This window comes from Lotus japonicus, chromosome 4, assembly GCF_012489685.1.
Source record: "Lotus japonicus ecotype B-129 chromosome 4, LjGifu_v1.2".
In the NCBI taxonomy this organism is placed as follows: Eukaryota; Viridiplantae; Streptophyta; class Magnoliopsida; order Fabales; family Fabaceae; genus Lotus; species Lotus japonicus.
Genome location: NC_080044.1, coordinates 61,751,314 through 61,822,026, shown reverse-complemented (window position 1 = coordinate 61,822,026; position 70,713 = coordinate 61,751,314). Strand labels below are relative to the sequence as shown.

Genomic DNA, 70,713 nt, shown 5'->3' with positions numbered 1-70,713 from the left:
AAAAAACTGTCAAATTTAAGAAAAAAAAAACAGATAAAGTGTTCAGTACAGCTTCTATTGAAATCATCAAAATCTGAATTTGATTTTTTTTTCAACATGATCAATTAACTCTAATTTTGTACCGCGCGTAACCCTAAATTTCTCTCCAAAAAATTAAATTAAATGGCCAAATTCCTCTTAATGACTAAAAAATTGTTTAATGTTGTGACCAATTTTATCAAATATCCACGATGGCGCCGCCACCATGGCGGTTTCTCATGGCAGTTTTTTGGCTTTTTGCCATGGCAATTAACAACACTGATTGTTACACAAATTCAGTAGAATCACTTAGTTAACAAAATGAATATGGTGCATGAATGATATTAGTAATTAACAAAATTTCATTTTATACTAATCAAGTACTTGTTATATCAAATTGAGGAAGTGATGAACCTGTGTGGTGGACAAGTGTTTGAAAATGAGAGAGTCATTGTTCCGGCCACCGTTAACGGCGAGGTTCTGGCAAACATGTGCGTCGACGAGGCAACTCTTAACCTCATCCCAGTTCTTATCATTGACAACATACCGCTGCAGCCAGTGGGAGAAATCGGTGACTCTGTACTCACCATATCCCTTGTTGGAAACCTGCTGACCAACCTTCCTGTTGGTGACAAACAGCGCGAAGACGGTGAAGAAGGCGAGCCCAACCACCACCAAGAAAGTCACCACGAGGTAAGCGTAGAGCGCGGTGTTGATGCGGTAGAGTGATCCCGCGATGCCGAGGGTGGAGACGAGGACAACGAAGACGCCGCCGATGAGGAGAGGGTATTGGAGGACTTTCTGGCAGTCGGATCCGCCGTGCTGGTGGATGTAGGCGGCGGTTACGACGGCGGTGAGGCCGAGGAGGAGGGAGAGAATGTTGAGGAAGCCGACGACGGTGTTGCTTGTGCGGAACATGATCGCTGCCTTCACGTATTTGGTGTGTGTGTGGTGGTGAGTTGGGAATGGAAGTGTTTTATAGGTGCATGAGGGAGGGAATGGAAACGGTTGGCGTGGGGTTTGAATGTTTGTGAGATTGCATGTGGAGTTTGAGTTATTTACTGATTTGCCATCCGTGGTTATCAGCAATTCAGCAGTTACATGCATGTAAGCCGCCACGTCAGTGTTGCCAGATCAGTTTGTAGTGGAGTGGGAGTGTGGGACAGTTACTTAAGTCTTAAGCGGTTAATTATTATTTACTTTTAAGTAAAACTTATTATTATGTAGTTATTTACTTACCACAAATCTATTCACATTTCACACTTTCAGAGTATTACGAACATATCCATCCAGGTAGAGATAGGTGGCCTATCAAAAAAAACAAAGTAGAGATAGGTGCGAGTTTAACAAAAACAGGGCCAGAAAAGAATGGGTTTGGGTTGACTCCAATTGAAGAACAATTTGGATATTAATTTCAAATTGTGTAAGAATTATCGGATGTCCATGAAGGGACAATGTCTAAGAATTATAAATACTTCTCGTTGTGTAAAAACTAAATTTTTATTCCTATTAATGAATTATAAAAAAAAGGTTCAAAACAAATCATACATGCACAGTTCCTACGATAATCATTCATGATCAGATTAGTCAATGTAACTGAAGTTTATCATAACAAAACAATAAATTAAACCATAGAATAAAAACTGCTATTTTCATTCATCTAATGCATGACTATTAATGAAAATGTGCAAAACCATATGTCTTGAAGCTAGTGGAAAGTGATGTTTGTGGGACGAGTAGGGAAATGTTAAACTTGGTCGAAACCTGACCTAGAAATCATCCCTAAACTCGAAAAAACCTAATGAGGTGTGGGTTCAATGAACTTGGATTGGGATAGGTCATTGGGCAAGGTTGAGTCCCTAGCTCACTATGTGTGAAAAAAACTAACGTGAGTAAATATATTAGGGTCGGGTGATTTAAGGGTGGACTCAGACTCGCCCCAACACTGTATCGGATTCAAAGTAAGACGATCATGTTTATCCCATTTTTCAATTCCATATCAGGTTCAACCTAAAGATTCAGGTCCGGCTAGATCTTCATGCCAAGTTGGGTTTTGTGCAGCCCTACTTGTTAGTAGAGGTGGCTCCAACCGGGGTTTCATAGTTCTTCATTGACCTTCACAGTCAGTGACGGATCCAGAAATTTGATGTAGTGATGACAATATGTACATATAAATTCCTAACAAAAAAATTAACATATATACTATTAGAAGTGATGATGTTTTTTACCAAAGGAGCACAAGTAAGAACATTTTTTTACCAAAGGGGCCATAAAAAACCACTTACTTTTACTACTCAAGTGAGGACATTTAAGATTGTGAGACACAAGTGAGGGCATTTAGCAATGTGGAATATAAGTGAGAGCATTTTTTTTATCAAAGAGGCCATAAAAAACCACATACTTTTACTACTCAATATTTTTTTCTAATGTTTTTTCCAAATTTAAGTTGCCCTCATACTAGTACACCTACATCCGTCCCTGCTTCACACCATCAAAATATGTGGCAAAAAATTTCTTGACGCTACAGAAGAAACCTACAAAAAAATGCTAATCACCCACAACGAAAGACAACCCCAAAAGAAATCAAGCCATAAAACTATACAATAGCCAAGAACCCCAAAACCTAACTAAAAACATTGTAAACGCAACATAGCAAATACCAACCCAAGAGCTAAAAAACTAAAGCTAAGGACGAGAAGAACTTAAAGGTCAAAATACCACCCATCTTAACAACACCAAAGGATAAAGCACCCAGCTTTAATCAGAACCGCCAAGCCACCAACCACTTCCCCTAAGGAGGCATCAACACGTGGATTCGGGGAACAATTTGGTTCAAATTAAAGTAATCTCATATGTACAATCATATCTCACGCATAACTAATTTCTCATCAACAAAACACTCCTCGGCCTAGTCATAACACCAAGTGGTTCTGAAAACTCCGCCGGCAGAAGCAACAACTAATTCCCTTCATGAGCCTCTAGAGAGGTTGGGGCATTAACTACATCCAAGCCACTAGAATCTCATCTTGAACCTTCTTCTTCCTGCCCCTCTTCTCAACTTTCTCGGGTCTCCCCTCAACCTAAAGGCTTTATCCTTAAACGTAGAGGATAACAAAACCAACTTACTAGGTCGTCCACGACACCTAGGCGTAATTAAACTCAAACCCTCATGATATCAGAAAGGATAACACAAGAAGGGAGGGTTTCAATTGTGTTCCATAAAAACTCGAGTTTTTCAAACGATTATAAATTCAGAAAGAGTTTTCGCAATCGTTTGATGCAGCAGATGAATATAAAGATAGTAAAATTAAATGATAGTAAGCACACAACAATATATCCTGGTTCACCCACAAACTTTGGGGCTACGTCCAGTCCTTGGCAGCACAAAGATTTTCACTAACAAGTATCAAGGACTTCTCCTAGAACAAGTATTCTACAGGACTTCTCCCAACAAGTATTCTATAGGACTTCTCCCAACAATAATTTTGATAACTTCTCCTAACAAGTATTCTACAGGACTTCTCCCAACAACAAGTATTATGCAGGACTTCTCCTAAGATCTTTTTCAAGATCAATGGGTTCTATGGGTTTCTCTTCTCATAAGAGGGATTGTAGACTTTTTCATTACAATGAACTACAAAGTGTATGGATGAGATTTGACTCTAAGGATTACTTGGTGTTCAGATTCTGGAGAGATTCGAATAGAGGATTTGACATTGTGGTTCTTCTTTCGGACGATAAGGATTTGACTCTTAAGCTTGTTGAAGAAAATAATTCAGATGAAAAGTTGTAGCTTATTTTCTCAAGTCTGAACATCTTCAAGCTGTCCTTTTATACTTCAAGTGCTGCTTGGATAGTTTGAGAGTTGTTGGAGCGTGTAGAGCATCTTGAGAACTAGTCGTTGGAGACTTGTTGCTATAATGTGTATCTGTGTCAGCGGTTGGTAGCGTCTTGAGCCTTGTTCCATTCCTTGTATGAGAGAAAGAGGAAACTGATTGTGACAACGTTGTACTTGTTTACTTGGACAAAGTGCTTTGTGAGATATCATGTGATCGCTTGCACTTGCTTTCTCTTCTTGAATGTCAGAGGATTCAAAATTGAATGAGCCGCTCTTTCTCTAGACATTTCACTTCCTTTAATATCACTTGAGACAAACGATGATAATGATCTTTAATAACTTCAGTCTTCTGAGATGATCCACTGACATTGATCATTTGTTGCATAGCGTATCCTAACGTTTCTGATCTTCTTGCCTTCATGATCTTCTACTTTGTTCCTGATCAGATGATGTAATAGATATGACTTCCCTTTGCTTGGTTAGTCTTCTTTGAAGCCTTGGTATTTCTTTGCTTGGTCAGACGATCTTCATATTTGTCTTTTCTTCATTCTGATAGATTTCCATGTTGCTTTGACTTTTTGTGTACGTAGACTAGATTGATCTTTGTGTAGTCTTGTACCTTGTCATCAGACAATGGGGATGTGATTTATGAAATATATTTCCCGAACAAGAAAATCACATTGAAGGACCGAGTACAACATAAAGACTCTCTGAAAATTGCTATCATTCAAAACATGATAGACGATGTATGCAGCCTTTGAACTTAACACCTCATTGATCAGAGAACTTCTTAAAACCTCCCCAACAACAAGCGACCGATCACCATCCAGCTCCTTCTCTTCTACAGGCACGCAAGCTTGCATCTAAGCCATCTCATCAAAAAATTGCGATTGAATCGCTTCTCCAAAAACCTGCATCTCCAAACTCTCTGGTCGAAAGCAGTCCGGGAAAAGATCCTTATCCAATAAGGATCTCTCATCATAGCCAGAAAAAGAGGGAGTCCCTAAAGTCACTTAAACCTCATCGAAGAAGAGTGACTTCTCACCAACTTGATAGGAGCCAAAGGCCAAAAGTTCAGGAAAAAGCACATCGACAGGAATCCTAGCATCTTGAGTAGCTTCCCTAGCAAAACCAGAGTCCAAGAGCATATCTATCAACTTCCTCACCAACAACCGAACACACACCCTTCCTATCCCGCAACAGCATATCTTGCTAGGATCGTGCAGGAACATCTACCTTAAGAGAAGCCAAACAACCCATTGAGAGGCCTTATGTCGTCGCTTTCCGAGGGGGTTTTGCCAATGCCACAAATAAGGATGCCCCACCCACTCTAATACCATCCAAACTTTTTATCGCCTCAACACCAACCTTCTAAGAAGAATAACGCACAAACCCAAGACGGAACCGAAGACCCAACCAATTTTTCCTATGCACAAAGACATTCACCAATTCTTGTACTATGAGAAGATATCTCTTATGTGGAAATAACCAACCATTCCCGCAATACCATCAACAAAGAGAGAAACGCAAAAACCTCACAACCCCAATGGAACCTTGGCTAAAGACCGCCTCAGCTCCATCATCCTTCATTACGCCCGCCATCCTTACCATCATCATCCCCTACAACCCCTCCAAGGGATGAACCCAGACCAATAACATCACCTTACAACTCTAATGTGTGTCCATAACATTTGAAAACATTAATGAACTTTTTTGCGAAAGCATAAATGCAAAAATAAAATATGAGAGCAATCCTCTCATACAAGTAGAATTACGCAAGATCACAAAATCACCACAAAGGCTCAATTTTATCACATCCCAACTTTGCCAAGTGATTTGCCACATAGATGTCCGGTTATATTTTAAATCTCTTTAAGAAGGGTTTTCTCTTAGTCTTTCTCTTTATCAATATATATATTTTTTTGATCAGCAAAGTGAATAGATATATTGACAAATGAGGCACAAGGGGTGCCTCAACCCATGTACAAGTACAAAGAAGGTAAAGAGACAAACAGAAGAAGAAAATGCTCAACATAAGGAACAATAGCCTTCTTGCTCAAATAACACATCCAACGAAATACCAAAAAGAAAGAAACAAGACTAAGCCTTATTTTTAGTTTAGAGCTCCTTCAAGACCAACCAAGTGGAAACATATACTCTGTCACTGTCCAGCACGAATGGAAAGGGGCCTCGCAGCAAACTATGAATATGTCCCTACAGTCACTGAAGTGATGATCTTAAAGGGATCCCAAACATATCAATGGATTGGAAGTCCATTCATATAGAGAGAAGCAGAAATTGTTTGTTCTTCCTTTGAGCCATAGCCATGATTTATACTGTATTGAATCCAAAGCTAAAGAAAAGTCTGCACTCTCACCTTGAAAAATAACTCTATATCTATAATGCCACAGGAACCAAACAGTTGACAACCAAATTACACTCCTCCCTCCCTTCTTATCCCTACCATTGCTAGTTTCCTGGAATGACATGTAATGCAACTTCCCTTCCTCCAGCATGACAATGGTGTTTCCCAACCAGCATAGAACTCGATTCCATACACGCCAAGAATGAGTGCAAGTGAAAAATAAGTGTGATGTTGTTTCCTCTGATTGAGAACAGAAACAACATAGTGTTTGGGTAGAATTTTGAAAAATACCTCTTCTTTTAAGGTTCTCCTTCGACTGAATTCGATTAATCAGAACTTTCCATGCCAATGATAGCACGTTGGAGGGTGCTTTGGCTGACCATAAATTGCGAAAGCATTTATCTGCATGTTCAATTACATCCCCTTGTAGAAGAAGGTATGCAGATTTAACAGAGAATTTGCCCCCCTCCTCCTTTGTCCAGAGCCAATCATCTAGGATGCCCTCCGAAAGAGAATGAGAAGACATAGTTTGTAGAAGTCCAGTTACCATGTTGGTTTCCCTATCTAGAATTGATCGGCGCCAATTAAACTCCCAATGCCAAGAGCCATTTAGCCAAGCACCCATCTGAAGGTATGAAAAACGGTAGAAAGGGGGGGGGGGTTTGAATAACGTTTTCAGAATAAAACTTCCACCTTAAGATTTTAACAAATCTTTCGAGACACAAGTAAGGTGCTTAAGATAAGAGATAAGAAAAGCACACAAGGATTTTATCCTGGTTCACTTGATGAATCACTCAAGCTAGTCCAGTCCACCCGTTAAGGTGATTTCTTCCTTCTTAGAATGAAGGCAATCCACTAATCAGATAATTGTTACAAATGCACTTGAAACCTACAAGTGACTAACAATACACTAACTTAGCTCACACTAAGATTCACTCTCTTAGTCTTCTCTAGGATCCGATCAACCTTGATCTCCTAAAGGTAAACTAAACAACTGTTTAAGAAATATTGTTTACAAAGAAATTGCTTCTTAAAAGCATGTAGTAAACACAATGAATTCAATGAAGAAAGAATGCTTAGAAGATTTGAATATAGCTTGCGCGTATGAGATTCTTCCAACAACATCTTTCAATCTTCAGCCTCTATATATACTCCAAGGATTAGGGTTTGAACATTGCATGGGAATGCTACCGTTGGAGGGCAGATCTGGGATTTCCAGCTTCTGCTGTGGCTGAGAATGTTAGGTAGGTCGTCAGGATAGTACATTTGCTTTTGTACTTTGGATAGTGACTTGACCTTTAACCTTGTAGAATTCTGATCAGAGGATTGCTTCGTGTTGGAACTTGTGAAGCTTGTTGATCAGAGTCAGAGGGAAGCATGGATCCTATGACCGTTGTATCTTCTGATTCTGAACTCAGAGGAGAAGTACTTGGCCTTCAGAGCCATCTTGCTTCTGGACTTCAGAGTCTCCACTTTTCAGTTTCTGGGTCTTCAGAGTCTTCTACACCATCAGAACATCTGAACTTTCAGAGTGTCTGGGTTGTCAGAACGTCTGGACCATCAGAACTTCAAGTGAGCTGAGTCCTTATCAAAGCTTGATTGACTTCAGATCTTCTGAAGCTTTTCTACTGTTCAGATTGAACATAGAGGTTGCGAAAGCGTTGCTTCTGGGTCACTCTTTCAGCACAGTGCTTCTGATTTGTGTGAGATTATATTAAGGTCAGAGCCTGTTAAGAGCACACTCAGAAAAACACGTTAGAGTACCACAATTGTTCATACTAAAAAGTTAACTTGTAATCATCAAAACATAGAGTTGTACTACACGATCAAAACTTGATCTTACATCATCTCCTTAATTGTATTGTGTTGCTGGTTAGAGATATTAAAAAGTCTCCCAAATTTTTCTCTCAATATGCCTGAACCCAACCAGTTTTCATTCCAAAAGTCCACCTCATTACCCTCCCTAATTTTTCGTCTAAGACCTCCTTCCATCCAATCCCCCCCCCCCCAGTCTCAAAGCACATCAAGTGGAGATCTTTCCACCAATTTGACGCATTCGAAGGTACCGAATTGTTGTACTTAGCCCTTAAGATCTTGCACCAAAAATTATCTTTTTCCTTCAACAATCTCCATCTCCATTTTCCTAAGAGTGCCTTATTAAAGAGACCTAAGTTTTTCACTCCTAAACCCCCTTCCTCCCTAGGTCTACACAAAGTACTCCATCTTACCCAAGCTATCTTGGCTTCTCCCTCTACCGCCCCCCAAAGAAAGGATCTCATCAAATTCTCACATTTATGGACAATTCCCACCGGCATTCTAAAAAATGAGATATGAAACAAGGGAAGAGCGGTCAAGACACTTTTTAAGAGGCAAAGTCTACCCCCAACAGATAGAGTCTTTCTCTTCCACCTAGAAAGCCTCTTCTTAATCTTTAAGATCACCGGCTCCCAAAACCGAAGACTTCTCGGGTTTCCACCGATGGGTAGCCCAAGGTATACAAATGGTAGCTTTGTGATTCTACAATGAAGTATTGTTGCCATCCTTCTCTCCAAATCTTCACTCATTGCAATCCCCACTAATCTGCTCTTGAAGAAATTTACCTTTAGGCCCGAAATCAATTCAAAGCACCTAAGGATGCATTTTAAGGAAACCACATTTTGAATAGATGCCTCTCCAAAGAATAATGTATCATCCGCAAACTGAAGCAAAGAGACCCTCAAGGAGTTAAGCGACCCAATCGAATAAGGAGAGAATTTACCCAAAGCCACCGCTCGCTTAAGCAACCCATTGAGACCTTCAGCTACAATGAGAAAGAGGAAGGGGGCTATCGGATCCCCTTGTCTAAGTCATTTCTCCATCTTGAATTCCTCCGTTGGGCTACCATTCACTAGAACTGACAAAGTTGAAGAGTATAAGCATCCCTTGATCCACCGGATCCACTTTGTATCAAAATTCATTCGTTTGAGCATGTAGAAGAGGAAGCTCCATTTAACGGAGTCATAGGCTTTTTCATAGTCTACCTTAAAGATTAAAGTCGGAACTTTCCTCGTCTTTGCATCATGGACCACCTCATTTGCAACAAGCACACTATCTAACATGTTTCCACCTCCTAAGAAGGCCGATTGATTTTCATCAATGAGTTTTGATAAGACACATTTCAGCCTTCTAGCAAGGATTTTAGATACCACCTTATACATGCATCCCACCAAGGAGATTGGTCTAAAATCTTGGAGCCCCAAGGGAGAGTCCACCTTCGGAATTAGAGCTATGAAGGAGGAATTAGTCCCTCTTGGCCACTTGCCACTGCTATGGAACTCCTCTAAAAGCCTCAAAAAGTCATCCTTAAGAATATGCCAGAAAGACTTGATGAATATGAAATTAAAACCATCTGGTCCCGGGCTCTTATCACCTTCACACTCCCAAACTGCTTCTCTAATCTCCTCTAGTTCAAATGGAGCTATTAAAACCTCATTGTCACTTGAGGAGAGTTGGTCGAAAGGCACACAATCCAAGGTAGGGGAGATCCAACTATCCTCTCTGAATTTCTGTGAGAAGAACTCCTTGACTCCCACTCTTATAACAGCTGGATTTTCATTCCAATTATCATTAATAGTGAGACCAAACAATGAATTCCTCCTCCTTCTCCAATTAACCATGCCATGAAAGAATTTTGTATTTACGTCTCCTTCCTTGATCCAACTAATCCTTGCTTTTTCTTTTTGACAAAGCAAGGATTCATTCAGAGTTTCAAGTCTCCAGTATTCAGCACTCAACTCCTTCTTCTTATTCAAATCCTCGTCATTGAGGAAAGCCTCTTCTGCCTTCTTGTCAATGTCATTGATCTCCTTTACAATTCCCTTCCTCTTTGTAGTTATATCGCCAAAGACTTCCTTGTTCCATTGCTTGAGTTTCCCTTTAAGGGTTTTGAGTTTCTCCTTAATCACAAAGGCTGCCCACCCTGTAACTTGCAACGAAGACCAACTTTCCTCCACAAAAGGCTTGAACCTTGGGTCATGAGACCAACAGTTAAGAACACGAAAAGGTTGGGCCCCCCAATCCTGTCTAGCCACCCGATACAATAAAGGACAGTGATCAGAGATTTCACGATCCAAGACCTCTTGGACACCATCGGGCCATAACGCAAGCCAGTCATGGGAAACAAGGAAGCGATCTAGTCTACTCATCGCTTGACCATTAGGCCTAAACCAAGTGAACTTCTTCCCCAACAATGGTAAGTCTAGTAATTCAGCTGCTTCGATAAAGGAATTGAAGCAATCGGTGTCTCTTCTATTTTGAGTGGAAACTGCCCCAATCCCTCTTCTTTCATGTGGAGCCCTTACTGAATTAAAGTCTCCAAGAAGGCACCAATTTGAGCAATTACTTCTGCTTTTCCAGATCAGAATATCATCCCATAAGCGAGTCTTTTCTTCTACATCACAAGGGGCGTATACGTTTGTAATAGTACAAAGAGTATCCTCTGCTCCCCATAATCCCTTCAAGCCTATGAACCGATTGTTGCAAACTTTCTCTTGGACTTTAAAGATATCGCTCCTCCAAATACACAATAACCCACCGCTGCCATTATCTGCTGGTGAATAAGCCCAGTCAAAAAAATATCACCCCAGACTTGTCTGCATAAACTGATATCAACATCATGAATCTTCACTTCTTGAAAACAGACCAAGTCTATCTTCTCAGAATTGATCAAATCTCGTATCACCCTCCTCTTACTTTTGCTGCCCATCCCCCTCACATTAAAACTGAGGATTTTCATTGATTAACCATGTTGGGCCCTGCACCTGTATCATTATCACCAATAGCTGCCTCTGCATTTCTGGTCTCCAGGAATACTAGTCTGCTTAGAATTTCTTCTCATACCCACCATGTGTAACACCGAATTCTTTACCAAGGTTCCACAGATTTTTAGCTTCCAAATTGACATTATTTAACCAAAACATTCTGTTACAATTTTCTATCTCAGAATCAGAAAGAGAGTTACAGATAGAATAAGCTTGTTGGCGTACCTCCCTTCTTATCGCTGAGGAAGAAGTTAAACCATGATCACGTTGTGGGACTTTGGAGCTCTGATTTGCCAAAGTTGTTGGGTCAATATATGATTTTGCTTTTGAAAACCATATGTCCGATTATATTTTTCTATTTCAATCGAATATAGGAAAGACTAGTTAACGTCTGCCCAAATCAACAATAACCAGACAAAAGTTTAGCAAGGCTGTTTTTCACTTTTTTTTGGGTACATAACAAGGCTGTTTTTCACTTAAACTCAATTAAATTATTTTATGTATTATTAGTTGGCAATATCAAATATTTTACACCCTACTATTCAGGATTCAGGACTTACTCAAAGTTAAGATTCTTTTCATCCATACCAATTCAATACTAAATTCCTATAAATTCAATAAATATGTTAACGTTATTCATAAATGTTAATCATTGATCATTACTTGAACTTTTTTGAAAAGTAATGCTATATGACCTCCATCCATTATTTTTCAAATTTAAAATAATAAATTACTGTAAATATATTACCATTTTAATTAAATTCAAATTCAAAATAAATCGTATATGATTTCACAAAATTATTTTGGGAAGAATAGTATTAATAATAAATATATTATATTTTATATAAAATTATGACTTTTTTTTTGAACTAAAAAAAATTATGACTTCATTATCAAGTAAAGAAGTAAATATAAATATTTGGTTGTTATTAATATTACATATTTCCGCTAATAAAGTTCTAGTACCTTTTGTTTTCAAAAAAAAAAAATATGTTCAATTTAAAAAAAAAATGGTTTGAGTTACAACTTTACTAAAATTCACTCAAACTAATTTATCAAATTAATTAGAAATATTAATTGGCTTATTATATTTTTTAAGCTTTTTTTTTTTTTTCGATACTTCGGAAGATTATTTTTTAAGCTTTCTAAATGTAACAGAAAAATGTTATATTTTTTAAAAACTAAAAAAAAATCTGGATTATTAAAAAAATTGAATCAAATAAATGGCGACATTTTAGTAGATTCAATAACATTATTTTAATATATTTCTTTTTGATGCATCGGTAAATATTTTAATGTATTTCTTATAAATGGAACATATTTTTTTTGGATTTATTTAAAATTATTAGTTAAAACAAAAACCGTTGACTTATTTCTATATATCAGGATTCCGAATCAAGTAACATTGCTCCAAAATATAACAAACATTAATTTATTCATTTACAACATGTTACTACTTTCCAATTAATCCCTATACAAATTGGGGAAGTTAATCATGTCATTTAATAATTAACATGTTTTACTACACCCGTTGATCAACTGATGTCGGATAAATCTAATTTAAATACATGTCTTAGGTCTGAGTTCCTAGTGCACTTGCGCTAAATAATTGGTCGAAAGAACTTTGCCACAACATGATTTTCCGAGTGAAGGATATATAGATTTGTTCCTCGTAATTTCTCTCTTCCTCACCAATTCCCTCTCTTCACCATCCCACACATTCGTCCATTTAACTTCAGGCTTTTTCTTTCAGGTCACGTGAGCTCCATTCCTTCCTCTTCTTAATTTGCTGTTTGTTTTTTTTTTTTTAATTTTTATATAGCTCTTTTAAAATATAATTTCCACCAGTAGGTATTTAATAGTTTCGGAAATTAGAATCAGGTAGCATATACTGGAATTAGTAGAATCTGGTTGTCAAACATCCAAGATTTTGAAAACTAGCATCAAGCAGTAATGTAGTATAGTGTCACTAAAATAAAATTAGACTACCGAATTCTAATTTCTGGAACTTTAGAATATATACTAAATACTAGAATAAAGTAGCTTTAAATCAAGGTTTATGTATTTTATATATCGTTTGAATGATACGTTTAACTATATGGTGATTTTAACTAGTTTAAATTATTTTCGTGTAGATATGGCTAGAACTAGGAATGGTGGTTCTGGAGGTTGTTCCATACCACATGTTTCACCGACCGTAGCTGCTCGTAGAATGCATGCAACTACTCATGTTGTGCAACCACCATCGCAACAATCACTGCATCAAACTAATTTAAGATTAGTGAAGAGGAAGAGGAGCAAGAGACAACATACTCGTAAAGGTGCCTACTCCACCACTTCCATACAAACACTTCCAAGAGATTCATTGGTAGAGGTGGTTGCAACTGTGGCTGCACACTCTTTCATCGACCTTCACACAATTAAATTGTGTTGCAAGGATTTTCTTGCTGCTGCTCCAGATAGATACGTTTGGCAAAGAGTTTCCTTGGACACATTTCCGTTAATTCAGTGGTCTCCTAATAACAAAGAAACATCATTCTTGAACCGTTGTAGGGAGTATGGAAACATTGAAAGTTTGTACAGAGAAGGGTTGCGAAAGTATTTTAATTATCCAAATGGAAAGATTGATGATGGTGTTAGGATCTTGAAGATAGCTGCTGAAAAGGGTCACAATGAAGTAAAATATGTGTGTGGTATGATTTCACTATGCTCTGACGATGATGAGGTGAGAAAACTAGGACTTGAGTATATGCATTTTTTGAGGAAGTTGAAGTGTGTTGTAAGCTGTAGAAAGAAAGTGAAACAATTATTAAAATCTGTGTGGAAAAATAATGTCGTGCTGGTTCGCAATTCGCACCCTCTATGCAAAGTTAATAGTACATGCAAAGGGTGGAGGGTGAAGAAAGATAGATGGGTGTTGGTTGACGATGATGATGATGATGATGACGACATGAGCTTATGCGAGTATTGTAGATGGGACCATGAGCTCGAGTTTTTTTATCGGTTGTTCAACATTTAATAATCATATGATTTCTTTAAATTATGTGTTAGTTTTTAGTGTGTGTGTGTGTGACAAAATTTGTTCTCAGCTCAAAAAGAGTGAATTGAATAAGAAAGTTTCGTGTTATCGTGTGTACTATTTCGCTTCATATGATTAATGTCACAGCTTTATTTTTCTTATAAGTACATGACATTGATCACTGTCCATATATTAGTACAATGTGTTTTTATTTATATTCATCAATTGATAAAAAATTTAATAAGAATTTATAGTAAAGATCTTTGTAATAATATTCAAAATGATAGAAATTAAGTTAACTAATTAGGTCTGTGATCCAAAATTGGAACAATGATTGTAATTTTTAAAAGTTTATAATTATGTATAACAAAATTTAGATATAGTAGTTTTGACTTATGAGTGATTTAAATATATTTCTTTAATATTTTATTTTTCATAAATATTCAAGTAATACGATTCTCTGGGATTTTTTTTTTGTTTTCATGAAAATTAATATTTTTTTTTGTTTTCATGAAAATTAAATTCATTTTTATGAATTTAGAAAAAAATTTAGGCAAGGGGAGAATTTGCCAAAGATGAAATAAAACCATCTAGCTAGACATTTTTTTTTTTGGTAAGCAAAAATGGTATAAAAATGAAGTACAATGGGTACTTCAACCAATTACAAGGAATCAATTAGCAGATTGCTAATTTCCAGTATACTACTTACAAACAGCTCTTAAAAAGACAACATGCAAAATCAAAATAGAAAATAAGAAAGCTACCATAAAATAGAGGGTACCAGTGTGTTCACTTTGGCAGCCCCTAACACACATCCTACAATCCACTCTGCCAATTTTGAACTAACAGAATAAATTACCAAGGTGGTCCACGAGAGTAGCAGTTGCAAAACACAAGGGAAACTTCTCTGTATAAGTCCAGACAAGATGATACCCTCACAGAGATGCAATTGCAATACACGGCTGAGCTTGCCACTCATAAATAGAATAGTTAAAGCCCTTTACTTTGCCTCTAAGCCAGCTCCATGATTTGAATTGGATCTCATCTATAACCTTATCAATATTCAGCGGAGCATTATTGAAGATATAATTATTCCTAGAGTTCCAAATGGCCCAAATGGTAGCTAGCCACACTGCCCAAGCTCCCTGCTTTTGTGATTTCACCCACCACGGTTGGACATGTTGCAGAAAGTGTTCCTTACCGTTGTTAGGAAGCACAGTGGAGAAACCGAACCAGTTATAACAGGCCATCCAAATATTCCAAGCTGCTGGACAAGAAAAGAGGAGGTGCATTGAGGTTTCTTCCTGTAGCAAACACATGGGACATCGAACATCAGCAGGTGGGGGAAGGGCCTGCCGTTTGCTGAGATTTACTCTTGACTGAATTCTATCATGAAAGACTTTCCAACTGAAAGCCAGCACATTTGAAGGGGCTGGAACACTCCATAAATACTTGAATGTATCTTCAATTAAATCTGGACCATGATCTTGCAAGCTTATGTAAGCTGATTGCACTGTGTATTTACCTTCCGGGTTGGCTAACCAGAGCCAAGAATCTGCAGAATTCAGGGATGGCGCAAACGATTGTAGAATACTCTTCATATGATTTAGCGTATCCAATTCCCAGTCTCTTAACACCCTCCGCCAAGTAAAATTCCAAACCCAAGCTCCATTTACCCAGGATCCCATTTCCTTGATACAGCTCCCCCTTTGGGTTGATAACATAAATAATCTTGGATAATTACACTGTAATTTCAGGTTGTTTAACCACACATCAGACCAAAAAGAGGTTTCATTCCCTTCTCCAACTCGCCTGCATAGAAGTAGATGATTTATAACAACCGGATTTTAATCTCTTGTAGGTATGCTTTCTAGAAATTAAAAACAGGTAATGTTTTGTCAATAAGTTTCCTTTTTTCATAATTTTTGTTAAACGGTGTCAATAAGTTAAATTAAGCTACTTGATTATAAAGAAATGGGTTTGGGTTGACCCGAAAGACAATTTGGATATTAATGAATTATAAAAGAAATTACCTAATTATTAGACCATTTGCACAAAATTTTGCCTGACATGAGGTTCTAACATGCACAGTTCCTACAATAATCATTCATGAGATTAATCAATATAATTGAAGTTTATCGTATCAAAACACTAAACTATAGAAAATACTGCTAATTTTATTCAACCAATATATGACTATTAATGAAAATGTGCAAAGTCATATGGCTTGAAGCTAGTGGTAATCAGTGTTTTGTGGGATAGGTTGAACTTGTCAAAATTTGATCCTAAATATTGATCAAGTTCCATTTTTAAACTTGAACCATCCCTAAAGCTGAAGAAACCCAACGAGGTGCAAATTCAATGGACTTGAGTCGGGTCAGGTCATTGGACAAGTCCAAGTAATGGACAACCCTAGTTCACTAGGTGTGAATAGAACTAACGTGAGTAATTTTATATTAGCTTTAGGTCGGGTGACTTGGGGGTTGACTCGGACTCGAAGTCAGCGTATACCGGGTAGCTGATCGCCCGGTCGCAGGTCACGGCGACCGAATCTGGAAGGAGGTGTGGCGGCTTGGGGGGCCCCAACGAGTTCATGTGGCAACTCCTGAATCAGGGGGTTTTGACGAACTTTCAGCAATTAATTAGGAGGCACATGACTAACTCGCCTATTTGTCCTTTGTGTGACACTGATCAAGAGGATTATGTGCATCGATTTAAGGATTGCAATGCGGTGACCCCTTTTTGGCACTCTTTAGCGAAGGAGGGCAATCAATCAGATTTTTTTTACTTGTGATTGGCACTCTTGGATCGTCTTGAACCTTAATTATCGAGCCTCGTTCTCCGGATTGGATTGGCCAAGGTTATTTGTGACATCTCTTTGGGAAATTTGGAGACTCATGAATGGCTTCGTCTTCAATAATGTGCAAGATGCATGATAGCCCTGGGTTGTGGGGCTTCATTCGCTCCCTGAGAATGGAGACACATGTTAATGGAGATGTCTAGCATACTATCACCTTTCTTATGGAGACATATGACGTTTAATTAGGGAAGCCAGGGGACTCGAGTGGTGGTGTGGAGGCCGCCAAAGTTGGGGTGGTTTAAGTTCAATGTCGATGGCTCTCTCTCCGGGTCCCTTCAGGCTAGCTGCTATGGGGTCCTTCGAGGTCTTTCTGGCTAGTGGGTGTTTAGGTTCTGTTGAAATATGTACTCATTTACTTCGAAGAATGACGTGGTGGTTATGAGCATGGAAATAACTAGAGTGGTTATTGAGAGTGGCTCCTTGGCGGTGATTCATTTCCTCAATGCCCCCTTGGTGACTCTCAACAATTCATGGATTTAGCGCAATATATCTGGCAGTTGCAGGAGGTACATGGGCCGATTAATGCGTTTTCAACATGTGCATCGTGAGGCTAATTCGCTTACAAATTATTTAGCGCGTGTGGCTACTTGTTTTCCCTTTGGTTTACATTCTTTTTCTTCTCCATTTTAGGACTGTCATAGGATTATTGCTCATGTCAACTTACGTCTTGCATATACTAGTCATTTGCCCGCTCTTGAGTAGCAATTTCTCTTTTTGCTGGGTCTTAGCCCTTCTCTTGTAAAAAAAAATTAATTAATCACATAATCTTATTTTTTAACAAAAATTAAATCATTTATATAAATTTAAGGGGCACTATATATTACAATATTAATAAGTTATAAATGAGTTTTTATATTAAAATATATAGAAAAAATGTATGTAATAACATATAATAAAATATTAAAATTATTTCCATGTCAATTATAAGTTAGGAAAGAAAATTGAAAAATAATAAAATAAAGCACAAACGCATTTATTATTATAATTAGTTTTACATAATGTTATTTGTTGATAAGAAGATTATATTAGATAGTTTTAAAAAATAATAAAATAATCTTTCATGCCTTTTCTTTTTTATTGTTTTTTTTTTGTGCTTTTCCTGTTATGCTTTAGCTGGTTCTTGTCCTTTTGTTCCCTTGTGTTCTTTAATTCTGTTTTGTATCCTGACTCTGTTTCCTTCTTCCATGCCTTGGAGAAGGCTTGTATTTGGTCTTGAGTTTTTCTCTCTTGGCCTTATTTTTTTTTTAGAAAGGAGAAACCTGAAATATATAAAAAAGGTCAAGGGAACAAGACTCTCTTGTGAGTGATCGAGTCTAACATGCAAGAACAAAGACTAAAGCAAAATAGAAAAAGGACAAGCAAAGCATAAACTTGAAGCCACTAACCAAGCAGCAGCAAACAGAAAAGGCAACAACAGTAGCGGGAAAAAGATAAATAACAAAGGATATATACCTATTAATAATTTATCTTCTACTTTCAAAAAAATTAAGTTCTTAAAAATATTTAATATAATGTTGTTATTAAAAAATAACATAATGTAATTAGCTAATTTTAATATAGTAATATATTCATTTCAAAAAAAATATAGTAATATATTTATATTTTTTTTTTTTACTTTTAATTTTTCTTTCCTAATTTTATTTTGAAAGGTTTTTTTATTTCCTAATTTATAATTAAAATTTGAAATAATTTTGATATATAATATGTAATATTATATTAGTTTATAATTATTACTTATAACATATATTTTTCCTTTATATTCGAATAAAAAAAATTCATCAATAATTGTTAAATTTGTAATTCTTGCACTAATATTTTCAGGTATTATGGACATAAATTAGAGTTTTCAACTTTCAAAGAAAATTAATCTGATTTTTTTATTCACAAATAAATTAAGTTATCTAATTAACTAATTTAATACTAACTACGTTAGTGTTTTATTTTATTATTTTTTCTTTCCAAATTTATCATTAAAATTCTAAAAAAATTAATATCAAATATCTATTTTTAATATATTTAATTATTTTTTTTGTTATTATTTATGTTTCCCCTTTATATTTTAATAAAAAAGGTCATTAAAAATGTGATTATTCTTAATAAAAACACAGTATATGTATCCACAATGATTAGTGTCCAGTATATATAAGAACATTTAAAGTATATTTGATATTAATTATGGGGGAAACTAAATAATATATGATAACATGCATATTAATTTCTGATTTAATTCACCACACCTTCTTGGTTGAGAATAAAACTGATCAAACAAACTTACATTTTAAATAAGCTATATAACTAATGAATATTGAACAACTGATAAAAAAACTCCAACTCATGATTCCATCTACAATATTCACACGAGCTAATGGCATCGTCATCATCATCATCGTCATCTAATAATACCCATCGACCCATCTTCACTTTGTACCCTTTGCATGTGCTCTTGGAGTTACACAAGGAGCTTTGGTTACGTTTCAGCATTCCATTATTTTTCCACAAACACTTCAACAAATGTTTCACTTTCTTTCTGGAGCCCACAACACACTTGGACTTCCTTAGAAAACGCATGTACTCAAGTCCTTGTTTTCTCAACGCATCATCTTCAGAGCATAACAAAATCATACCGTACACATACGTTGCTTCCTTGTGACCCTTTTGACAAGCCGCCTTCAAGATATCAAGACCATCAATATTACCATGTGGATAATTAAAATATGCTCGCAACCCTTCTCTATACAAGCTTTCAATGTTCTCATATTCTCTGCAACGATTCAAGAATTGTGATGCTTTATGATTAGGAGACCAATGGATTAATGGAAACTTATCCAAAGAAACTCTTCGCCAAACGTAGCTATTATCTGTAGCATCAAGAAAATCTTTACAACATACTTTGATGTTGTGAAGGTCGATGAAGGAGTGTGAAGCCACAATTGCAATCACATCTACTAATATGTCTCTTGGAAGCGCTTTTATGGTAGCGATGGAGTGTGAACCTTTACGAGTGCGTCGTCTCTTGCTTCTTGCCATCTTCACTAGTCTTTGATAAGTCATGGTTGACCTGTGGAAATTATAAGAGTGACCCACAGGAAAACCAAGAGTAATACATAGCATATACATGTTCTACAATTAGTAGAGAATATTAGAAAAATAATGTGTGTACCTTTCTTTTTATTGAGGATGAAGAATGAAACCCTTTACTAACCATGAAGAGAAATTGCAAACTAAGGTTCTCGACTCTAGTGTGAGAGAAATAACCTCTTTCTGATAAGTATATAGAGTATTTCAAAATGGTGAATAGGCATCACCTTTTATAAAAGCTCAGATGATGAGACCAAAGATCTCTCAATTGGTATTAAGTAAATGGCCCAACCAAGAATGGTACTAATTGTTTCAATAATTGATAATATTACTTTTGGGAATCATTAATAATATTTCATTCCACATATTTACAATATTTATTTTATGCCTCATATATCTCTTTCATTTTGAATTATACTATATTAGTAAAAAAATATAAAAATATAAAAAAATTTCTCTAATAGAAGTATCATAAAAATATAATTGCTTAGAAAATATACAAAAAAAGTGAAATCCGATCCTATAGAAAATAAATACTATTTTAGCCTACATATAACGAGAAATTTTAAATATCATTAAAAATTATTTAATGTTTTTAACATATCAAACCATGTAGATAATTGTTATTGTTATGATATACATTTAAATAGTTGCATATATGTCATCAAAAGAGGTGTTGAGGTGGATAGATTCTGCTCTATGCCTCTATCTGTGCGAAGGAAGTAGAATCAGTTGATCGTATCATGATGCACTGCTACAATGTTTGGCGGGTAATTGCTAGTGTCTGAACTTTGGAAGGGCCAGGCTATTATGTTGCTATGAATGTTTGCCTTTTGTTTTCTTGAAATTTAATAATATTTATTAATTATTAATTTAAACCATATTAAACATCTTCCATGGATGCATGCCATGGAAATGTTATTATAAAATTTAAATTACTTTATTGTTTCTTTATTAAACAATTTAGGAATGATTAGAATTTAGAACTGGAAAATGAAAATGAAAATTTCCATCCAATATTTGAAAATGAAAATTATTAAACTCTTCTTTTTTCTTTCCTTTTCTGGAAGAAAACGTCAAATTGTCTTTTTTTAATTTCCTTCGAATATTATTATTAGTGTTGGCATGCATTTTGTTTCCATAACCTTTACTAATACTTTCCAAAAAAAACCTTTAGTAATAATTAATAACTTCAATCATTACTAAAGATCTTCCATGATAATGCTCCATGCTTGGAACTGCTATTGAAAGTTTTAAATTTCAATTATTTTCTTGTTTTTATTTTATTTTATTCTTTATATTAAACAAGTAATGAATTATTAAAATTGGAAAATCAAGATTAAAATATTACAATATTAGAAAAGTTAGCTCCTACATTTTCTTTCCATTCACGGAAGAACGCTTAATTGTGTTTTTACATAATTTCCTTCTATATTGATATTAATGTAAACCTTTTATTTTCATAACCTTTCTTAGTAATTTGTTTTTTGATAATATAATAATTATTATTTTTAACCATTGTTAAACATATTCCTTGATAATCATGTACGACATGGTTTTTCAATCAATGGTTATTAGGGAATACTTTATCCTCTAAAGTGACTCATTTTAGAGTAGCCATTTCCCTCCTATATATATTATAATAAACCCACAAGTCAAATCATCTAAACTTAAGTTTTCATTCTGAATCACAAAAGCCAATATCTTGTTCAATATGAGTCCATGACTTATCAAACATTTGTGAAGAGGGCAAAAAGCAAGAGGCGACACACTCGTAAAGGTCCGTACACTTCCTTTTCCATTGAAGCGCTTCAAGGCCCTAACTTCACCACTACCATTAAACTGCTTCCGAGAGACTTGTTCATAGAAGTTGTTGCAATTGTGGTTTCACACTCCTTCGTCGACTTTCAAACCATCAAAACATGTTGCAAGGAATTTCTTGACGCCACAAAAGATAGCTACGTTTGGCGAAGTGTTTCGTTAGACACGTTCCCCTTAATCCAAGTTTCCTAATGACAAAGTATCATGGTTCTTGAATCGCCGCAGGGAATGTGGGAAGATTGCAAGCTTGTTTAGAGAAGGGCTCCGAGAGTACTTTAACTATCCACATGGAAGGACTAGTGGTCTTGAGATCTTGAAGGTGGCATCTCAAAAGGGTCACATGGAAGCAAAATATGTGTACGGTATGATTTTATTATGCTCCAAAGATGATGAGTTGAGAAAAGAAGGACTCAAGCATGTGTATTTTCTGAGAAAGTCCAAGTGTGCTGTAAGCTGCAGGAATAAAGTTAAACGATTGCTAGACTATATGTGGAAAAATAATTTCACTCTTGAGCTCAATCAAAGCCCTTTATGTCATTTCAAGAGCACATGGAAAGGGTGGAGAATGAAGACGGATAGATGGGTATTACTAGATGATGAGGGTGATAATATTAGCATGTGTAAGTATTGTAAATGGGACTATGAGTTAGAATTTTTCTGCTTGTTGTTCAATGTCCGTTAGTTATATAATTTATTTAAAAATCGGAGGATTTAGTTTTTGCTTTTCTTAGCTTTCTTTTCAACCAACAAGATAGTGAATTCTATCAGAGAGTAATGTGTTATCTTGTAATGTTTAGCTTCTTATATATATGATATATGATTAGTATCAAAGCTTTATTTACCTTATTCAAGAAATTGACCAAATAATTGTATTTCTACTAAAAATTTTACTTTTAAAAATAAATAAATTGATAGGACTGGTCAAAATTATCATCAAGTAATACAATACATTATTTTAAATTTTTATTTTAAACTTTATAAATATCTTTTGTGCACTACACGTGTATTGCACGAGTTAAAATACTAGTTATATATAAACTTGTGCAACGCACAAGCATAAAATCTAATTTAATAGTAATATTCAGTATTAAGTCTACCCCGTCATAATTTTACTTAATATTATTTTAAATTTTTTTTTTAAATATAGCAAATGTTGGTTTTAGTCCCTTAAAAATAATTTCTTTGTTTTTAATACTTGAAAATATACACTATTATTAATTCATCATTGTCCTTAGATTATGTTAATGTGTCTCACGAAAAGCTGACTCACTCATCCTACTTGAGACTTTTTAATCTGATTTGGCACTGTAGAACCCACTTTTAACACAACTCATTGCCACATGGAAGGCATATGGAGAAATTAGGGTTCCAAAATTTATTCTTCTCATTCTTTCCGGCTTTGTTTGATTGGTAGTGCAAAAAGGGAAGAGAAAGATTAAAGATAGAAAGAAAACACAAAACCCAATGCAATTTTGTTGGGATTGACTCATTATCTTATCAGTTATTTGAATTTGATTAAAGAGGATTATGATATGGGTTTATAGAGACTCTATCTTATCTTATGAGTTTAGATAAGATTCTATCTTATCTTATCTTATGGGTTTAGATTATCTTATCTTGTAATACTAGAGTTAGTAGTGTCATATGAATAGATAAGGTCCCTAACCCTAAATGTAAGTACGTCATAACTTATTGAATGAGAACGAGCTATAGCTACTCTATAGCTGTAGAGGTAGGCTCAATTGACTGAATTGCGTGACCAAACGTTCTTGTCTATTAACCGTTCTTATTGTCTATTAAATTTTTTTAGAAAGTAGAAAGATATACTAATCACAAGCTTTGGGAACAAAGCTTAAAAGATATAAAGAGAGAGGTAATTAATACAACAAAAAACTAACCACCAACCAGTAAAAACTAGTCCCCAAAGAACCATGAAAGAAGGCCTAACAAAACTATCCTATCAGAAAATACAAAGAAACCAACCAAACAAAGAACTAAAGGAGCCAAGTTACCGACTAGAGAAAGCTAAAGAATAGAGAGCAATCTATTCCTTCATTGTAATCAATTGTAACTCTGAGCAATTCCACGGGGTGCCTACTCTAACAATTGGTATCAGAAGACTACGATGGCGACGGGAGGAACCAAAATTTGATGTTGACAAATTCAACGGGAAGGGCAACTGCGGCTTGAGAAACTCCGCGTCGACGATTTGTTGGCGGAAAAGGGATTGCAGGAGGCATTCCGCGATGAGATACCGAGGGGAATGGAAGAGATCGATTGGAAGGAGATGAAGGCAAAGGTTGTGAGAGTGATTCATTTGTGTGTTATAGACGAGATCGTAGTCCAAATCCAGGACCTTACTTAAGGGAAGGACTCTATCAGCCTTGAATCTATCGTTACTACATTGCAGTCTCACTCGGAGAAATCCAACAATGTAGGAGAAGGAAGTTCAGGTAATGGATTGCTTGCTAAGGGAGGTCAAGATCGCGGAAGGAAGAAAAGTGAGTTTGCTGAGAAGAACGCCGAAAAGAAGAAGTGTAGAAAATCAAAGTAGAGGAAGAAAACAAAGTGTTTTAACTGCAAGAAGGTGGGCCATTGGAAGAATGAATGCCCTAATTCGCCAAATGCTGTTTAGACTAATGATTCCAGCAGTGAAGTAGGTTTGCTTTCAGTATCGACTGTGAAGGGCACGGAGACTTGGATTATTTATTCTGGGTGTTTTTATCACAAGACTCCGCATTGGGAGTAGTTCAATTCATTTTAGAAGGGCAATTTTGGATTTGTTTATTTGGGTGATGACAAACCTTGTGACATCTCAAGCATCGGACAAATCAAAGTTGCTATGGATCGTGGTGGTTCGCGGGTGCTGAATAACATCAGATATGTTTCAGAATTGAGGAAGAATTTGATTTCCTTGGGAACTCTTTAGAACAATGGGTATTCATTCAGATATGTTCTAGCTTATATGCATGTTTCCACTGATGATCGATCCAAATTGGATCCCAAATCCAAGAAATGTATTTTTCTTGGCTACATGAAGGGGGTGAAGGGGTTCAGATTGTGGGATCCAGTCTTGAAGAAGGTAGTTCATAGAAGAGATGTTGTCTTATATGAGCAGTCTATGTTGAAGAATGTGGATTCAGAAAAATGATTCTACTCCAGGCTGAAGCTATCACTGTTGGGAAGATTCAGGTTGCAGTTAAGCCATTAACAGAGAGTCCAGTGCATGTAGTACACGAGGAGCAATCCAGTTCAGGTTCTGATATTGAAACTGAAGGAGAACCAGTTCATTCAGGTGGAGCACATGAGTATATTTTGTGCGTGATAAAGAACCCCTTCAGATAAAACCTCCAATCAGATATGAGTTTGAATATACGGCAGCTTATGCACTTCTTACTACTTCTGGAGATCCGTCCACTTTCCGTGAGGCTACCTCTAGCCCGGTGAAGGAGAAGTGGATGGATGCTATGGTGGAGGAGATGAAGTCCTTGAAGAAGAATTAGTCTTGTGATCTAGTTCAGCTTCCTAAAGGGAAGAGAGCCATTGGATGCAAGTGGCTGTACATGAGGAAACCACCGGTACAAGAAAATGAAAAGGAAAAGTTCAAGGCTCGTTTGGTTGCAAAATGGTATTCACAGTGGAAGGGGATTGATTATGATGAGATTTTCAGTCCAGCTGTCAGACACACTTCAATCAGGGCAGTTTTGGCCTTGGTAGCACTCCAGGACATGCATTTAGAACAAATGGATGTGAGAACGGTATTTCTCCATGGTAATCTAGACGAACAACTCTATATGCAACGACCTGAAGGTTTTGTTAATTCCGGTCAAGAGGGCTTGGTGTGTATATTGAAGAGGTATGTGTATGGTTTGAAACAGTCACCAAGGCATTGGTACAACCATTTTGATTCATATATGTTGAGGATTGGCTACAAGAGGTGTGAGTATGATTGATGTGTCTATGTGAAGAACCTTGATGATGGTTCAATTATTTTCTTGTTACTGTATGTGGATGATATGCTAATTACTGCTAGTTATTTACGTGATGTGAATGATTTGAATACCAAGTTAGGTAGGGAGTTTGACATGAAAGACTTAGGAGCTACTAAGAAGATTCTTGGGATGGAAATTCACCAAGATAGAGGAGCTAAAAAATTGTGGCTTTCTCAGAAAATCTATGTTGAAGGGGTGTTAGCCAGATTCGACATGAGCAAAGCAAAGGTTGTGAATACTCCATTGGCGAAGCACTTTAGGCTCTTGGAGGAACAGTGTCCAAAGACAGTTGAGGAACAGTGTCCAAAGGTTGTGCGTAGTCCTAATTTAAAAATGTATTTCAAATTATTCCCAGAATGGAGGAATTTAAATTTGATCGAAGGATGTCAAGTTACTACAGCAGAAACTGAAATTGATCAAGAACAAAATAAAGGATTGGAATCATAGAAGTGGATGGGGTGAGGGGAAAAAAAACTTAGAAGAAGATTTGGCAAATTTAATGAGAATGATGTAAGGTGAGTGAGACGACTTAAGTTTGTCTTTTATTTGGCCGTATAATTATAGTAAGTATTACAATTATTTAATTACATGATTTTATTTGTTAAAAATAAGATTAGATTAAACATAGGTAAAATTACGTAGGATCACAAAATCACCACAAAGGCTCAATTTTATCACATCTCATCTTTGCTAAGTGATCGATCCGCCACACCATTTTTCAAAGTTAAAAATTGATATTATATAAATAAGAAATGTGAGATTAATATGTGGAATTCAAAATACCTATCACTATGTGGAAGATTAATCCTGCGAAAATCTGTTCTAAGTGTCGTTCCCATTTATTATATGACAATATTCAAGGCGCCTATTGGTGTGGTGGGGGACATAGAAAAAATAATGTGGACCTTTCTTTGGGGTAAGGCAGATGGTGGAAGAGGAATACCGTGGGTTGCTTGGGAACAAATATGTAAAAATCAGCAGCTAGGAGGTTTGGGACTTTGGTTTTTAGGTTGGAGAAATAAAGCTCTTCTTTTAAAATGGTATTGGAGGTTTGGGTGGGAAAAGCATAGCTTATGGAAGAAGGTTGTGTGTGCAAAATATGGATTCCAGGAAGGCTTAATGTTGTGGAATTTGCAAGTGGATAGCTTAACTAGTTTTTCAGTGTATGTTCAGGATATCTTAAAGCTGCTGTTGGAAGACAATGTTATGTCAAAGGGCAAAGGCTTTCCGAGAACATTGCTTTTGCAAGCTGGGTTCTGGTGAAAGGATTCGTTCCTGGACTGGCCTGTGGGTGGAGGTATGACCTCTATATAGGATATTTCTGAGGTTGTTTGCTTTGGCTAGTGATCAGAAGGCAATCGGGATCTGGGATGTAGGGACTTTTGGAGTTGGCGGGTGGGTTTAGAATATCCCTTTTAGGAGGAGGTTTTTTGATTGGAAACTAGACCTTGAACGTGAGTTTTATGAGTTGATCAATAGAGTTATTCCGAGTACTGATGAAGATATGGCTTATTGTGTCTAGGGGATCCAAACAGAATGTTCACAGTTAAAGGGATATTTTATATGGTAGAAGAACAGCTGTTGAGTAATGCACAATGGTTAATACCAAAGAGGGTAAAAAATATTGCACCGCCGAATGTGTTCCTATTTGTTTGGCAAGCTGTTCAAGATCACATGCCGGTCAAAACTAATCTGAGAAGTCGTGGGGTGCTGCTTGAAGACGATGGGATTTGTTCACTGTGTGGCTTGGAGAGTGAAACAACACCTAATCTTCTTCTGGTTTGTGATAATGTGTGGCAATTGTGGTGTACCATTCTAGAGAGAGAAGGCGTATCATGGTGCTGCCCAAAGTCGGTAAATGCTTTGCTAGAAGAATGGGAGGGTTTAAGGAAGAAATCTGATCATGTGCTTTGGGATCTCATTCCCTTTTCTCTATTGTAGGCTATATGGCTGGGGCGGAATGCGCTCATTTTTCAGAACAAGAGGTTTGCAAGGGATGAGATTTGGGATTTGCATATTCTCGGAATTGCATGGTGGATAAAGGCTTGGTGGGAAGCTTGTCCCTATAGAGCCTTAGACTTTATTGAGAATTTTGTCCATATCATTATCTCAAGAGTGCATGTCCAGGTTTGCAGTTGTGTTTGGAACCCTCCACCATTAGGACTAATCAAATTTGTTGAAAATTGAAGAAACAAAAAAGTGGTAGGATTTAGCAATATTAGAATGAAATGCATGAGCTATAAAATCGTATGGTTTTATTACATTGATGGTGGGTACAACACTTAGATTCTTAGTGTTGCCACACCTACATGGTGAGGCACTAATGCATATTTATAGGCTGGAGTCACCGCTTTGATTATGGCGGTTTATTATATGATACAATTGGAACATTCTAGAGATAGAAACATTAAGATAGTCTATGTGCTTTCTACAATAATGTAGATTTTAAAAGATAATTCTAGAAACTTGCATCAATTCTTAACACTCCTCCTTGATGTAAGTTTCTCCAACTTGAAGCATAGTTCGCAGCTCTTTGAATCTTGCTCCTAGCAATGCCTCTATGAATATCTCTGCTAGCTAGTCTTCATCTTGCAATAGTTGAACTTGATCTTCCAGTTGTCTATGCTTCCACTGTTCATGGTGCAATTTTAGCTTGCTTCACTTAGAAATCATTCTTCTTGCCTCCAACCCATCGACTTGAAACTTATTGTTGTTGGCTATTTTATCACTCTCATCAAATCCAACTAGAGTCATTTTGTTGGATTTGGATTGTCTGGGCATGTACTCAAGCGGAACCTCAGAGGCCGTCGTCATAGTCAGGCGTGTGCTCCTTCTAGATGAACTTGAGTCTCAGAGGCCCTTAACTATTTTTATAGATGATAGATTTCACCAAAATGTAGAGATGGTGATAGATGAAGGTCGAGTGATATTAGCCATAGCTTAGAAAAAATATAGAGGTGGGTTAAGAGTGAAAATGTAATTTTTAAAATAGTAGGTGAGTAGTACCACTACGCCCAGTGTATGACCGAACGCAGCTCTGATACCACTGTTGAAAATTGAAGAAACAAAAAAGTGGTAGGATTTAGCAATATTAGAATGAAATGCATGAGCTATAAAATCGTATGGTTTTATTACATTCATGGTGGGTACAACACTTAGATTCTTAGTGTTGCCACACCTATAGGCTGGAGTCACCGCTTTGATTATGGCGGTTTATTATATGATACAATTGGAACATTCTAGAGATAGAAACATTAAGATAGTCTATGTGCTTTCTACAATAATTTAGATTTTAAAAGATAATTCTAGAAACTTGCATCAATTCTTAACAAAATTCAATGTGGATGAATCTGCTAGAGGTGCCCTGGGTGTCATCAGTGGCATATGGGATATATTGAGGAGCGACAATGGGACTGTTTTGGGTCAATTCTCCAAAGCCACATGGATTATTTGGGCTTTTCAGGCTGAGGTTCAAGCGATATTAAACGCCTTGATCTTCTGTAGAGAGTTCCAGTTCAAGGATGTACTGATTGAAAGCGACTCCTCGCTTGGGGTCGGGTGGGTGTGGCGTAAAAAAAACATACCTTAAAAGTTACTTCGTGATTTGAATTTAATTGATAGATATATGCTAGAAGTGAACTGTATATGCATCTTCCACATCTTTAGAGAGGCAAATTTGGAGGTAGATGTGTGCTAGCAAAGAGTGGATGTGATAGAGATATACCTCTTTAGGTCAAGATGTGATTTCTTTTCTTTATAGCAGTTTTTTCTCCTATGGTTTTGCTGTGTTGATCTCTTGGAATGGAATTTGAGGGTCAAAGTTTTAACTGGTTGATATGGACTGGGGTTTCCTTCCCCCTCACAATGAACCTTTTTCTGTACCTGATACTTTTTTTTTATGTTGTTGATGTTAAATGTGGGTTATGGCTGTCCTGTTTTCTCTGATACCATGATGCAACCTGGTATGCGTACCTTCCAATGGTGTTGAGTGAATGAACGATGTTGCTATGAGTTAGTGGGAACAAGGGGTTGTAATCGTGCTTTTTATTCTACTGTGAGGTTGGATTGCTTCTTCTTTTTGCGAGCTATGGTTAGAAAGTAGTGGTTGAGGTTTCTTTTCCAATAAGGCCTGGCTGATTAGCTCTTGCTGTTCTGGCTCTGATCTTTGCCGCGAAGGAGACTTGTGTGAAGCTATGTGTGATGTGTTGTTTAGTGCTGGGTATGATGCTTCCCTTCGAGACTTGGCTGCCTTGTCTTGGTGTTGGATGCGTTTTTAGTTCTGTTTTGTTGTCTTTTAGTGGTAGCTTTTCTTTTTATTTCCTTTGTTATGTTTGTATAATATTTTCTAAGTACTCTATTCTCACTTGGAAGAGATTGTTCCCAAGTTTTTCTTTCTCATATTTATATATTGACTTATGTTTAAAAAAAAAATGTTGAGAAACAATCCCTCTCAACATAGTTGTTGGTTGGCTGAGGTGGTTTTGAAGCTTCTCTGCAGCAAGTATCTCTGCATTCTACCTGCGTTTTTATCCATAGCTGCTGTTTTTTTCCATTTTTGTCTTCTTTGTTTCCTGCTGTGTTTCATTTATTATTATTAGATGTAATTTGTGTCTTTTCATAGATGTTGTACTTGTTATTTCGTGAACCCTTTTGTTTGGAAGGCTCACTTGGGAGAGCTTGTTCCCAAGACTTTTGATCTATTCAATATATTTCTCTTTAAAAAAAAAACAATCCCTCTCAACATGGATACAGTAACCTAGCTAGCATAACACCGGAAAAAATTCAACTTATATAGCAAAAACCTCCGAAGAACGTCCCACACACACAAGAGCATTTTAAAAACCTAATAAAAACCCCAAGCGACTACTCCTCTAAAAATATCTTCATAAAAGTAAAAAAAAAAACGACGACAAATACGACCAAAGGAAACAACCAAACCACAGCATTACTCTCTTAAAATATGTCCCATCCTTAAGCAACAAACATAAGACATCAAGACAACAATAAGAATATACTTATTCTTCAATTTCCATAGTCGCGCGTTGATCCTTCCTCGTGACCCCACCCACAACCAAAGAAAAATCACTTTTAATGAGTACATTATGAACATTAAAATGCTGGCAAAATAGTCAATTGTGGAGAATTGCAAGTACCTCAGTCTCATATGTCCATCGAACACCCGTGGCCTTTGAGAAGTACCCGGATGCTTTGAGAAGTACCCCAAATTAACATCAATGAAAAATTAATAACTTACTAAGGACTTTTTTTTATTAAAATATAAAGGAAAAAGGCTTGTATAACCAAAAAATAATAAATATAGTCTAATTTTCCTATGTAACAAAAAAAAAGTGGAAAAGTTTATAAAAGGCCTGGGTCATCTTAATTGTAATTAAGTATTATTAATGTGATTCAAATTTTTATTTTTGTTAAATATTAAATTATATGAATTTGGAAAGAAAAATTAAAATAAGAAAATAAAACACAGACATAGTAAGTTTTAAAATTATTTAGTTACATAATGATATTTTTCAATAACAAGATAATATTAAATAGCTTTTAATCCAAGGAATATATGTAACAACTATAATGTATGTCCATAATATCTGAAAACATTAAAAACAACATTTAAATAAATTTTTATATTATGGACATACATTATAAGCTATTTTATATTATGGACAACATAAAAATTTATTTATAACATTAAATATAATAGCTTATAAATGAATTTTTATGTATGTCCATAATATAAAAATAGCTTATAATGTATGTCTATAATATTTGAAAACATTAAAGACAACATTAGTAAATTATAAATTAATTTTTATGTATGTCCATAAAATAAAAAAAGCTTATAATGTATGTCCATAATATAAAAATTCATTTAAATGTTGTCTTTAATGTTTTCAGATATTATATAGATATACATTATAAGCTATTTAATGTTATAAATGAATTTTTATGTATGCCTATAATATAAAAATAGCTTATAATGTATGTCCATAATATAAAATTTCATTTAAATGTTGTCATTAATGTTTTCAGATATTATAGACAGATATTATAAGCTATTTAAAGTTATAAATGAATTTTTATGTATGTCCATAGTATAAAAATAGCTTATAAAGTATGTCCATAATATAAAAATTCATTCATATAAATTATCTTCTTCTTTTAAATAAAATAAATGAATTTTTATATTAAAATATAAAGCGAAAATGCATGTAATAATTAAAATACAAGAAAATAAAGTGTCAAAATAATGAGGAGTAATGCTTTTAAAAAATTTTAAAACTATATAATCTAATCTTCTGATCAGAAAAGTATAGAGATCTCTCACTTATTCTTTGCAAATGAGATGCAGTTCGTAGTAAAAACCCTACACGACTTTTGTGTTGTTTTTTTTTTTTTTGAAAGATTTGTGTTGTTTCTAGTATGAAAGTAAATTTGAAGAAATCGAGAATGTTCTATAAAAATATTGCTCAACACATGTACAGCAACTATCTACTATACTTTTTAACAGATTAAAATATTTACATTTATGGACCACACAAAATCAGAAAGCATTTTTACTATTCTTAAATAAATGGACCATTTTTATTATTTTAATTTATTTAAAATCATTACTTAAAACAAAAACCGTTGACAGGATCTTCGACTGCTCTAAAATGTAATAACTACAATTTATAGAATGTTACTACTTTCCTATAAACCCCCCTATACAAATTGTCATGTCATTAAATATGTTTTACTACACCACATTGATCAATGGGTTGCTTAAATAGAGGTCTTAGGTCTGAGTCCCTATTGCACTTGTGCTAAATAGTTGTGACCACATAATTATCCCCAGTGAAGAATATATAGATTTCTGCTTCCTCTTCGCCTCGCCACTTCTCTTTTTCTCACCTTCCCTCTCTTCACCATCCCACACATTCCATTTGATTTCAGGTTTTTTCTTTCAATCACGTGAGCTCCATTCCTTCCTCTTCTTTGCTGTTTTTTTATTATTTAACTTTTAGCTCTCGCCATAGCAAAGCTTCACCTTACCTGATTTTATTTTTAGGCAAAGTGTAGTTTTGAAATAAAATTTCCACCAGTAGTATTTTATAGTTCCGAAAATTAGAATGAGGTAGCATATACTGGAAATTAGTAGAATTTGGTAGTTAGTATTGTCAACCTCTAAGATTTTGAAAACTAGAATCAAGTAATAGTGTAGTATAGTGTCACTAAAACAAATTAGACTACCGAATTCTAATTTCTAACTTCTGAAACTTTAGAATACATACTGATTACTAGAATAAAGTAGCTTTAAATCAAGGTTTGACAATTTTATATATTGCTTGAACTATATAGTGATTTTAACTAGTTTAAATTATTTTCGAGAGCAGATATGGCGAGAACTAGAAATGGTGGTTCTGCAGGTTGTTCCATACCACATGTATCATCGACCGTATCTGCTCGTATAGCGCATGAAACTCATGTTGTGCAGTCACCATTGCAACAGTCACCACATCAAACTTATTTAAGATTAGTGAAGAGGAAAAGAAGCGAGAGACGACACACTCGTAAAGGTGCATACTCCACCACTTCCATAAAAGCACTTCCAAGAGACTCGTTGATAGAGGTGGTTGCAACTGTGGCTGCACACTCCTTCATCGATCTTCACAACATTAAATTGTGTTGCAAAGATTTTCTTGACACTGCTGAAGATAACTATGTTTGGGAAAGAGTCTCCCTGGATACGTTTCCCTTAATCCAGTGGCTTCCTAATGACAAAGCAACATCCTTCTTGAACCGTTGCATGGAGTGTGGAAACATAGATAGTTTGTATAGAGAAGGGTTGCGAAAATATTTTGATTATCCAAATGGAAAGATTGACGATGGTCTTGGGATCTTGAAGGTAGCTGCTGAAAAGGGTCACAATGAGGCAAAATATGTGTGTGGTATGATTTCATTGTGCTCTGAAGATAATGAGGTGAAAAAACAAGGACTTAAGTATATGCATTTCTTAAGAAAGTTGAAGTGTGTTGTAAACTGTAGAAAGAAAGTGAAGCAATTATTGAAATCTGTGTGGAAAAATAATGTTGTGCTAGTTCGCAATTCGCACCCTCTATGCAACGTTAATAGTACATGCAAAGGGTGGAGGGTGAAGAAAGATAGATGGGTGTTGCTTGATGATGATGATGATGACATGAGCTTATGCGAGTATTGTAGATGGGACCATGAGCTCGAGTTTTTTTATCGGTTGTTCAACATCTAATATATAATTATATAATTTCTTTAAATTATGTGTTAGTTTTTAGTTTGTGTGACCAAATTTCTTCGCTTCATAATGTCAATTTCATAGCTTTCCTTTCAAAAAAAATGTCATGGCTTTAATTATTTTTCTTATAAGTACATGAGAATATGAGATTGATCACTGTCCATATATAGTACAATGAGTTTTTATTTATATTCTTTTTTTTGAAACTATTTAATTATTTATTTTCATCACTATTATAAAACCGGATTCTAAATTTCTAATCTCTTGTAGGAATGCTTAGGTTCTAGAAACTAAAATCAGGTAATGTTGTGTCAATAAGTTAGATTAAGCTACTTGATTCTATTTTTTCAAATTTTATTCATGAAACTAGAATCTAGTAGTTAAAATTGTCAGCATAAATTATATTTAATTTTTTTATCAAGTCTAATTTCAAATTTTAATATATTAAAAAAAATGGTGCACTACACCTGTATTGCACGAGTTAAAATACTAACTATATATAAACTCGTGTAACGATCATAAAAACTAGTGTAATAGTAATATTCAATTGCAATTTTAATCAATATTGTTAGAAAAAATGAAAATACCTTAAATGAAACTATAAATAATCAAATACATATTAACTATTAAATATAGATCTTTATGGATAAAAGTAATGTTAATTATAAAATATAGTCAAAGGTAATGTTAATTATGTTAAATCTGGAAAATCGTCAAAGTTATGTTTTAATGATACAATCTATAAAACATAAGTTTTTTTTAGGGTTCCCATTGGGTTTTGCCTAGCAAGGTTTTAATGAGGCTCTATCTTGGGATTTTATTTATGCCATTTTGTGGGATAGTGGTGGGTTTATTTTGTTCGGCCAACTTGTTCATAGGTCGTTCGAGTTTTCAGTTCAGATTGTACTTGGTTCTCGCTTGGTTTGCTATTGGCTCAAGCGCTTCTATTAATAATATCCATTTCGTTTTCAAAAAAAAAAAATCATCTACTTGGTCCCTCTCTTTGTCTCGCCGTCTGAAGTAAGTCCCTCCCCGGAAAATTTGCAAATCTGGGTCCTCTCGTTTGCAATTTGTGTGGAGCAGGTCCTCACCGGAGCCCGGAGCTCCGGCGAGTGATGATTTGGCATGCTGACTGTGTTAGTAAGCTTATGTGGATTTAAAAAAAATTAAAAAAAAATAACAAGTTAGATTTATTAATCAAATTAACTAATATTAAATCTAGGGTTAAGCATCATATTGGTCCCTGTCTTTGTCTCACCGTCTGATCTAAGTCCCTCGCCGGAAAATTTATTGCATTTGGTCCTCGTCTTTGAAATATTTTTGGGGCGGATCCTCGCCGGAGGGCGGAGCTCCGGCGAGTGCTTAAATGGCACGCTGACTAGGCTTAATGAGATGATGTGGAATAAAAAAATAATGAAAAAAAATAAAATAAAATACACATCAGAAATCTTAATTTAACTAACAAAAAGAAAACTAATTAAAAAAACTAACCCTAAATTAATTATTAAAAATAAATTCCCCAAATTCCCTATCAAATTAGGTTCTAATCCCTTACCAACTTCCCAGTTATCATTATCATCATCAGCATCACATTTTCAGCTTCTTCTTGTTATCATCATCAACATCACCGACGCAATCAACCACCACCACCGATCCTCGAAGAACCGATCACCACCACCGATCACTGCTTCTAAACTCTCCATCTCCAAGGCAAAGCCCTCAAATTTTTTTCCCTAAACTCTCGATCTCCAAGGCAGAGCCCTCAAATATTTTCCCCCAAACTCTCGATCTCCGTCCAAACGCACCATGAGCCTCGTCGACGAGGAGCTCTCCCTCGAACCTGCCCTCATCGCTCTCTCGTTCGTCTTCAACGGGAAGATCTGGTGCAGATCGTCTTCCCTCAATCTGGGTCGTTCCCTCAAATCTTCTTCATCACCAAAGGATCTCCTCTTTCTCTCTTTCTCTCTTTCTCTTTTTCATGGTTTGGGGTTTGGGGTGAGGGTGAGGTTGCAAGTGGGTGAAGGTGAGGGTGAGGGTGAGGGTGAGGGTTGAGGTTGGGTGAGACCGTGGGTGAGGGTGAAGGTGAGGTTGCGGGTTGGGGGTTTGAGGGTGAGGGTGAGGCTGCGGGTTGGGGGTTTGAGGGTGAGGGTGAGGTTGCAAGTGGGTGAAGGTGAGGGTGAGGGTGAGGGTTGAGGTTGGGTGAGGCCGTGGGTGAGGGTGAAGGTGAGGCTGCGGGTTGGGGGTTTGAGGGTGAGGGTGAGGTTGCAGGTTGCAGGTGGGTGAGGGTGAGGGTGAGGCCGTGATGTTGCAGGTTGCATGTGGGTGAGGGTGAAGGTGAGGGTGAGGGTGAGGTTGGGTGAGGGTTGGGGAGCGTGGGAGGAAGGAGGGGGTTGGGGTTGATGTTGCTGGGGTTGGGGTTGATGTTGCTGGGGTTTGAGGTTGGTGTTCTGGGTTTGTGTTGTTGTGTACTGGGTTGCAGAGTTTTGAGATTGGGAGGTTGAGTTTGTTGGTTCTGGGTTTTGTGTTGTTGTGTACTGGGTTGCAGAGTTTGTGTTTCTGGGTATGAAATCATGATGATTGAGAGGTTGAGTTTCTGTTTCTGAGTTTTGAGATTGGGAGATTGAGTTTGTGTTTGAATCCTCATGCTGAAATGATGATGATGATTAAAAGGAGAGGGAAATGATAATGGAAAAGAAAAAAAAATGGAAGAATTTTTATCAGATTTGTCAAAGATTGTTCATATCTAGTTTGGTTTTGGGGTGTTTTGATGATGATGATGATTCTGGAGTGTTTTTTTTTTGAATTAATTTGGGGGAATTGAAGTTAATTTTGGGGAAAATTAGTTTTGTTAATTCATTTAGGTTTAGATTTGTTAATATATTTAATTTTAGTTAATATGATTAATGATCTGACATGTAATTTTTTTAAAATTTTAATTTTTTTTTAAATCCACATAAGCATAACTAACACAGTCAGCGATCCAAATCATCACTCGCCGGAGCTCCGCCCTCCGGCGAGGATCCGCCCTAAAAATATTTCAAAGACGAGGACCAAATGCAATAAATTTTCCGGCGAGGGACTTAGATCAGACGGCGAGACAAAGATAGGGACCAATATGATGCTTAACCCTTAAATCTATTAACAAATCTAACCTAATAATCTAACTAAAAAATTAATTTCCCCAAAAATAATAATAATAAAAAAAAACCTAAATCAATTGCTTCTTCTTCCTCTCAAACCCAGGAGTCAAGAACATTCTGAGCATCTTCTCATCTTCTCACCTCAAACCCATGCAACATTACACAACGCAACACATTCAGAAACTCAAAACCATCACCGCTATTCAACAACCTTTTCAGATTCAAACTTGCACTACTCAATTCTCCCAATCAATTCCCTTCAGAACCACTGAATCTGCATCTTCACAATCACCTCACCAAATCACAAAATAAAATATCACACATCAAAATGTAGTAGAAAATAACTGAACAAGAACATCATAGTTTCAAACTACAACATCACATACCAGAATTCCAGAACATCACAAAAAAGTTGTAATTTATGTTTGAACAAGAAAAAAAAATGGTAATTTATATTCCAACATCACAACAAAAAAAAAGTCACAAATCATTCCAGATTCAGATTCAAATCATTTCTCTTCACCTCTCCAAAGACCCTAAACTCTAATCATCACTCTTCACCTCCCCAAACGCACCAATCCCGAGTTGCAGAGGATGAGGGAGAGTCCAATTTAGGGGAAGAAGAAGCAGAGAAGTCCAATTGCTGCCCAATTGGGTGTTCGAAGGAGAAGAGAGATTTGGATCCTAGATCTAGAAACCTAGCCCACCTCCAGATCTAGAGAGAAAGCCAAATTGTGAGCCCTTTTTCGCCTCTGAAGCAATCACCGCCAACCATCTTCAACCCAGATCGAGAGTTAGGACAAAGGGATCGAGAGTGAGGACGAGCCATCGAGAGGGTGACAGCGATCCAGAGGAAAAGTGGGTGTTGCACAGCCTGGAGCGATCCAGATGTTCGGTTTGGGGCGAAGCGGTTTGAACTGAAGGGGTGAGAGGTGGAGAATTGATTAGAGGGTTGATTCAGGTTTGGGATTGACAGGGACGGTGCCAACTTGATTCTGGACCTGGAGTGTTTTTTTTTTAATTTGGGGGAAATTGATTCTGTTAATTAGATTAGGGGTTAGTTAGTTAGTTAATTAGGGTTTAATTTTGTTGATTTGTTTAATAAATCTGACAAGTAATTTTTTTAATTTTTTTTAAATCCATGTCAGCTAAGTAATCCCATTCAGTTAGCCAAATCATCACTCGCCGGAGCTCGGAGCTCCGGCGAGTACCTGCTCCAGATTTATTGCAAACGAGAGGATCCAGATTTGCAAATTTTCCAGGGAGGGAATTACTTCAGACGACGAGACAAAGACAGGGACCAAGTAGATGATTAACCCTTTTTTTTAGTATATTCTATGTTTTGAAAGTTTTGTACGAAGATAGTAATAAGTGTAACTGCGACTAGGCCAAGGAAAATTGATCTCTCCATCCATCATCACACTAGACTTCCCAACACGCTCGAGTATCCTCAATCGGAGCCACCTTGAAAAGTGCATCCTTGAAGTCATGATATGAGTCATTCTAGGGTTTGATAAATGTAAAACCCTTGGCACCTAGAAGGTGAATCCACAAATTCCTTAAGATCTCGTGATTCGAACAACGTGGAAACGATTAAAAAAAGTGCTTAAGAAGGCCTCGATTGGCCTAAAACCATGTATAGCACCCTGAAACCTCAAACAAAGTCTTATGCCTAGGGGTGCACTTGGGCTAGAGCAACACTAAGGCGATGTAGGATCGATATCTCAAACTCATAGAATGGAAAATACGCATTGAGTTTCCTAGAGAAGTATTGGTACACATTCAATCGCAATTTTAATTAATATTTTTTAGAAAAAAAATGAAAATACCTCTCGGTCTACTACGGAGTAAAAACTTCATAACCACCCCCTCGGGTATTCCAGCCGACACACATAACTTGGATCCATCCCTAAAACAAAGCATGCCGGCAAGCACAAAATTTTGCAATATATTCACAAATGCAGCAGCCAACCATATATGAGGCCTACTCCATGTTTTCTATCCCTTCCTTCATACCTTCCCAAGAACTGGATGAAGTGAGGAATACCGTCTTCAGGTGAAACTGTTTGGGTACCCAGCCAGTAAATTACCTTACCCCAAATTATCGATGAGAACGCACATGTGAAGAAGAGATGGGTAGTCGATTCAGCTGCTTGGGAGCATAGAGAACACAATGTTTGGGCAGAGTTGTGGATAACTTTCCTTCTTTTGAGATTTTCACGGTTTAACAACACCTTCCATGCCAGAGATACCACATTAGAAGGTGCTTTAAGGGACCACAAGTACCGAAAGGCTTTGTCAAGTCGTTCCCCCACCTCTCCTTGAAGCATCACATATGCTGATCTATTCGAAAAATTGCCCAATTCTTCCTTTGTCCAGATCCACGAATTCGGTGTTCCTTCAGACAGAGCTAAAGTAGATAGTTGTAGCATTAAAGCTTCCAGTATACCTTGTTATCTACTTAGGATTTCCTTTCTCCAAGTTCGCATTGCCAATTCCCATTATTCCATTTTTCCATATCTCTGACCAGATTATGTCGTTGGTTTGGACAAGGAAAAAAGTCACCTAAATTTGTCTCTTAGCCTACCATTTTCTGCCTAATCTTCATTCCAAAATCCAATCTCGTTCCTTTCCCCCACGTTTCTACGAAGGCCTTCCTCCACCCAAGCCCCAGTTCCTTCCCCATAGCACAAAGATCGAAGGTCTTTCCACCAATTTGAGGGATTATGTAGAATAGTATTATTGTACTTGGTTAATAGCATTTTAAACCAAAGACTGTCATGCTCTTTCATCAATCTCTCCATCTCCACTTTCCCAAAAGAGCTTTGTTAAACATACCCAATTCCCTTACTCCCAAGCCACCCTCTTCTTTGTTGGGGAGAGTCACGGCGAGGACCCATGGGGCAAGGCCGAGGGGAAACACCAAGGAGATCTTGAACACCACATCTTAACCCAAAACCTTAAGGCATTAGGTTTATGGGTCACATCTCTTATAAACTCTCCCTCCCACCTTGACTTCTCCGATGTGGGACTTGACTCCAACACTTGATTCCAACATTCTTTGGGCCTACAAATCATTTTTCACTTTACCCACGCTATTTTATTTTCCTCCTCATTTGTTGCTCTCCACATAAACTACCTCATCAATTTCTCACACTCCTTGATGACCACAGTAGGCATTTTGTAGAAAGAGAGATAGAATAGCGGTAGAGTCTGAGTCGTCAGCACGCTTTTAATGAGACAAAGCCTTCCCTCAAAAGAAAGAGACTTTTATTTCCAATTAGAGAGTCTTTGCTTTAGCTTACGGACAACGGGATCCCAAAAGCTAATACTCCTCTGGTTTCCGCCTATCGGAGATGAAGGTACACAAAGAGAATCATCGATGTACTACAATGAAGAATTGCCACCACCCTTCTCTCTAACACTTCACATAACACTTGATTACCTACAATTAGCGTAAGACATACTATAAAATTAAGGCTTAAATACTCTATAGGTCCCTGAAATTGTGCCCCGTACGAAAATAAGTCCCTGAAAATTTTTTTTCCGATTCCGGATCCCTGAAATTGTTTTTTTAATCAGAATAAGTCCCTACCCATGTTATGTGCTTATGTGGCTCTTATTTTGCACAATCATCATTTCCAAGTGGATTTTTTAATTTTCTTTTGTTACACATGTGTTAATCAATTATAATTAACAAATAAATCTTAAAATTAAACCCTAAATCAATTAATTCCTAATCCCTAATCCCAAACAAATAAATCAGAAGAAAACAAATTATTATTCACTATGTAATTCTTATTCATCTTCATCATGAATTAATTTTCATCTTCATCATCTTCATCACCTTCAACCTCTTCATCTTCATCATTCATCCACCCCCACCCTCAACCCCACTGCAAAAACCTCATCGCAACCCACCCCCAACCACCAAAATCCCAAAAACCAACCCCCACCCCCAAAAACCCAGAAATCTAGTTTCTCCCTCTCCCCCTGCATCTCCCCTAATCCAGAAACCCAACAATCCAACAACACCAGCCCCCTCTCTCCCTTCATCCACAACCAACATGAACACCAACAACAACATGAAAATCAACCCACAGCCAACCCACAACCTTCACCAACAGCAACAACAATGTAACAAAACCCACAATGAGAGTGAGAAGAAAAAGCTGCGATAACCCAACTCTATGAAGCTAGAAAGATCAGGACCCAGAAATCGATCTAGAACCAACCCCCACCCCCAAAAACCCAGAATCGAACTAGAACACGAAAGAGGCGAAGTAGAAGAGATTGAGACAGGAGACAAAGGGCCAGTGGCACCACCGAGCCACCACCGCACATATTGGCGGCCGCCGTCGCGAAGAAGCTAGGGGTTCTCAAACCTGAAGCTCCCTTCCTTCACCTTCTACCTCTGCTTCTCTTTCTCCTTCTTCGACTTTCCTTTCCTTCTCTTAGGTTGAGTTCTGATTATATTAGATTTGGGAATTTAGGGATTTATGATTAGTGGGTTTAATTAGATTTAGGTTAATTAGGTAAATAATTTTTTATATTTAAATTTAATAGTTTTTTTATCCCATGTGTATTTAAAAATAAAAGAAAAAGCCACGTGTAAATATTGAGTCAGCAAAAAATATGCCAGATAGGCTTAAACCACGAGCAGGGACTTATTCTGATTAAAAAAACAATTTTAGGGATCTGGAATCGGAAAAAAAATTTTCAGGGACTTATTTTCGTACGGGGCACAATTTCAGGGACCCTTAAAGTATTTAAGCCTAAAATTAATAGCCAACTTTGTGTCTCCCCACGGCCACCTACAATTAACAACAATTTGAGGTCACCACTACATTCGTCGACCCACTTAGCATTTGTTTGGCACTGTGTCAAAAAGTTAAACTAAGATGCCTAATTCTAATTTCTGGATCTATTAAACTTTATTCTTGGAACTAGAATCTGATAATTAGTGTTGTTAATTAATTTGGAGGGCAATTCTCATTATAGGGTGGCTGTTGTGGTCTTGTGGAAGCTTCACAATTTATGCAGAGACAACAATAGGTGCAAAGCTTGTGGTTGGGTTCTGTATCGTGCAGTTTGGCATCGACAACAAGGCAAAATGAAGGTGGAGTTTGTAATGATAACCGCCAAAGTGCTTAGCAGCTATATCCCAACCAGTCGGTTCGGGATCATAAATGGTAAAGATTTTGAGCATATCCAGAACATGCGTTCGTTCCTAACTCTCAACAGGTGCCCAGTTTTGTTGCGAGAATGTCCAGCGTTGAGGATGTTGTTCATGGTGACTCAAGTCTTTGCCATGTTGAAGGGCGACTTTTTTACCGGCCTAGTGTAATTTTAGAACATATTTACCATTATAGTGTATTTTTATTATTTATTTACCAAACTAGTATTAGTCGCCACTAAGAGTGGCGATACATATTTTTTTATGCTTTTTTTTTTAAGAAATCGCCACTTACATTGGCGATACTTTAAATTATTATTATATTCTTAAGAAATCGCCACTATCAGTGGCGACACCTAAATTTTTTCATTTTTTTGACTTTCTATTTTAGTGACGGAAACAAACCCGTCACAAAAGCCTGGTAAATAATTGAAAGGAATCAGTGACAGAATATGGAGAAAGAACTTTTCCGTCACAAAGGCCTTAAAGACGAATTTTATTTATGACGAAGTCTATTACGTCCCAAAATCCAAGAGAACAATATTAAATAAATTAGCGACGAAAATTTTAGAAGGGATTCTTCCGTCGCAAAAGGGTTAGCTATGAAATATGTTTTTTATGACGGACAGTTTCTCAATCCATGTTCTGTCACTAATTCTTTTAAATCATATACCAGGATTTTGTAACGGATTTCTTTCCGTCACTAAAATAGAAAGTCAAAAAAATAAAAAAATATGGTGTCGCCACTACCAGTGGCGATTTCTTAAAAAAATTAATAATTTAAAGTGTCACCATTCACATTGGCGATTTCTTAAAAAAAACAAAAAATATATATATATCGCCACTTAGAGTGGCGATTTACACTAGTTTGGTAAATAAAAAAAAAGTTACACTATAATGATAAATATGTTCCAAAACTGCACTATGGTGGTAAAAAAGTCTTGAAGGGCAGGTGCCAAATGAAATTTGTTTAATTGAATAATTAATTTTAAGTGTAATTTAATTTGATATGAAATTAAAGAATGAAATATAAAAACAATATTGTGGTATAAACATGTCTTCTTTTCTCTTTTCCCCAGTGTAAGGGATCTCAATTTGCATCCCCTCTAGTTTTGGATTTGTAAAGGCTAAGAAGATTTATCCTTTTTCATTAATATGTTGACTTAGCTTTTATTAAAAAAAAGTTGTGAGACCTCCAACCAAGTAAAATAAGATTAATTTCACAGATTTTTCAAATATTTAAATAAAGAAATAATATGCCTATCAAAAAACAAAAATAATATATATATATATTATCATATTTAAATTCAAAATATGCAAATAGTACTAAATCAAAAATATCTTAAATTTTAAAAAAATTATCACTGAATTACTAAAAAAAAGTAAACATAAATATTTCAAAATATCGCGGTGGCTCCGGCATTCCTAGCGGTTTTGGGGCAGTCAGGAGGAGAGGTCGAAATTTCAAATTCAAAAGTCATCAAGGAACCCATCAATTCAGAGGAGGAATTACAGGAACAGTTACAGACGTTAAAAGACTCGGGTTACACGCATGATGAGATTAAGGGGTGGTGGAATAATTTAAATGTGGAAGATATCTTATCAAAAGGAAAATAAATCAGTTTCAATGAGTACACAATTCAGAAACAAGGGCACATGCCATGTTTGTCTCCCGGTTTTACCAGCCAAAACAACTTAATCAGGTTTGGAACTTCGTCAACTTTTGCCTCAAAGGAAATAAAACACGTTCAGAGTGAAATATTTGTACGCACAAACCCACATCAAACTGTAAGGCAAATAGCGACTTGCTCTTCATCTCTTCCTCTGGAGTGTGATTTCCAAGTTCCTCAGTTGCAACAGAAGCCTCAATCTCCTCCTGCGTGCTTGAATACTTCCACTTCGCGCCAATCGGTGATCAGGTAATCCAAGCGGGGGCGTCCAAGAGGGAGCAAGAACAAGCCCAAAGAACCGCCGGTGGATTTTCTGGAGCCAGTGCCGGGTGAGGATGGTGTGACAACACGGGCACAGAGAGCATGGCTGATTGGTAAGTAGTTGGGTATTAAACCAGGCGGTTCGGAAGCTTTGATGCTAAGAGGGTTGGAAGCTCAAATTCGCGAGAACCATCCTCATCTTAACTGACATGTCGGGGCTCTGACTCACTTGGAATGTACGTGGGCTAGGAGACAAAACGAAGAGGGAGGCAGTTAAAAAAGCAATTTTGCAGTTGAGACCTGAACTTCTTTTTCTCCAAGAAACTAAATTAAATGAGCAGCGATAGCGTACAATTGAAAAGTGGGCTCAAGGTCTGAGCATGAGTCATGTGGAGGTTTTTTCTACAGGGGCAGCAGGTGGTTTTATGTGTCTATGGCGGGAGAGCAACATCCGTGTTCTGTCTGTAGTGAAGGATGTAACTTTTTTTTTTTGACATTGCAAATACCAAATATTGATCAAACTGTGCTGATAAGAAATGTTTACGGTCCACATACTCTACTGGAGCGTCGTTTATTTTTTGAGGCTTTAAAAGTTCATGTGCTGAGTCATGTTGGTATGATGTTCATTGGTGGCGATTTCACTGCGATTCTGTTAGGGTCTGAAAGGTCCTCTGGGGGAGTTCTAGATGTCGGTGATGTTGTCTTTCAACAGTTTGTACAAGAGTGTCACTTATCTGACTTGTCGTTGCTCAATGGAAAATATACTTGGTTTTTAGGTCGCAATGATGGTTTATGGAGTCGTTTAGATCGCTGGCTAGTGTCTGATGATGTTCTATTATTTTTCAACAATATCTCTTAGACTGTTTTTTACTGGAGTGTGTCTGATCACAGAGCAGTGGGTTTGTCGTTTGGGGTGCCTGATGCTGGTCCCAAACCATTCTATTATTTTAACCATTGGGTGGAGGAGGATGGTTTTAATGATTTGGTAGAGACATGGTGGAGGTCTGCAGTGTATCAAGGATGGTCTGGGTATGTCTTGCAACAGAAATTAAAGGGGTTGAGGGGGAAGATTAGAGAGTGGTGTAGGGGGAAAGGGACTTGGGGAGTTGAAAAAATTGTATCTTTAGAGAGTAGACTACAGGAGGTAATGGCGGTCTTAGAAAATCAGGGGGGGTCAGAGGCTTTGACAAAGGAGCGGAGGTCTGTTTTGGAGGATTTATGGGGAGCTTACCGTGAGGAGGAAAGAGTATGGCGTCAGAAATCCAGGGTGCGCTGGTTGAAGGAAGGAGATAGGAACACTAAGTTTTTTCACCGCATTTGCAAGGTCCGCACTGTTAAGAAAAATATTACTCAATTACGGTATCAAGGCAGATTGCTAACATCTTCGGTGGATATTAAAGAAGCAATGCATGATCATTTTCAGAATTTTTTTAGGGTGGCAGACGTGCCTAGACCGTGGTTTCAGAATCAGAACTTGCAGAAGGTGTCAGATGCAAATAATCACTTTTTGGAAGCAGCTTTTACTCTTGAGGAAATCTGGGAAGTGGTTAAGAATTTTGATGGAAATAGAGCACCAGGACCTGATGGCTTCAGCATGGATTTTTTTAAAAAATTCTGGAATTTAATTAAGGATGATTTGCTTAATTTTTTCAATGATTTCTATCACACAGGGTGTATGTCGAAGGGCTTGAACTCTACTTTTATTGCACTCATTCCCAAAGGCGGACAACAGGAAGTGATTTCAGATTACAGGCCAATTAGCTTGATTGGTAGTGTGTATAAGCTGCTGTCAAAGGTGTTATCTGTTCGTCTGAACTCGGTTCTTCCTTCCCTGCTGACTAGGAATCAGTTTGCTTTCATAGCGGGTCGCCAGATTGCTGATTGTTCGTTGATTGCTAATGAAGTTGTACATTCCATGATTTCAAGGCCTCAGGGAGGTTTGTTATTTAAAATTGATTTTGCAAAGGCTTATGACAGTGTTCCTCTCTCACCCCTCCTTTTTAATATTATTGCGAACGGGATGTCATGCATGCTGAATCAGTTGCTACAAGGAAATTCACCATGTGGGGTGGAAGTGGCTCCGGCGCTCCGTCTTAATCACTTACAATTTGCTGATGATTCTTTGCTATTCACTGATTGTGATCGGAATCAGTATCAGGATATGGCTTTGGTGGTAGAAACTTTCTTGTTTTGCTCCGGATTAAAAGTTAACTTTAGTAAATCTGCAATTTATGGGGTGAATGCGCCAGAAGCTATGGTACAAGGGGCAGCAACGTGGTGGAACTTTACAGTAGGAACTTTACCATTCATGTATCTTGGTTCCCAACTTGTAGGCAATCCAAGGAGGCTTTCGTTTTGGACCCCGACTTTAGAGAGACTCTCAGCCAAGCTAGGTAATTGGAGTTCACGCTTTTTATCTTTGAGCGGGAGGTTGGTTCTCATAAAATCTGTTTTTAATGTTGTTCCTTTATATTATATGGCACTTTATCGAGCCCCAAAGGGTATTATTTTGCGAATAAAGTAGGTTATGAGGCGTTTCTTGTGGGGAGGTGTGTCGGGTGACAATAAAATAAGGTGGGTGGCTTGGGAGGACTTATGTAAGGGGAATCAGTATGGGGGTCTGGGGGTAGGCTTTCTTGAGTGGAAAAATAAGGCAATGTTATTAAAGTGGGTTTGGAGGTTTGGAAGGGAGAAATAGGCTTTATGGCGGGAGGTGATTTGTAAAAAATATGATCTGCCTGTGGATTTAATCTCCTTGAATTTAGATATGTTATACCAAAAAAAATTATCCACACCTTTGGCAGATGTGCGTGCCATATGGAGTGAAAGCGGGTTGGTTGGGAGTGTTTTCAGGGATGGTTTAGCTTGTCAGGTGGGCCGGGGGGCTGGTGTATTATTTTGGATAAATCATTGGACAGGTCCGGGCCCTTTCAGGCTCATCTTCCCTCGTGTATTTGCACTAGCATCGCATAAGAGAGCCACGGTCTTGGAATGTGGAACGGCGGCTGGTCATAAATGGGTATGGAATATATCTTTTGTGCGGGACTTCCTGGGGTGGGAAAGAGAACAACACAATGATTTCCAGACTGTTCTATAGCAGTTGGTTCCTAAGCAGGGGGTTAATGCAGATTCAGATTGCATCGTATGGAAACATGATAATATGGGTTTATTTACTGTGAAGTCCCTTTGTGCAGTTGTTGAGGCACGCTGATTCACGGAGGAGGGTTGGATGGCTCCAAAATTATTAAGGCCTATTTTACCATCAAAAATTGCTTTATTTATGTGGCAGGTGCAGAAAAACAGGATGGCCACAAAGGCGAACTTGGCGCGTCGAGGTGTGGCTTTGGAGGAGGGAGTGGCGTGCGTGCTCTGTTCATCACAAGCTGAATCTATGACCCATCTTTTCTTGCATTGTCCGAAGGTATGGATCTTATGGGTAGCTGTATTGTATAGAGAAGGTGTCTCGTGGACGATGCCACAGGCTCTTTTCAGGTGTGTTTGGCAGAATGGGGCTCATTATGTTAAAGTACTTCAAGAATCCCTGGGATTGGATCTCATATGCGATATGCTGGGTGGTGTGGCGGGCTCGTAATGATGTTATTTTTAATGACAAGTTGTATATTGCAGAAGAAGTCTGGGAATCTCACTTGTTCATGTTATTCTCTTGGATAAAGGCATGGTGGAAGGAGTGTCCTTATGGGGCCGATCAGTTTGCTAGGGGATTCACAAAAATTGATGTTGTTGAAAAGGTGAGTGCTCGCTTTGTTGTGCCTTGGAAACCCCCGCAAGGCCTCATTTTAAAATTTAATGTGGACGGGTCTTTTCAATCTGGTTGTGGTGGAGTTGGTGGGATCTTGAGGAATAGTGCGGGGATTGTTGTAGGAAAATTTTCTAGAAAAGTAGAGGTCCAAAGAGCAGATGAGGCGGAGGTTCTGGCCATTCTGTATGCTTTGCTTTTTTGCCAACAACATCTGCTTGTTTCTGTGGAGGTTGAGAGCGATTCCACTTTAGCAATCGGATGGGTCATAGGGGGAAAAATAGACCATGGAAGCTCACAAATGAGTTGAATATGATAGATTACTTAATGTCGCTGGTGGTGTGTAAGGGTAAATCACATTTTGAGGGAAGGGAATGCAGAGGCAGATGAGTTGGCTAAACAAGGTTGCTTTTGTGAGGAACCGGTCTGGTTGTTTTTTGAGGTTTAATCCCATGGGAGGTTGGGTGTTAGTATTTGGTTGGTATTATTGTTGCTTTAGCTTGCAGGTAATCAACAAAGACATCTAATATTTGCTCACAAATCACAATTTGCTGGAGTGCGTGTCGTGGCCATAAAGTTGCTGGTGTAGTTATGCCCCTTGCAGATTTTTGCTGTTGAATTTATTGCTGGTGCTGTTGCTGGAAGTGCTGTTTGTTCTTGATGCTGTCGTTGTTGCTGTTGCTGATTGATGCTGTTGTGCTGTTGCAGTTTTTTTTTGCTGAACTTGGGTGATGGTACTGTTATTGTTTGTTGTTACTGTTACTGTCGCTGGCGCTGTTTGCTGTTGCTGGAAGTGCTGTTGTTCACGCTGCTGTCGTTGTTGCTGTTGCTGATTGATGTTGTTGTGCTGTTACTGTGATTTTCGCTGTACTTGTGTGCTGGTGCTATTATTGTTTGCTGTTACTGTTACTGTCGCTGGCGCTGTTTTGCTGTTGCTGGAAGTGTTGTTGTCCACGCTGCTGTCGTTGTTGCTGTTACTGATTGTTGCTGTTGTGCTGTTGCTGTTATTTTCGCTGAACTTGGGTGCTGGTGCTGTTATTGTTTGCTGTTGTTGTTACTGTCGCTGAAGCTGCTGCTGCTGTTGTTTTTAATTGTTGTTGATGATGACGTTGGTGCTGCCATTTTTTTGCTTGATGTGTTCCTCTCAGTTAGAGGAATTTTGACCAGAGGAGGGCAACAAATGTATTGTTTTTGTTCAATTGCGGAATGACTAACCCAAGACAGTGGTACTCTTTTTCCTTGTTAGGTTTTTATCTCACTGAGTTTTTTCTAACAAGGTTTTAATGAGGACTTGTCTTGGGTGACGCATATAGTCATTATGCGGGTTGGTGGTGAGTTTTTTTAACATCTCTGGTTGTTTTTGGGTCAATTTGTCCTTAGACTGATCTTACACTATGTATTGCTCTACCTAGAGTTATTTTGGCTCAGGTCTCTATATTAATAATATCCACTTTGCTTTCAAAAAAAAATATTTGAAAATTATAATTTAATAATAAAACTGAAATTAAAATATTAATTAAGTTTTAATAGTAAAATAATTTCTTTATTATTATTGCTAAATATTTACATATACCGTTGCATTTATGTTTAAGAAAACAAAATTAATTTTTCCTTAAAAATAGTAAAAGGTAAAACTGTCTAATTGATTAATTGTTTAAAATCACATCTAATTTTTCAAATTTAATTTTGTAATTTTAGTATTAAATTTTCCATAAAATTATTACATAATTGTTAAGTTAAAAATTCAATATAAACATTTGACCTGTATAATTTTATTTGTATATTTAATTAATTGATTACTTGTTTAAAATCACATTTAATTTTTCAAATTTAGTTTTGGAATATGAGTATTAAATTTTCCATAAAATTGTTACATAATTGTTAAGTTAAAAATTCAATATAATCATTTGACATGTATAATTTTATTTGTATATTTAATTAATTGGTTACTTATTTAAAATCACATTTAATTTTTCAAATTTAGTTTAGGAGTTTTAGTATTAAATTTTCCATAAAATTATTACATAATTGTTAAGTTAAAAATTCAATATAAACATTTGACCTGTATAATTTTATTTGTATATTTAATTAATAAAGTATTTTTATTAATATAACTTTTACCAATATAATTTTTTAGATATTTGGAAAATAACTTGTGCATTTATAATGATTTTTCTGAAATTGCATTTATAATGATGGAAAGTTTAAATATTTTAATAAAGATAGTAAAAATTAGAAGTATTTTAATTGAAAATAATTTAATTTGATATAAAATTAAATATTGAAATATAAACTAATTAAAACATTGACAATTGTGACTTCTTTCCTTGTGCATTTATAATGATTTTTTTTCTGAAATCGCATTTATAGTGATGGAATGTACCAAAAAACAATTATAGTGATGGAAAATTTAAATATTTTAATAAAGATAGTAAAAATTAAAATTATTTTAATTGAAAATAATTTAATTTGATATAAAATTAAATACTGAAATATAAACTAATCAAAACATAGACAATTATGACTTCTTTCCTTGTTAAGTAACATTATTTTGTGAGGTTTTTGAGGAGCGGAATATCCATATATATAGAGGTGATTGCAAAACTCTTCATCAATCAAGTCATTTTAGCTCTACATATGTTTTCTTTCTGAATATCAGAGTCAATATTTTGTTAACCATGGTGCATCCAAGATTAGTGAAGAGGGCAAGAAGCAAGAGAAGGCACACTCATAAAGTTTCCTACTCCACCTCTTCCACAAAACAGCTTCCAAGTCTCAACCCTACCGCTGCCATCAAATTGCTTCCGAGAGACTTGTTAGTAGAGGTGATTGCAAAAGTGGCTTCAGACTCATTCATTGACCTTCACACCATCAAAACATGTTGTAAAGATTTTCTAGACGCTACAGATGATAGTTATGTTTGGCAAAGAGTTTCTTTGGACAAGTTCCCTTTAACCCAGTGGTCTAATGACAAAGCTTCATGGTTCTTGAGTCGTTGTAGGGATTTTGTGAACATTGAAAGCTTGTTTCGAGATGGTCAGCGAGAGTATTTTAATTATCCACATGGAAAGATTAATAGTCTTGAAATCTTGAAGATGACGGCTCAAAAGGTCACAAGGAAGCCAAATATGTGTATGGTATGATTTTATTATGCTCCAAAAATGATGAGTTGAGAAAACAAGGACTCGAGAACATGTGTTTTCTGAGAAAGTCCAAGTGTATTGTAAGCTGCAGGAATAAAGTTAAACGACCGTTGGGCTTCATGTGGAAAAAAAATTCACCTCTTGAGCGCAATCATAACCCACTATGCCACATCAAGAGTACATGCAAAGGCTGGAGAGTGAAGACGGGTGGATGGGTATTACTCGATGATGAGGACGATGATATTAGCTTGTGTGAGTATTGTAGATAGGACCATGAGTTGGATTCTTTTTATCTATTGTTCAATGTTCATTAGTTATATAATTTCTTTAAATTGTATGATTTAGTTTTATTTCTACACTAAAATTATTAATGAAATGGAAAGGCTGAACTTGCCATCCTATCTAATTTGGATTGCAATACTATGAAGGGCTGCCTCATCAAACATTACCATCCCTCTCTTCCTCTTCTTAACCATCACTCACTTCCTCTGTCTCACCATTTCACACTTCCTCTTCCTCGTCATCCCTCACATTCCCTCTCTTCACCATCCCTCACATAGTCACATTCCATTGCATTTGAAGTTGCTTCCTTTAGTAAGCTGATCTCCTTTCCTTCATCTTCGTAGTGAATTTTTTTATATTTTTCCCTTGTAGTCTTGGTGAAACTCTCTCTACGGCGAAGCTCTTGCAAAGACAAAGTTGCACCTTTTTTTAATATATATTCTTTATTAAATAAGCCTCATTTATGGCGGAGGAAAACCGTGGTTACAACTTACAAACGAACAAAATTAGTCAGTCAAGACAAATTAAACCACCATTCGACCAAACACAAGAGAAATGAGACATAAGAGATCTAAACAAGTTGAACATAAATTGTACCCATTTTATCCAATCTAAGTAAACATTTTATAGGTCTAGGAAGATGATTAGACTTATAAAACAATTCATTTGTAGCGCTAGCTCCACATTAATTTCAAGTAAAGTATAGTTCTGAAATATAATTTTCAATAGGTATTTTGTTGTTCCATGAATTAGGATCTTGTAGGATTGTGTAGAAGTAGATGATTTACAACTACTTGATTTTAATCTCCCGTAGGTAGGCTTAGGTTTCATAAACTAGATTTAGGTAGTGTTGTATCAATAAGCTAAATTAATCTATCTGATTCTAATTTCTAGATCTATAAAATCTTATTCATGAAACTATAATAGTTAGTGTTGTCAAGATAAATTACATTTAGGTGGCGACTAGCATGAAAGTGTGATCGGGTTATTCACCGTGAAAGATAGGATATTTAGCACTAATTCAATCTGAAAGACATTTTCCAACCATTTAAAATTATAAATATGTCCTTAAATTAATTTGAAATTTCAATTAAGGGAAAGATAGTTTCTGGCTTTCTGCAATTCTCAGTTGAATGGATCCGGATCAACCTAATGACTTCTCCTTCCAAAACTGCCCCATCATTGCACATACTGATCTTCAACCTTCAATTGGTTCCATCCAAACATTCCTCGGAAGACCCTAGAAGAATTTTGCAAGAACAATTTTAATGGAATCGTTCATGAGCGAGATGATAAGTCCCGAAAGGTGGTTAGAGTGGTAGAGTAATAAGCCCACCACTGTTGTAACCCAGTCAAGCTCCACCGTCGCTCCTCCACCATCGTTGTCAGGTTTGTCTCCGCGAATGGGGATGGTGTGTGTTGCCTTCGAGCCCACGAACGACACGCACCACTGCGTTCACCTCCGCGCCAGCGGCCAACAGCTCCGCCGTCGAGGCACGGCCATTTCGTTTCTCTCGCCGGTGTCACCCTGTCTCGTGTCCCTCTCTGCTTCTCTCTCTCACCGTCCCTTTTTCTATCTCTCTCGAGTCTTGACCCACATCTATTTTGCGACTGGTTTCAATCGTGATTTAGGAGCTTCAATTGCTTCAAGTTTTGGGAACTTAAGCTTGAGTTTGGCCCTTTTGTTCTACCATCTTCTTGTGTTCTAAGAAGAAAAAATCTGCAGGGTTTGGCGGGTGGGGAGGGGGAATTGGGTTTAACACCCCAGCCCTTAGGCTTCCCACCCCACTTAAAGTGGGGAAATTACCGGAAACCCTCAGGATTAATATCGGTAAATGATTTTCCGATACGTATCGGTTTATCATTTACCGATTCGTATTGATATAACAACATCAGATAGGTTTTGAAACCATTTCCCTCCCCAAATCTCTCCCAAACTTGCGTTCCACCACTCCAAGCTTCGGTCCCATCATCATCAAAGCTTCCTCAAAGCACCGGAACTCCCATTCCATTACATTCAAAAGGTAAGTTTGATTTTTATTGATTCTCTCACATTGATTGATGATTAGAGGTAGTTGATGGATTATTAGGTGAATGTTGAACACTAGGGTAGTTGATTATTGATTAGAGGTAGGTTTTATTGACTGAAATGGCATGAAACGGTCATGGGCACGAGTGGGTCGTTTCCAGTTCTGGTTTCTGGGTTACTGTAAAATCGGAAAAACATTTTCCGATTCTGTAATGGAAAATGTTTTTCCGATTCTGTAATGGGAAAACATTTCCCGATTCTAAACCAGTTTAAGGCAGTTTAAAGCAGTTTTTTTAAGCCAGTTTTTTTTAGTTTTCCTCCATCTATTGGGCTGAATATTTTGTACAAATTTTCAAATATTTTAGTGTCATGACACTGGGAAAGGGTGTTGATGGTATCGGCTTATTAGAACTAGGGAACTTCCTTAATGTTGCATTTTAGTTATCTAGATTGACAAATTAGAAAGGGTGTTGATGCTATATGAGAGATGTTTGTTTCTATATGAGAGATGTTTGTTGCTATATGAGAGATGTTTGTACAAGTTGTAACTGTTAAAGTTGTTCAAGTTGTAATTTGATGTTAAATTTGTTTGCTTTTCATAGGAGAATGAAGGGCGGGAGGAAGAGGTCTCGATCTTCTACAGTCGATGATGCAGAGGATCGCCACGAGCACTTGCATGCTTCTACGCGGCGCGGCGACCATCGAGCACCCAGTCAGGCGGTTGAGGATTCGGCCCCGTCTCCGTCTCCGTCTGCTACTCCGGCAGGGGCTCCGTCTCCGTGTCCGTCTGCTACAGCTCCGTCAGGTGGTCCATCTACTACAGCTCCGTCAGGTACTCCGGCTGAGCCTCAGCCTCATCCTACTCCGGTCTCTCCGATGGTTGAGTTACCTCTTGAGGAGACATCTGGCGAGCAGTCTTCTTCGGAGCCCAGTGGCGAGGAGTCTGCTTCTGAGACTGCTTCTGAGGCCAGTGGTGAGGAGGAGGAGCCTCTTATTCTCCAGGAGGAGATTGATGCTGCTGATGTTGTGCCAGAGGGCGGTGTAGAGGGCGGTGCGGATGACGACCTCATCCAGAGGGTGGCACCGTTTCCCGGGGGGCCTGAGGATCTGTCGCTTCTTGCGCATTATCCTGACCACAAGGCTCCTTGGACGTGGCAGGCACTTCTTCGCACAGACCCGCGGTACGTGGACCGTCGGACATTGAGGGTGGCCACTGTTGGGGGGAAGGTATGGAACCTCCCCTGTGATGGCGATTCAGAGGCCCACACAGCTGTGCGACAGCTGCTGCAGCAGACGGGTTTGTATCACCTGCCTTGGTGCGGGTTACCGGAGACCGACCCAGCTGTCGTACTGGCCCTTGTTGAGAGATGGCATGAGGAGACGAGTAGCTTCCACATGCCGTTCGGGGAGATGACTATCACCCTGGACGATGTGTCGGCTATTCTCCATCTTCCCACAGGGTCGAGGTTCTACACTCCGGGCAGAGGGGAGCGAGACGAGGTTGCAGCGCTCTGCGCCCAGCTCCTGGGAGGATCTGTTGCTGCTTATCTGGCTGAGTTTGAGGCGGCGGGTGGCCAGAACATTCGGTTCATTACTTTGAAGACCATGTACACGTCTGCTATGGATGGTATGTCTTAATAATTACTTTATTAAGTTGTATTTATTTTTAGAGTATTATTAATAACTGTTAACTTAATTCATTTCATTGTAGGGGGACGCTATGAGGATGCTGCTAGGATCTGGCTGGTGAACCAGCTTGGTGCCACCCTCTTTGCCAGCAAAAGTGGTGGTTACCACACTACTGTCTACTGGATCGGGATGCTTGAGGACCTCGGTCGCGTGTCGGAGTACGCGTGGGGTGCGATTGCGCTGGCTTCGTTGTACGAACAGCTGAGTCGTGCTTCCCGCAGGAAGACAGCGCAGATCGGTGGGTTCACCTCCCTCGTGCTGTCATGGGCGTATGAGTACATATCCAGCAGCGTCATTATCAGGACGGAGGTCCCCGGCTACACACAGGACCAGCCTAGGGCGCAGCGGTGGTCCACGTCTCGGATCGCTCATTCCGGACTCGATGAGAGACGGGTCATGCTCGATGAGCTTACAGTGGATGATATCACATGGACCCCTTTTGAGGACCATCGAGATGTTCGACCGCGGGATCCCAGGGCCCTCTATTCCGGCTACATCTGGACACCTTACGGCTGGTCTGTGAGCCTACATCTACCAGAGCGGGTTATGCGCCAGTTTGGCTTCATACAGGACATCCCCCGACACCCCTCTGAGATCCAGACGACGGGGTCCCTTGCTGAGACCGCAGATGCTGCCTATGCTGAGTTTGAGCCGCACCTCCGCCCTCAGGGGATACCTGCTACATATCCGGGAGAGGCGGTGGAGGGTTACATGAGGTGGTATAGCAGAGTGTCACATGTGTTCATCATCCCTGAGGATAGGAGGGAGGAGCTTAGTGCCGTGGTAAGTTTGGATTCTAAACTTGTATATTATTTTTATTCATTCAATTGTGATTTTTGTTAATGAAATTATTTTTGTATATTATTTTTATGCAGTCTGCCATACGTAGGGGTGTGGAGTTGTTGGAGCAGTCCCTGGAGGTGTCAGGTGCTTATGCTCCAGGGACACAGCCCCGGATCCTCACGGAGAGGGCGCTCGATCTCTTTCGACGGAGTTCCTTCGTTGGTACCCAGGGAGTTGCCTTTTCTGCTATTCGAGGAGCCGTAGCTGCGGGAGGCAGAGCTCGTGGAGGCAGAGCTCGTGGAGGCAGACCCCGTGGAGGCGGAGCTCGTGGAGGCAGAGCTCGTGGAGAGGGTGATCCTGGAGAGGGTGTTCGTGGAGGTCGAGCTCGTGGACCCAGAGGTCGCAGGGGGCGGGGTCGGGGAGAGTGATTTTATTACACTTGTTATGTGGGATCCATTATTATGTATATGTTAGGACTTTTTATGTTATGTTATGACTCTTTCCTCGTTTTATTTGCATGTGTTATATTTTTAGTCTTAATATTATGACTCTTATAATGAAAAAAAACAGAAACAACGACAACATATAAATAATTCAAAGCATGTAGTAATCCATGACAATAAGTTAAACGGTTACACAACCAAATTAAACATAAGCAACACCGAAAACAAAATTATTCCTCTGTGATATCGATGAAGTCATGGGGTCCGCAATCTTTTGGGAATACCTTCACTAGGTTGGGCAATGTTATATTAAGATAACAAACAGTTCCTCTAGGTGCAAACACAGCAACCTGCAAGTGAAATGTATACTTTAATTAAACCATGCTTAACTGTCCAAAAAATGAAGCAAGTTTCATGTTTAGGTTTCAGACCTTTTGGAGAACGAGAACAGATCCAACAGTTATGTCATTCGCAAATTCACTGTGAGTAAATGCCTTGCGGTGGATGCTAGCATCAACGGCACCCGTGGGGTCCTAAATTTTTGAAATCGTTTGAGAAGTAAATTAGAACGGTTAGTCAAGGGGGACAAAAAACAAGGCCTTACAAAACCCAAACTCAAGACATACCTTGAGGGTAACTTTCGCATCTCCAAATCCATTGGGAGTGCAAGATTTGATAACAGCAACAACATTCTCCACCCTCTCAACGTTCGCTGTCAGAGAGCCCAGCGGAGTGGCTATTCCCCACTCTTGCAGGGCTGATAGCCAAGCATGTGAGTTGAAATCAGGATCGGTTTCGGTTGATCCATGATCTAGCACACGCCTCACGATTTCCTGGGTCGGAATGAGTGGTGTGTTCGGGGTGGATCTACGGGCATACATGGCAGCCTGGATGGCGCCAGCCGGGCCAGGAATGAGAGGACGAGAGCTGCCAGAGTTGTTGCTTTGACCTTTGCAATGGCGGAGGAATGGATTTGGGTCTTGTTCCATTGTGTAGAATGAGGAGTAAGAAGAAGAGTCAAGACACAATAGACAGGAAGATGAGGAATGAAGAGTGAGAAGAAGAGGCAAGACACAACATAGATTTATAGCTCAGGAGTGCGGTCAAAACATTTAAGGTGTACTGGTGGATGGTAGAAGAGTGGTTGGGGCTGGTGGTTGAGAGTAATGTCAGGGTTGGTGGTGGAGGGTAATGAAAATGAAAATGACAAGAGTACATCAAATTAACATTACCAAAAGTACATCAAATTAACATTACCAAAAGTACACGCATGAACCTGCCAATCTACGATGATGTCTAGGTTTTCATCATTAACAACAACCTGTGATAAGGGCCACATTCTACCAAATTACAGAGAGTTTACAAATTAATATTACACAATACAAGAACATTCAATCTGTGGTGATGTCCACATAGTCCGCATGACCACTAAAAGCACCAAGCCAAGCATGGAATTGTGCATCATACATGTCTAAACGTGGACGATATAGGTTCCTCCAGTATTTGGAGGCAAGATCAGCGTGCCAATCCCACTGGGGAGCAATAGTCGGCATAGGATGTCCAGCAGTTAATTGGAGCTGCATTTTAGAGAATAACCATAAAATTAGATAACTTCCACATACAAAAATTAATCGACAAGCTAGTAGGCAACTAAAATATTAGTGTATTTGGTCAAAATATACCTGTACCCAGTGATTTATCACATGTCCAATAGCTATAACAGAATGCTCATCTCGTGGGCCGGCTCCTATCAGTGGAAAGTATGTGTTACAACCCATAGAGGATAAGGATACGAGAACCAATTGGTACTTTGTGGCAACAAGGTATCCCATCTCTGGCAGTTGAAACCATTTGTCAGGGGTGGCCGGGTCACCAATAGGAAGAGTGAGACGATTATGTAAGGCATTAACAACATCTGTGCCCCACATCCTATTATACATTAACACATTGGTCTCAAGTTCTTGTATCAATGTAGCCCTAACCCAAGGCCAACCGTCCTGACCGGCGGAATGCCCCATTAATGCAGCAATGGATCTATAGCCACAGTTACCATCATCCTCAACATCTGTAATTGTGCCAATATATGGATGGAGAAAGGCTGGAAAGTTACACATGAAATGGCTTGTATCAGACTTCTTCACACGCTTCTTCCTCTTTGCTGGTTGTGAAGACTTCTTTTCCTCTTTAATCTTCTTGTCAGTAAGTTCAAACGCTGAAGGATCACGAGTCAAGGATCCTATTGCTCGACCCTTGGGTTGTTTGCTCTCCTTCAACTTAGGAGTGCGGTTGGACTTTATCCGAAGCTCAGGAGTACATAGTGTACTCCTTTCAGGACAATATATCGCTTGAAGCTTCCTCCTTACCATACTCTGCCCTCCAGTATCCAAAGAATGGAAATAACGTGTCAGTGCCTCAACTTCTGGGTGCATCTCTCCATGGTTTAGTCCGCAAATATCTGAGCTGCTAGTATCTGCAACAGGTACATGCTCCCAACTTAGGCTCTTCCAGAATGGATGAATGGCCTCGTACGGAATCCTCTCATAATCTGCAAGTTCACAGACATGTTACATTGAATCACAAATATAAATAATTGGAAGTAGTTGAGAGGAGAGTGGTTGACCGGTAACCTGCAAGTTGACAACCGCAAGGTAGTCCATGAGTCTCTCTCAATAAGCAATCGCATCTGCCGCCGGAGGCTCGCATTCTTGTCAGTTCAGCATCAATGAGTTTCAGGCATTTGATTGACACAAATCCCCTAATATTTGTGTAGAAAGGGGTCTTGAAAAGGTGATCAATTTTATTCATACTGCGCTCAAACGATGCTACTATCTCAGTGTGGCGATTGGTGGTCAAACTATGCGACGCATCCCATGATGTGGCCAGGTCACCCTTACTGTTCCGCAACATCAACTTCAAGCTGGCATGTGCACCTTCAGCCCTGCAAACCAACAACGCACATGTAAGAATTAATACTGTAATAATCTATTAAATGAAATACATATAACAAGTCATAACATAATTTTTGTACCTGTTACTTGTTGTTGTTCCAAAATGCATCACATGATTTGTCCATGCCTTGGCAAATTTCTGCTTGTGGACCAACCATGTAGTAGAACAATAAGTGGCAAATTTCAACTTGTGTTTATGCTTGCACATGTTAAACAATTCAATCCAATGAGCTTCAAATTCTGGAACTGTTGGAGCATCTACCAATTCGGCCCACTTGTCCATAACCTCTTGAGCAAAATCATCCGTGCCAACATACTCTTTGCACTTTGCCAAAACACACTTGTTGATGTGCCACAAGCATAGTAAATGGGTGGTGGTGGGAAGGCTTTGTGAAGCAGCACTCAATAAAGCAAGATCTCTGTCCGTCACAATCACTCTAGGCAACCTGGATTGGTCGGAAATCAGAGACTTCATACACTCCAATGCCCAAATGTAGTCCTCTGTGGTCTCACTGCCAATGTAACAGAATGCTATTGAGTATGTTTTATCCGTGGAGGTCAGGCCAACAATCTCGAGCAAGGGTAGTTTGTATTTGCTGGTCTTGTATGTGCAATCCATGATCACTACATATGGGAATGTGTTGAAAAGTTTGACGGCATTCGGATGAGCCCAAAATATATCTCTAATCACTTCCGATCCGGGTTCATTTCGTTCGAAGTGAACATACTTCTCACCGTCCAACTTCTTCAGCAAGTATTGTATCTCTGTCAGTGACCCACGAACGGATTGTCTGAACCGCTTGCAAACACCATAAATTTGTTGGATGGTAGTCAAGTTTGAAGGATCTTTTTCCTTCAAGGACGCCAACATCTTTCTAGGTGGAACCCAAGTCTTAGCCTGATTTATCACGTCCTCCTTCGCCTCACTATTCAGTCTACCAGCGTAATTGTGGCCAACTAGTGACTCAGCTGCGAGATGGATGTGTCTACCGTCCATCACCTTCAACCACCAACCTTTATCATCTTTCGTACGTCGTCCTTTTAGCCTAAAAGGACAACCTGTCTTTTGTGTTGACGTTCCTTCAACAAGATCCGGTTCTCTGTAGGGAATATACGCACCATGCTTCTCACACCCCATAATGACATATTCTTTTCTTCCCTTCGCACCACTATCAGACTTTGTTGTCACCAAAACAAAATTATTTGCCATAGAAATGTCGCGAACCCATTTCATAAGATCATCTTTCAAAGGGAAACGCTGTTTCAGGATAAACAAGGCATAAGGCATAAAACAAGGCATAAACAAAGCAAACAAAGCATGCAAAAATTTGTGCAATGAGTACCTGATCAGTATGATACAAATGAGAGACATCTATAGATATAATCGGAGGTTCAGCTAGTGATGGTTGCTCCTCTGGATTATCATTTTCCAATCCAGCAGCATGTATCAATTGTGATTCACCAAAGAAAAATGACTCTGTCATCCCTGGAACAAAAACGGTAAATCAATAACCGACCATATAACGGTAAATCAAATTCCGACCCTATAACGGTAAATCAAATTCCGGTACTATAACGGTAAATCATTTACCGATTCAGTTCACGATTCAGCAGCCTAAATTACCAACTTAACTAACTAAAATAACTACTTAAACTAACAACTAACTACTTAAACTAACTATAAATAAAGTACCAAAGCTAACAACACTTACCAGAAGTTAAAAGCTTTCCCTTGGTGGTGGTGGTGTTGGTGGTGGTGGTGGTGGAAATGTGGAGATGGTGGTGGTGGTGGGAAGGTGAAATGTGAGGGAGGAGTGGAGTAATGGAGAATAAGGTAGTTTGGGCGAGTTATGGGGGGCTGGTGGGGGGTTGGAGGGAGGAGTAATGGTGGAGGGGTTGGTGGAGGGAGGAGTAATGGTGAAAAGGTGATCAAACTTCCAGATTACAAATCGGTAAATGATATACCGATACAATATTATAATCGGTTAATTATTAACCGATATTGTTCTTCGTGTTCTGGGTAATGGGATGAAGGTGTTCATACTGAGGAACAATAACGGTAAATGATTTACCGATTGGTATTTTGACATCGGCAAATCATTTACCGATGGGTAGTTTTGGAATAAAAAAAAAATGCTGGGGCGCGTAGCCTAAAGGGTGGGGTGCCAAACCCAAATCCCGTGGGGAGGTGCAGGTGGGGAAAGAGAGGGGGTTGGAGAAGGGGTGCTTGGGGATATTTTGGTAATTCTAACTCTTAGTTTTTATTTTATTTTCTCAACAGGTCAAAACCACTTGCAATTGCAGGTAATTGTAATTTTGCTCTTTCATGGGTGAAAGACCTATTCCTCTCTTTCATCCTAGAAGCCACCTAATACTTTATTATAATTTTTTTATTTTAATATTTTAACAAAAAAAATTGTACACTATACACGTGTATTGCACGAGTTAAAATACTAGTTATAAATAAACTCGTGCAACACACATCTAAGTATAATATAGTCACATTTAGTATTAAGGTATGCGAGGAACACTTTTTGTCATGATTTATTTTTGTTCCTATAGGGTTGTGTTTGTATAGTCTTAGGGTCTTCTTTTTGGCTTGTATCCCTTGGCGATTGGTCTGAATTGCTCTTGTGTTTTCTTTCAAGCTGCCTCGTTTTTATATTGGGGTTGTACTCATTCCTTAAGGGTTTTGTCCTTAAGGGTTTTTTTGTGGATATTTATATATAATCTTTTTTTTAAAGTCTATTCAATCAATATAATTATAATTTTTTTAAAGTTGAAATTTCTATAAATAATCAAATATTAACTATTAGGCTTAAATATGTTTTTTTGTCCTTGATAATATACCAAATGATGGTTTTAGTCCCTAAAAAGTATTTTATTTATTTTTAATATTTGGAAATATAAATCGTTATCAATTTTCATCATTGCTGTTATATTATATTTATGTGTCTCACAAAAAGCTCTCACTCATATATTGTTAATTAAAATAAATCTCTCTAGAAACTTTCCCTTTCTAACTTTCTCACGACCTAAACTAGTGGTGCGGCTGGGTGGCCGCCACACCGCCTCTTTGCACGGTGGCCACACCTTTCTCCCTTCTTCTCCTTCTTCCATAGGTCTCTTTTCATCTTTCCTGTATTGTTTCAAGGACGGGCAACCATATTTTGTTGCTATATAACCTCTCCTCCCCGTTGCAGCGTCCGCTGGACACCGACGTATACCATCATCTTTCCTCTAATGTTCTGATGAGTCGTCGTCGTCCACGACCCTCCTTGCTCTCGAACCTGCTCACTTTTCCCCTGTTTTGACCATCTCTGTCAGATCTTTCGGTCCTCTTTCTCGGTGTGGCTCCTCATCGTGTTGGTGGCTTATGGTTGTGGTAAGTTAGGATATGTGGTTGCATTTTATGAGCTTTTTCGGGTTGGGTTTTGCTTGCACTTCTCTTGCTTTGGCTAAATCTGTTCAGATCAGATCTGTGGTTCCTTCTTGCTCCCTGTGCTGTACTAGCTTGGTGGCGGTCCCTGGTCGTGGTAGGTGAGGAACATAGTGAAGCTAAACAACCCAATGAGACGCCTCTTGTCGTCGCCTTCCGAGGAGGTATTGCTAATGCCACAAATAAGGATGCCCCACCCACTCTAATACCATCAAAATATTTGATCACCTTAGCAGCAACCTTCAAAGAAGAATAACGCACAAACCCAAGACACAACCGAAGACAGAACCTATTTTTCCTATGCACAAATACATTCACCAATTTCTCGTACTTAGAAGATATCTTTTATATGGAAATAGCCAACCATCTCCGTTATACAATCAACAAAGTGAGAAATGCAAAACCTCCCAACCCCGATGGAACCTTGGCTAAAGACCGCTCTAGCTCCATCATCCGTCAGCACACCATCCTTGCCATCCTCATCACCAACAACCCCTCCCAGGGATGAACCCGGACCGACAACATCACCTTACAACTCAAACGTGTGTCCATAATATCTGAAAACATTAATGAATTTTTTTTTGCGAAAGCATAAATCCAAAAACAAAATATGAAAATAATCATCTTATATAAGTAAAATTACACAAGACCACAAAATCACCACAAAGGCTCAATTTTATCACATCCCAACTTTGCTAAGTGATATGCGACACCACCTCTCTCAAACTCTCTCTCCCTTTCTCTCAAATAATGTCTCATCCTTAAGCAACAAACAGAAGGCATCAAGAAAATAATAAGATTAAACTCACTTATCAATTTTCAAGGTCGTTGATCCCTCATGACTCAACCCATAACTAAAGAAGAATCACTTTCAATGAGTCCATTCTAAACATTAAAATGGTGGCAAAATAGTGAAGTGTGGAGAATTGCAAGAAAACTTAGTCTCATATGCCCATCGAGCACTCGTGGCCTTTGAAAAGTACACAATGCTTTGAGAATTACCCCAAAATAACATTAATGAAAAACCAATAACTTATTAAGGAATAAGGACCTTTTCATGCATATTAAAATATAAAGGAAAATGCATGTAATTAATAACTAAAAAATAATAACGATAGTCTCCAAACAATAAGGGAGAAAAGTAACAAAAGGCTTGATTCATCTTATTAATTGTAATTAATTTTTATTAGTGTGATTCAAATTTTTATTTTAATTATATATTAAATTATATCTAATGTTAATTATATCAATTTGGAAATAAAAATTAATATAATAAAATAAAACACAATCATAGTAAGTTTTAAAATTAATTAGTTATATAATGATATTTTTCAATAACAAGATAATATTAAATATATTTTAATTAAAGGATAATATATGTAACAACTATAATGTTTTTGTATCAGACTTTCTATTTAATAAATGAATATCTTGTCTGTTAAAAAAAATATCTGACAACATTGGTAAAGTTATAAATGAATTTTATATTAAAATATAAAGCGAAAATGCATGTAATAATAACTAGAATACAATATGTTTTCAAAAAAAAAAAAAACTAGAGTACAGTAAAATAAAGTGCCAAAATAATGAGGGAATTAAGTAATAATTAAAGGGCTTCAGTAATATTAATTAAGTTTTATATAGTGTGGTTTTAAAATTTTCAAAAACTATATAATCTAATCTTCTAGTAAGACAAAACAAGAACATAGTTAGTTTTAAAATTAGTTAATTTCAGTAAGATAGTGAGTGATGCTTTGTATATGTATGCATTTGATTCAATAACATTTTGCTTCATAAGAAAACTTAGTTAATTTCATATTGATATTTGTCATTTACAGGATTATACTAATGTTTTTTAATTAAAGGAAAATATAAGGTACTATACAACCATAATTTATAAGACAGCATTAGTAAGTTATAAAACACTTTAATTTTTATATTAAAATTTAAAGGAAAAAACATATAATAACTATAAAAATAAAAATAAATAAAATATAAAATATGAAATATTAAAGTCATTTAGAATGCTAATATTTAAATATTAGGAAAGAGGAATGAAATAATAAAAAACACAAACATAGATGTCCGGGCTATATTTTAAATCTCTTTAAGAAGGGTTTTCTCTTAGTCTTTCTCTTTATCAATATATGATTTTGCTTTCTAAAAAGTATATGTCCGATTAGATTTTTCTATTTCAATAAAAAAAAGACTAACTAACGTCTGTCCAAATCAACAATAACAAGACAAAAGCTGATGCTATAGTCAATTTAGCAAGTTATTTTTTCATTTTTTTGGCACATAGCAAGGGCTTTTTTCACTTAACTCAATTAAATTATTTTATGTATTATTAGTTGGTAATAGAAAATATTTTACACCCTACTATTCAGGATTTCAGGACTTACTCAAAGTTTCGGCTCTTCATCTATACGGCTATACCCTCAAGTGTATTGTGTGGAGATCGAATAAAGTTTTTCTCGCACACTTAGCCTATGAAGCCAACTGAGATATCACTTGCAAGTAACATTGACAAAATGACACTTTAAATTATTTATTCAATACTAAATTCCTATAAATTCAATAAAAATGTTAATTATTGATCATTACTTGAAAAAAATTGAAAAGATATGACCTCCATCCATCTTAAATAGGCATGTTAAGTATGACCTCCATCCACTTTAAATAACATTGTTTCTTTGATAATTTTTCAAATATTTTAAAATAATAAATTACTATAAATATATTACCATTTTAATTAAATTCCAAACAGATCGTATATGATTTCGAAATATTATTTTGGGAAGAATAGTATTAATAAGAAATATATAATATATTTTATATAAAATTATGACTTGATTATCAAGTAAAGAAGTAAATTAAAATATTTGGTTGTTATTACATATTTCTATAATAAAGTTATAGTACCTTTTGTTTTCAAAAAATAAAATAAAAAATATGTTCAATTTTAAAAAAATGGTTTGAATTACAGCTTCACTAAAATGCTCTCAATCTAATTTATCAAATTAATTAAAATATTAACTGGCTTATTATATTTTTTAAGCTTTCTAAATGTAACGGAAAAATGTTATATTGTTTACAAACTAAAAAAAATATGAATTATTAAATAATTTTTTTGAATAAAATAAATGGCTACATTTTAGTAGACTCAATAACATTATTTTAATAGATTTCTTATAAATGGACCAACTTTATTATTTTAATTTATTTAAAATTATTACTTAAAACAAAAACGTTGACTTTTTTTTAAGGTGACTTATTTCTATATACCAGGATTTCCGAATAAAGTAACATTGCTCTAAAATATAACAAAACTATAATTTATAGCATCTTACTACTTTTCTATAAGCCCCTATACAAATTGAGGAAGTTAATCATGTCATTTAATATGTTTGACTACACCCGTCGATCAACCAGTGTCGGATGTTATAGTTTAAATAGAGGTCTTAGACTTGTGTCCCCAGTGAAAGATATAGATTACTTCCTCTTCCCTTCCTCATAATTTCTCTCCCTCACCTTCCCTCTCTTCACCATCCCACACATTCGTCCATTTAAATTCAGACTTTTTCTTTCAGTCACGTGAGCTCCATTCCTCAATTCCTCTTCTTTGCTGTTTTTTTTTTAGCTCTTTTAAAATATAATTTTCACCAGTAGGTATTTTATAGTTTCGGAAATTAGAATCAGGTAGCATATATATACTGGAAATTAGTAGAATCAGGTTGTCAAGCATCTAAGATTTTGAAAACTAGAATCAAGTAGTAATGTATTATAGCGTCACTAATATAAAATTAGCCTACCGAATTTTATTTTTTGGAACTTTAGAATACATATGGAATACTAGAATAAAAGAATAAAGTAGGTTTAAATCAAGGTTTATGTATTTTATACATTGTTTGAATGATACGTTTACCTATATAGTGATTTTAACTAGTTTAAATTATTTTCGTGTAGATATGGCGAGAACTAGGAATGGTGGTTCTGCAGGTTGTTCCATACCACATGTTCCATCGACCGTATCTGCTTGTAGAACGCATGCAGTTACTCATGTTGTACAGCCATCATCGCAACAATCACCGCATCAAACTTATTCAACATTAATGAAGAGGAAAAGGAGCAAGAGACAACACACTCGGAAAGGTGCCTACTCCACCACTTCCATAAAAACACTTCCAAGAGACTCATTGGTAGAGGTGGTTGCAACTGTGGCAGCACACTCTTTCGTCGACCTTCACACCATCAAATTGTGTTGCAAAGATTTTCTTGACGCCGCTGAAGATAACTACGTTTGGCAAAGAGTTTCCTTGGACATGTTTCCGTTAATTCAATGGTTTCCTAATAGCAAAGAAACATCATTCTTGAACCGTTGCAGGGAGTGTGGAAACATTGAAAGTTTGTATAGAGAAGGGTTGCAAAAATTTTTTGATTATCCAAATGGAAAAATTAATAATGGTCTTGAGATCTTGAAAGTAGCTGCTGAAAAGGGTCACAATAAAGCAAAATATGTGTATGGTATGATTTCACTATGCTCTGAAAATGATGAGGTGAGAAAACAAGGACTTGAGTATATGCATTTTTTGAGGAAGTTAAAGTGTGTTGTAAGCTGCAGAAAGAAAGTGAAACAATTATTGAAATCTGTGTGGAAAAATAATGTTGTGCTAGTTCGCAATTCGCGTCCTCTATGCAACGTTAATAGTACATGCAAAGGGTGGAGGGTAAAGAAAGATAGATGGGTGTTGCTTGACGATGATGATGATGATGGCGACATGAGCTTATGCGAGTATTGTAGATGGGACCATGAGATGGAGTCTTTTTATCGGTTATTCAACATTTAATAATTATATAATTTCTTTTAATCATGTGTTAGTTTTTAGTGTGTGTGACCAAATTTCTTCTCAGCCAAAAAGAGTGAATATGGAAAGAAAGTTTTGTGGTACTATTTCGCTTCATATGATTAATGTCATTAGTGTCAGAGTTGATGTCTCAGTGTCTGACTATACATAGGTGAGGCACATATACGCCCTTAGTGAAGTGTGTTAGTCGCGCAGTTACAAAGTTCGTGATATGAGTCGCTCTTTTTAATGGCGTTAGCATCGCACCCTGAGTGTGCGTTGTTGACGCAGTTCCGTAGTGCGAGATTTTGCAGAGACTTGACAGAAACAAGAACTCCAACAGAAACATAAACTTTAACACAACAGAAACAGAAACTAAGATTATATTACATCTGTCATTGATAAATTAATAAACTTCAAGTTAAATCTTACATTATAATCTGTCAAAGATACATTACAACTAATATGAAAATTTGCAAACTAATCTTCAGCGAGATTTATGATTCCTCCATCGACCTTATGTATGTCTACATTTGCCTCTCGGGAGAGTTTGTTGAATAGGGCCATGCGATCCAGGTATGGTAGCTGCCAACCACGAGCTTCAACAGTACAATGATAAATCCATTATGGATTAACCGTTGGCAAAGGAAAGTCAGTTGAAATAAGCGCCTACATAATGATCAATTATATTGTTAAATATCTCATAAAGTTCATGTAATGTAAGGTAAATTCATACTAAATGTAATATTGAGCAGTACCTTCACCCAGTGGTTGTTGTTGACAAGGAGTAAACATTTAATCCGGTGCTCTGACGGATGTAGCACTGGACCGGTGAGAGGGAAGTAGGTGGCGCCCCCCCCCCAATTCGACAAGGTCACGAACACAACCTGGTACATCGTAGCAACAATGTGGCCCATATCCGGCACGGATAACCACTTCTCCTCCGTTGCAAACTCATTTGGAGCAAGATGCAAGACTTGTAGTACTTTTTCGTAATGTTTTTTGGTGTCATACATACCATGATAAACACCTTGCCGTAATGTAAGCTCCTTTATCATGTCTTCTCGGACTTGCTTCCAATTTTGTTCTCCCTTACCCATCAAGGAAGAAACGCATCTATACCCACAATTACCATCATCTTCAACATTGTGAATATCAATGACATACTCACGGAGGAATTCGGGCACTTCATGGATGTAGTTGGCCGAGTAAACTTTGCCTTTCTGGTGCTGTGGCGGGAGCTGAGCTGACTCGCTTGCTATCCTCTTGCTTCTCTTCTTAGGTGCAGATTGATTGGAAGGAATGCTCTTCCGTTTTGTTGACCGGGTATTACGCCTCTTGCCTTGTGGAGCTGATGAGTTGCTACCTTGCTTTGACCCATGTACTGCATCAACATTCTCCCAAGAACAATGAATGCGTCTGGTAGAACCCTTAGGTTCATTGGGCCGACCCCTTGTAGGCAACTTGTTTGGAGGAGGACACATAGAAGTCTGATCCGGGTATGCAATCTCCTGAAGCCTCTCTTTGATAGTTTGTCTTCTTGAAACATTAGCTTCTTCAAACATCTTTGCAATGACTTCTAACTCTGTCGCAATGCTCAATCCCAAAACAGGTTGGGATTCAACAGGTGCAGATGTTGATGTAAGCCTCCTCCAATGCTGTCAATGGAATAGTGTTCATCATACCAAGGCGACATGAGCAAGGTAGGTCGTGTATCCTCCTGATAGTGCAGCCGCATTTTCCAACGCGCGCTTTCTCCTTTGCGATCAACATGAGGGCATATCTTGAGACTACACCACGTAGGTTGTCGTACAACTTGTCCTTAAGCGTATGCTCTCTGATGAAGATACTTGCCTGAAAAGTAGCATTAATCCTTGTATGCTGGAGAAGTGTGCACCTATGTATAGCTGCCCAAGCCGCACACATGTCAATCTTGCTATCTTTGATGCACGCTTTCAGTTTTGCGTGTGCACCTTCAACCCTGTGCAAAGTTATAACGTGCACATTAATATATACTTAATGAATGTAGCAAACTTATTGAAATGTCAGTGTCTAAGAATGTACCTGTTAGTAGTTGTGTTACCCATGTGCATGTAACGGTCAATCGCATACTTCACAAACTTGTGCTTAAATGGCAACCAAGTTTCCTTAATGTAATTCATGAGGTCAGAGTGCTCCCCAACAAGTGAACATAAGAATTCCATGCCTGCATTAAACTCCTCCGCTGACTCGGCATACATGACTCTATTCCATGCGTCCCCGACATCATCCCACATCCCCTTGTCTTGGATAGTGAGCTTGCACTTTGCCTTCACACACTTTGCAATATGGAATTGGCATAGCAGGTGAGCTGCTGTAGGGAATGTGGTTGTAACTACGTCATCAAAGCAGTGTCTTTGTCAGTAACCATGACTTTAGGCATGTCCTCTTCTTTAAGTAGCAACCCCCTTAGTTTTTCAAGTGCCCATGTAACTTCAGGTTCACGTTCATTGCACATGTAGCCAAAACTGATTGTGTATGTGAATCCAACTGATGTCATGCCAACCATCTCCAACAATGGTATCATATACTTGTTGGTCTTGTACGTGCTATCAAGCAAGACAACAGTAGGAAATTGGTTGAATAGTTGGATGGAAACTGGATGGGCCCAGAATAAGGACCGGATCACCGTGGAACCCTCTTCAGTTCTGGACCAGTGCGTGTACCTGTCTTCCTCCAACAACCTCATCAAGTGCTGCATCTCTGACAACTGTCCCCTCTTGGCCCTAATGTGTGCCATCCGCTCATTGTACACTTGCCTTATGGTAGTCACATTCTGAGGGTTGGCATCCTTCAATGCAAGCAACATGTTACCTGGCTTCACTCTATTGTCAACCATTTTAGCAACCATATCCTTTTCTTGACTTGTAAGGCGACCGACATAGGCATGGCCAACCAGAGTCTCGGCTGGCTGATGGTTGTGGTCGCCACGTACTACAGTCAACCTCCACAAACCATCTTCTGATGTGTATCTCGCCTTGAGCCTGAACGGACAATCACATTTCTTGGTTCCTGTC

At 37.6% G+C, this 70,713-nt stretch overlaps 11 protein-coding genes across 11 annotated transcripts in view; 5 read left to right on the top strand and 6 right to left on the bottom strand.

Annotated features, from left to right (window-relative positions):
- LOC130714599 (tetraspanin-11-like) overlaps positions 1-1,004 on the bottom strand; it is a 1,719-nt gene extending 715 nt beyond the window's left edge. Inside the window, exon 1 of the mRNA XM_057564506.1 lies at positions 433-1,004. Within this exon, the coding sequence (XP_057420489.1) occupies positions 433-936 (504 nt within the window). The 5' untranslated portion in view covers positions 937-1,004. The remainder of the gene's footprint in view (positions 1-432) is intronic.
- Positions 1,005-13,157: 12,153 nt separating this feature from the next.
- LOC130713112 (uncharacterized) lies at positions 13,158-14,039 on the top strand. The gene has a single exon (XM_057562912.1). The coding sequence runs from the start codon at positions 13,158-13,160 to the stop codon at positions 14,037-14,039; it is 882 nt and encodes a 293-aa protein (XP_057418895.1).
- Positions 14,040-14,974: 935 nt separating this feature from the next.
- On the bottom strand, positions 14,975-15,727 carry LOC130713111 (uncharacterized). The gene has a single exon (XM_057562911.1). It carries the CDS (start codon positions 15,725-15,727, stop codon positions 14,975-14,977), a length of 753 nt encoding a protein of 250 aa, XP_057418894.1.
- Positions 15,728-19,194: 3,467 nt separating this feature from the next.
- LOC130713110 (F-box protein At2g35280-like) lies at positions 19,195-19,950 on the bottom strand. Its single transcript, XM_057562910.1, has one exon. The coding sequence runs from the start codon at positions 19,948-19,950 to the stop codon at positions 19,195-19,197; it is 756 nt and encodes a 251-aa protein (XP_057418893.1).
- Positions 19,951-33,180: 13,230 nt separating this feature from the next.
- LOC130713109 (uncharacterized) lies at positions 33,181-34,050 on the top strand. The gene has a single exon (XM_057562909.1). The coding sequence runs from the start codon at positions 33,181-33,183 to the stop codon at positions 34,048-34,050; it is 870 nt and encodes a 289-aa protein (XP_057418892.1).
- Positions 34,051-50,735: 16,685 nt separating this feature from the next.
- LOC130713108 (uncharacterized) lies at positions 50,736-51,200 on the top strand. The gene has a single exon (XM_057562907.1). It carries the CDS (start codon positions 50,736-50,738, stop codon positions 51,198-51,200), a length of 465 nt encoding a protein of 154 aa, XP_057418890.1.
- A 2,055-nt stretch (positions 51,201-53,255) lies between these two features.
- LOC130715297 (serine/threonine-protein phosphatase 7 long form homolog) lies at positions 53,256-56,523 on the top strand. Its single transcript, XM_057565376.1, has 3 exons — positions 53,256-55,138; positions 55,223-55,983; positions 56,076-56,523. The coding sequence occupies exons 1-3, from the start codon at positions 54,088-54,090 to the stop codon at positions 56,409-56,411; spliced, it is 2,148 nt and encodes a 715-aa protein (XP_057421359.1). The 5' UTR covers positions 53,256-54,087; the 3' UTR covers positions 56,412-56,523.
- A 26-nt stretch (positions 56,524-56,549) lies between these two features.
- LOC130715298 (uncharacterized) lies at positions 56,550-57,532 on the bottom strand. The gene is made up of 3 exons (XM_057565377.1): positions 57,053-57,532; positions 56,858-56,959; positions 56,550-56,776 (listed from the first exon to the last, which is right to left on the bottom strand). The coding sequence occupies exons 1-3, from the start codon at positions 57,413-57,415 to the stop codon at positions 56,657-56,659; spliced, it is 585 nt and encodes a 194-aa protein (XP_057421360.1). The 5' UTR covers positions 57,416-57,532; the 3' UTR covers positions 56,550-56,656.
- Positions 57,533-57,632: 100 nt separating this feature from the next.
- LOC130715296 (uncharacterized) lies at positions 57,633-61,240 on the bottom strand. Its single transcript, XM_057565375.1, has 5 exons — positions 61,087-61,240; positions 59,455-60,860; positions 59,054-59,364; positions 58,109-58,971; positions 57,633-58,003 (listed from the first exon to the last, which is right to left on the bottom strand). Exons 2-5 carry the CDS (start codon positions 60,744-60,746, stop codon positions 57,818-57,820), a joined length of 2,652 nt encoding a protein of 883 aa, XP_057421358.1. The 5' UTR covers positions 60,747-60,860; positions 61,087-61,240; the 3' UTR covers positions 57,633-57,817.
- Positions 61,241-66,781: 5,541 nt separating this feature from the next.
- Positions 66,782-67,660, top strand: LOC130713107 (uncharacterized). The gene has a single exon (XM_057562906.1). The coding sequence runs from the start codon at positions 66,782-66,784 to the stop codon at positions 67,658-67,660; it is 879 nt and encodes a 292-aa protein (XP_057418889.1).
- Positions 67,661-70,031: 2,371 nt separating this feature from the next.
- The window catches only part of LOC130713106 (protein FAR1-RELATED SEQUENCE 6-like), a 3,584-nt gene continuing 2,902 nt past the window's right edge, over positions 70,032-70,713 (bottom strand). Inside the window, exon 3 of the mRNA XM_057562905.1 lies at positions 70,032-70,713. This exon is cut by the window's right edge and continues 191 nt beyond it. Coding sequence (XP_057418888.1) covers positions 70,032-70,713 — 682 coding nt within the window.

Coding starts and splice junctions, on each gene's coding strand:
- LOC130713107 (XM_057562906.1), top strand. CDS start 66,782: ATGGCGAGAACTAGGAATGGTGGTTCTGCAGGTTGTTCCATACCACAT.
- LOC130715298 (XM_057565377.1), bottom strand. CDS start 57,415: ATGGAACAAGACCCAAATCCATTCCTCCGCCATTGCAAAGGTCAAAGC. Junction 56,960..57,052: donor ATGCGAAAGTTACCCTCAAG/GTATGTCTTGAG, acceptor TCAAAAATTTAG/GACCCCACGGGTGCCGTTGA. Junction 56,777..56,857: donor CTGTTCTCGTTCTCCAAAAG/GTCTGAAACCTA, acceptor TTTCACTTGCAG/GTTGCTGTGTTTGCACCTAG.
- LOC130715297 (XM_057565376.1), top strand. CDS start 54,088: ATGTTAAATTTGTTTGCTTTTCATAGGAGAATGAAGGGCGGGAGGAAG. Junction 55,139..55,222: donor GTACACGTCTGCTATGGATG/GTATGTCTTAAT, acceptor ATTTCATTGTAG/GGGGACGCTATGAGGATGCT. Junction 55,984..56,075: donor GGGAGGAGCTTAGTGCCGTG/GTAAGTTTGGAT, acceptor ATTTTTATGCAG/TCTGCCATACGTAGGGGTGT.
- LOC130713111 (XM_057562911.1), bottom strand. CDS start 15,727: ATGGGATCCTGGGTAAATGGAGCTTGGGTTTGGAATTTTACTTGGCGG.
- LOC130713109 (XM_057562909.1), top strand. CDS start 33,181: ATGGCGAGAACTAGAAATGGTGGTTCTGCAGGTTGTTCCATACCACAT.
- LOC130713112 (XM_057562912.1), top strand. CDS start 13,158: ATGGCTAGAACTAGGAATGGTGGTTCTGGAGGTTGTTCCATACCACAT.
- LOC130713108 (XM_057562907.1), top strand. CDS start 50,736: ATGGTGCATCCAAGATTAGTGAAGAGGGCAAGAAGCAAGAGAAGGCAC.
- LOC130713110 (XM_057562910.1), bottom strand. CDS start 19,950: ATGACTTATCAAAGACTAGTGAAGATGGCAAGAAGCAAGAGACGACGC.
- LOC130715296 (XM_057565375.1), bottom strand. CDS start 60,746: ATGTCTCTCATTTGTATCATACTGATCAGGTACTCATTGCACAAATTT. Junction 59,365..59,454: donor GGAACAACAACAAGTAACAG/GTACAAAAATTA, acceptor GTTGGTTTGCAG/GGCTGAAGGTGCACATGCCA. Junction 58,972..59,053: donor TTGCGGTTGTCAACTTGCAG/GTTACCGGTCAA, acceptor GTGAACTTGCAG/ATTATGAGAGGATTCCGTAC.